Source organism: Ochotona princeps, chromosome 14 (assembly GCF_030435755.1).
Source record: "Ochotona princeps isolate mOchPri1 chromosome 14, mOchPri1.hap1, whole genome shotgun sequence".
NCBI classification, from domain to species: Eukaryota; Metazoa; Chordata; class Mammalia; order Lagomorpha; family Ochotonidae; genus Ochotona; species Ochotona princeps.
Genome location: NC_080845.1, coordinates 33,335,246 through 33,388,411, shown reverse-complemented (window position 1 = coordinate 33,388,411; position 53,166 = coordinate 33,335,246). Strand labels below are relative to the sequence as shown.

The following is a 53,166-nucleotide window of genomic DNA, read 5'->3' as shown; positions in this document are numbered from 1 at the left end:
CTGGGGGACTCTGCCAAAGCAGGAAATGAGCTTGGGCTGGCACAGCCCACTCAGCCGACCAGATCCGGGTTTCTTTCCTGTTTGAAGTAAGAAGTTCCAGCTTGAAGGACAAACCAGTGGTCTGAGCACCTACCTGCTGGGAGACACTAGATACAGGGAGATGCAGGAAGTTTATCAGCTTCCCCTCCTTCTCTGAGCTGGCCTGGGAAATCTCTGTCCTCATGCCTCCCCAGGCACCCATGCTGGGAGCTGCCAGCCTGCCTCCAAAGGACACCTATGGCTTGTTGGATTAGCACCCAAAAGGAGCTAGGAATTGGGGGATTCAGTCAGCCACTCCCCACCCCTGCTGAGCCCACTCTTCCTGCCTCCTGGCTTTTAAGTCTTGTGTGAAGCAGGAAAGAGGATTCTTCTGGAGGAAATTGGCCCAGGAAGTGACCACTGAAGGCTGGGGTCAAGGGGGCAGCTCCAGCTCTGCCCACCGGTTAGGTAAAAAAGAAAAAGCAACCACCTACAGTTACAAAGATAGGGTCATTTATTTATGTTATATTACTGGATTTGAAAGGCAAAAATACAATTTTGTTTTGAACACCAAGGTCAGACACTCCCCCCCCCACCCCTTTTACAGTGGTAAATACACACATTTGCATCCATGGGAAACAAAAGACACAGCACAACAGGGCTCCAGGACATGAATACTGTCCTCTGGGCTGCGTGGCACCTGCCAGCCCGCCTGAGGTCAGTGGAGACCTAGGCCGGGGCCAGCACAGCCCTTCCATTGTCCTCCTGTGTCGGCTTTTGCCCCAAAGTCTGTTATCAGCAACATACAAGGGAGAAAGAGAGAAAGGCACTGCACAGGACAACTTGGTGGCCACAGCTCAAGGATGAAGGACATGCCTTCTGACCCCGTGAGGACACAGGGCCCGTGGCACCTTTACACTGGGCTGTCGTCCAGGCTGGGGGTGGGGGAGCCAGGGCAGCACTGGAAGGTTGGCAAATGGGGGAGCAGGAAAAGCAGAGGTGCCCTTGGTTCTGACCATGAACCAGTCTTGACATAATGGAAAATGCAACAGGAAACAAAAGGCAGTGTTGTAGAACTCCAGTTGGAAACAGAAATTACTGCTCAGGGCATCTGATCTCTTTAAGGCACTTTGGAAGCATTAAGGACTGTGGGACAGGAGGGGCCTTCATTCTTTGCATTTTCCCAAACTCCCTCCTGGGGTAGTCACTCATAGTTTTACGAATATGATGATTAACAAATGAGGAACTGACAGAAAGGAATATTCTTTACATAGCCCAGCCACATGTGCAAGTGGAAGAGAACCTCCAACCAAAACAAAGGCTTTTTGGAAACAGAACCAAGTTAGCATCTGAGATGCTCAAAGCAATAAAGGCACAGGTAAGACTGGGGCTGGACACAGCTCAGCCACACACTGAGGCAGTGGCTGGCGTCCAGCCCTGGAGCCAGACAGCAGCATCTGAGGACCATGGCCCAGGCACTCAGTGGTGGGAAGTGCCTCTCGGCAGAGTTATTCTTCACAGATGCACCCGTGGGTCAGCTTCACAGCCGGCAGGAAGCACCAGCTAGGACCCCAAGATCCACAGGAAGGAGCGGGGCTGTGGGTCCAATTATACTTCTTTCCAGATCTCTAATTGAAAGGCACATTCAGGCTGGAGAATGAATAGTCTGTTTGACCCTGAGTGCCACAGGCAAGAGGCAAAGGAACTTGGAGGAAGAAGAAGGAAGGAGAAAGGCAGGGCCTGGAGAGAAGGGGAGGAAGAAGGAGGATGGAGAATTTAGGACGGGCGGGGGGAAGGGCAGGAGCTCCAGGGAGGCCCCCGCCAGTGCCCACCCACCAAGGAATGGTAAACAACCTGGTAGCTGCTGTCTACCATCACAGCCAGGGCTCATCAGAGAATGGGGTTCCTGCCACCCTGCCCACCCGGGGAGGGTAGGGAGGACAGAGGCTTGTGTCCTCCAGGTCCATCTGGCATGAGAATGCTGACCTGGAAGCCTTGCCCTTGTCAAGGGTCCCGAAGGTGATTTTGCTCTGCATAAAAACCTGGCCTGCCAGTTACATCAGAGGCCCATTTGTGGCCATGATGATATATGTGATTTTTTTTAATCCCCTAAAAAATGCTCAATCCCTTCCCCACACTTAGAACACCACAATAAAAATACATAGGAAATTCAAGTTTACATAGCATGCTCAGAAAAATAAATTGTCATGACTTAACGCTAAACAGCTAGGCAGATTTGGATCAAAACATAATCACGCTGAATCACAAGGTAGAACCTGAACTGTTCTTTAAGATACTATAAACTGCTACTTTCAAAAAAAACCTTTACATTCAAAAATCAGACAGATCAGTCTGCAGACAGGCCACTAGCAACATCCATGGCTTTTGCTCTGATGACTAAAGTTGCCTTGGAATTCACACATTAGCACAATCAAAGGTCCAAGGCTCAAGTGTTAAAATCCTTTTGCTGAGAAAAGACTCCATGCACAGTGATTGTAATAGTTGCATGACACTGAGGAAAGTGGTGCAAGGGACATTGGTGACAATGGAACAAACTTTGTTTTTTCATAACAACATAACAAACACACGCATACACACACACACAATGACAATCAAAAAATATATATATATATATATAGCACGCCAATCTAATTTCAGCAGCAGTCATCCAGCTTTCATGAAGTAGGAAGAACACTACACTAATTCTGACCCATTTCCTAACCATCGAGCAGTTTCATCACAAGGAATGAACTCCACGTCCACTGCCTTTGGGACTGCGTGGCCTTGACTCTTTGCCACAATGCCAGGAATATGTCAAGCCCTACCCCATCCACACCCTCAAAGGCTGACAGCTCCTACACTGACAAACACCGGGTGGGGCTAAGAAGTCACGTGCTGTGCCTTGCTGGGGAGTACAGGCAATCTCCCACTGGTCCTGGTCTCTTGGAGAAGCTTCTGGCTGCTGAGCGTAGGGGGAACCTATCGCTCAGATGGCTAAGAAATGAGAGGGACCAGCCCAGCAGGGTGGTAGAGACCCCGCAGAGGTCTCTGGCCACCTTCAGGTCTCTTCTGGGCATGCCGAAACGCTAGCTTGGTGTTCCGACATCCACTGTGATTTTGGTATACAACGGGTATCTCTGTATGTCCAGCACCTGGTAGGTGAGTGAGTTCAACCCGTCTGAGAGCATTGTCTCCTTGGTGTGTGCGATGCGGTCAAACCTGCAAAGAGAGTCAAAGGGCCAGGGGCTAGGGTCAACACCCAAATGCTAAGAAGCAGTTGTTGACCACCTCTGTGCTGTCTGTCCCCTGCCTCCCTCCAGTTCCAGCCCTGGTCCACAGGCTGGGGCATAGAGCCTCCCCCCTCAAGCTTATAGGCAGGCCCCACCCTTAGTGGGGAAGAAGGATCGGGAAAGGATGAATAATGTACCTCTGAGGGTTGGGTTCATTTTTCTTGTCTCTGGAGTGACGGATCATGCGACATCTCCCCACCACAGCATTTGGGCGTGATATGGACATGCCTCTGAAAACTAACCTGCCAAGAAGAAAGGGACTGGTTATTAGCATAGTGAGGCCAGGGGCTATAGGAATGTGGCCTGGACCTTCCTTCACACAGTGAGGCCGGGGCGGGGGGTCAGCACAACAGTGACCTGGTTGTTGCACAGTGAGGCTGGGGGGCTGGGGGATAGTGGCCTGATCCTTCCTTACGGGGGGCTGTGGGACAGTGGCCTGGCCCTTGGTTAACACAGTGAGGGCACGGGGCTGCGGGACAGTGGCCTGATCTTTCCTTACCGGGAGCTGTGGGACAGTGGCCTGGCCCCTCCTTGCAGCACTCTACTTGCTATTCTTACTCAGCCCACACCAGTGACCATGGAAGGACAGGGGCCTTTCAGCCCTGGCCCACACCCTCTAGCAGCTGGGGCTGTGGTCTGTGGCATCGACACTGGAGACCATCTACCCCTAAAGAACTTGCATGCAGCTGTCTGTGGCCAGAGTGCAGGTGAACAGGGGAGGGGAGGCTGGCGACACAGGGGAGAAGTGATTATCTTTGCTTGAGCGGGTTTGTGAGGACCCACTGGTGTCTGCTAGAGCATCACAGCTCAACACAGGCACATCAGCACACCCACATGGGTACTGGTTCAAGTCCTGGCTACTCCACTTCCCATCCAGCTCCCTGCTAATGGCCTGGGAAAGCAGTGGAGGATGGCTCACATCTATGGAACCCTGTATCCACATGGAAGTCCTAGAAGAGGCTCTTGGCTCCCAGCTTTGGCCTGGCCTAGCTCTGGCTGTTGTAACCAGTGCATGGAAGAGCGCTCTCTCTAACCATGCCTCTCAAGCAGATAAAGAAATCTTTAACAAGCAGAAGGGATTTCAGTTGTGACCATTACCTGTTAAAAATGTCATCATCCTCGCCTCCCCAGCCCCAATAATTATTAGGAAATCCGTTGATGGCAAGAAACTGCTGTTTACTCAGAGCTGAGACGCCTCCAAAATACTGAACATAAGGCAGGCTGGGGAGAAACATACACAGAACAGCGTGGTTAGTAAGTTTTGACTTCCCAGAGGAAACCTGCTGAGAGAACACATACTTCCAAAGGGATCCTGGACTCTGGGAACTTTCTGACGGGCTTATCAGGGTTTCTCTTTCATGCCAAGACTCAGGTCATTTTGGAGAAGATGTGGTTATTAAAAAGCAGATCTTTCTCTGCCCAAGAATGCCGTGCTGTCTGTGCCTATTAAGAAAAGCAGCTGGTAGGCCCAGAGCAGTAGCCTAGCAGCTAAAGTCCTCGCCGTGCATACACCAGGATCCCATATGAGCACTGGTTCTAATCCCAGCAGTCTCACTTCCCATCCAGCTCCCTGCCTGTGGCCTGGGAAAGCAGTCGAGGATGGCCCAAAGCTTTGGGACCCTGCACCCATGTGGGAGACCTGGAAGAGTTCCTGGCTCTTGGCTTTGGATTGGCTCAGCTCCAGCCGTTGCGGCTACCTGGGAAGTGAATCATTGGTGGGAAGATCTTCCTCTCTGTCTTTCCTCCTCTCTGTATATCTGCCTTTCCAATTAAAATAAATAAATCTTTAAAAAAGAAAAAAGAAAACAAAAGCAGCTGGTGACAAGGTGGTCTTCCATAGTGGCCGGGGTTGGCTTCTCACATGTCCTGCTCCTACAAATGCAGCCCTTACCCAGGAGGTTCTAGAGCTCCAGATGGTTGGAGGGTCTCCTGGTGCCAACCCTGGCCTGGCCCAGACCCACCTGCCATCTTCCAAAGACAAGCCAGCTTAAACCAAATCCCAAGAGTTGAGACAGCTTTTCCGAAAATTTGCTAAATAATCATTTCTTTGAAATTTCTGCTTTTGTATCACTTTGCCAACTGTGTCACAGTCAATCAGCTTTTTCATTCTGTGTTTCAGGTGTTATGAAGAGTAGACCCCTGATGGGCAGAGAAGAGGCCCCAAGAAAGGTCAAGAACTGCACACAGAGTGGGCATCACGACACAGCAGTCAAGCCACAACTGGGGACAACTGCAGGCCTGTGCCTAGACTCAAATCCTGCCCTTGCTTCCAATCCAGTTTCCTGCTAATGTATCCTCGGGGCAGCAGACAACGCCTTGGGGGCTGGGCCTTGCTACCCGCTGAGGGAGACTGGGATGGAGTTGCTGGCTCTGGCCTTTGGTCTGGTCCAACTCTGGTTGTGGCAGGCATTTGGGGCAGCGAACCATGAGATGAAAGATACCTCTCTCTTACCTCTCTCTGTCACATGGACAAAAAAACAAAATAAGAACAACGAAAAGATATTTAGGACGTGTCATAAAAGCTATACAATGACCTTCCCATGGGTGCTCTCATTGTTATAGTTTTAAAAATATTTATATTTATTTATATTCTTATTTGAAAAGCAGAGTAACATACAGAGAAGGAGAGACAAAAAGAAATCTTGCATCTGCTGATTCACTCCCCAAATGGCTGAGCTGGTCCAAAGCCAGGAGTCAAGAACTTTCTCTGGATCTCCCATCCAGATGCATGGTTCCACAGACTTGAGACATTCTCTGTGGCTTTCCCAGGCCATTAGCAAGAGCTGTATCAGAAATGGAGCAGCTGGGATACAAACCAGTGCCCATATGGGATGGTGGCGAAGTAGGCAGATGAGCATGCCAGCAACCAACAGCTACAGTTTTGTGTTAAGCATGAGTGTAGTGCCAAATCACACTTGGACTCTTGCTGGACTTCATGGAAAGTAAAACTCATCACAGAAATTAACTTCAGGGGGCAGTCCTTTCAACCATACAGACCGTATGGAAGTGAACATGTTATTTTCCCATGTACTCAAGTATTGACTGCAAGTATCCATGAGCGAAAATCCCTTAGGGCCTGCTTCAATGAATCTAAGGTAATCTAAAGTAATCCATTTGCAATTAGGCATCACCACTCAAGTGCCAAGTCATCCACCTATTGGCAGGTCTCACACTGCTGTACACTCTTTTATCACAAGGTTTTGAACCAGAGGGAGCCAGGCCAGTAAAGCTTTCAATAATCAGTGTTTTCTTTTTAATGTCTTATTTTCTTTTAAACAATGCTTACATATTTGAGAGGGATTCATGCCCATATGGGTCTCTGAGATAATCAGTGTTTTTATAGAGATGGATTCTTACTTCATAGGACAATCCTACCCCATCCTCAAAACTGGAGTCTCTCCCTTTAAGATAAGAAGTCTGAATACATTTAATCAGGAGGAAGTTCATCACACAGTCCCCCATGCATTCATCAAGGAGAGGAAGAAATGATGGGAATAGGAACAAACGTGGAATAGTGGGGAAAGCCATCACCTGTAATGCTGGCATCCCATATGGGCACTGGCTGTGCACTGTCCATCAGTTCCCTAATAATGGCTTGGGCAAAGCACTGGAAGATATTCCAAGTTCTTGGGTCCCTGCTACCCACATGAGTGACTCAGAAGAAGCTCCTGGCTTCAGACCAGCCCAGTTCTGGTCATTGTGGCTATCTGAGTGAACCAGCAGATGGATGATCTCCCTGTCTCTCCCTCTAATGTGTTCAAATAAATAAATCTTTAAAAAAATGTGCCAAAGAACACCTGTTGAAGAATCCGAGCTCAACAATTCGAAACTGTATGGGGTAGGGATGGGAAGAAGTGAAATCACGTGGTATCTGTAGCCTATACGTGCGCACCCCTCCAAGTGTGCAGACTGCTCTTGTCTGGTCCTCCAGCCATGACAGCCATCTCCAGAGTCTTCTTTCCTGCTCAGGTAATGACCAGCTCAGCCTTCCAAAGCCCACATGTCTCAGAGAAACCCTATCTTCTCTGGAGCCTAACTAGGCCTTCTGGGCCCTGGAGGAAGCATGACTTGCTCACACAGGAGAGAGACCCTGGCTGCACAATCTCTTACCTAAATCCGAACTTATCCATGGCGACGGAAATGTGCCGCGGCTGGGAGAAGCACCTGTAGGTGTTCCGGTCATCCATGGGAATGAGGTCCACATCGCTGAACACGAAGCAGTTGTAGTCATAGTCCTTCAGGGACTCTTGGAAGCCAATGTTGAGGAGCTTGGCACGATTGAACATGGAGTCTCCTGCCTGCCACAGAGACAACAGGAAAAAACTGGCATGAGGACTGTCTGAAGGCCGAACACTCTCAGGGACCACTGGCTTGCTTCCTGCACAGGGGCAGCAGTTAACACTGGGGCCTGCTTTCCCTGTCCTAAGTTGCAAATCAATACCAGCCTGGCAGTCCCACAGCTGCTAAGAGCTGATCCTGCACGAGGGCTGCACTTGTGCAAGAGACTACAAAGGACAAGGTTGCTCATGGCAGAGCATTGGCCAAAGGCTACAGGGATGGACACAGGCACTGCTGGGGAGCTGGTCAAGTCAGTCATGGCACATCTGTACAACGGAATACAGCTGTTAAAATGCACACAAGGAAGCTCTAAAATGAAAGGTGTTACAGCATTTAAACACACATGTCATTTAGTTACAGATACTCATATACTATAAATAGACTAGCTTGTGACAGCTGGGTGCCTGGGGGACATTCACTTGGGCCTTCTTTATGAGGCTGACTGTGTTGACGATATTGTGCGCCTTTCAGGGGTTTGACAGGCACTAGATGAGGTGCCAGGGAAATATGGTGAACCCCACTTCATCTCTGCTCTCCCAGCAATCACTGTGCAGCAGGAGAAGTGCTGTGATGCACAATTTGACAGAAATATGGTATAGGAAGAGGGAAAAGGGTACATGCTTTAGGGTGCCAGCCAGTGGGATTCAAAGCATGTGTATGTAGGTGGTATCATACGTCCTCCGTCTTGTAACTACCTTGCCAATTCCCAGCCTCTCCCATCAGAAGGTAAGTTCCATGAAGGTTGGATTTCTATTGTTATTCACTCAGGTCTCAACATCTGCCTGTTGTGTAGTCAAGAGCTCAGTAAACAGTTGCTGAATGGCTGGATGAACAAATGGAGGAAGGAAGGAGTGAAGCAATGAGTGGACTCATGGATGGGTTTCAACATACAACAGCACCTGGTCACCCTTCCAATAAGCTTCCACTGAAGGGTCCTCTTGGGGGGTCTGACGGGAGCCTGCTCTTCCCAACTCCAGGCTCCAATCAGTGAAAGCAGCCTAGCTCAGAAGCCCCACCATCCACCCAATCCTCTTGTTGACACGCATCCTCTGAGGAGCCAACGCTGCACAGCCGCTGCCTGGGGTGCTCTCCGACAGCCCCCCAGGATCAGCAAGATCAGAGTCCTTGGGCCTGGGGAGAAAGCGTTTCACAGGTCCCTGAATGGGGCTCCACAGAGCCTCTGTCCACAGGTCTGGACATGGACACTGTGCCAGACACTTGGGTAAACCCCATGAGTGCACTTTGTACCACACTGCCTTCTTGCAGCATGCAATGCAGAGAGCAAGCCAGGAGATGGGAACACAATCAGGCTCATCCACAGGATGACAGTGCCTCTTGGCAGCCCTTTGACAGAGCTTGTTAACCACGTATGATGGGCAGAGAAGGCCCTGCCCAGAGGCTCTGAGTGTGTCGGGGTTGCCCCACGATGGGGAAATCCATGGAGGATTCTGTTCAGTGCCACGTTCTGTAGGCCAAGGAACAACAAAGTCAAAGTTGAAAGATCAGAAACGGCCTGTGCAACCTACAGAGTTTGTTGGAATGACTGTTCTTAATGAGGCAATCTACTCTTTGCATCCACTGGGGGACCGTCACCTGCCAGGCACAGGAAACCTGTTTCAATATTATCACTTGATCATCTTGACAGTCATGTGGCTGTCCTCACACCAACACAGACTACAGCCTCACAGACAATGCTGTACTGAACACGTTCTTCACAAGGGAAAGGGAAGCATCCCCAGTAAAGCCTGACACTCGCGTCACAGGCCCAAGTGTGTGGCTTCCCAACTCCTGACAACACTCGTTTCCCTTAGACACTCCCTTGTAATGGGCAGGGTGCTCCTGCTGGACACCACAGTTCGATCAGGGCAGATGAGTGACGGAGATGGAGTCAGGCAACGTTTCCTTCCAGGAAGCACAGACAGCACTCCTGAGGCCAAGGCCCGTGAATGACGGTGGCTGAGTCAAGGCCAGGAGCAGATCTGCTTTTATCCTTTTCCAAGAAGCAGACTCCTTTCTCCTGGGTGGTGCACCAGCTCCTGCCATTCAGTGTCTGGCCTCAGAACTGCAGCAACGACACACTTGCCCCTAGCTCCTCCTGTCCTAGTCCTCGTGCCTGTGTGTGACCCCGGGAGAGGGAGACACAGGGTGCATTCTGGTGATAGCACCTAGTAGGCACCCAGGAACCACAGATAGGTGATATGGCAGACAGGACAAGTGTGCCTTCCTCCTCTGGGATTACAGAGGAACCATGCCTCTTCTAGGTTTCTGGTGATGAAACGCAGTCAGCACTGGGTGCCTCTTTCTTGGCAACAAAGACAAGCCTTGGCAGGCCCACTGATCCTCTCTACCAACACAGGGTGGGAGGCCTTCCAGTGCCACCCTGTTCTCCTCACCATTCATCCAATGCACCTGCTACTTCAGCCACAAAGCACCTGTTTATCAAGCACTGGCAGCCAGGCCAGGGCAAATGCACAACTGTGCCAGACGCATGTGCTCTTACTCCGGACTGCCAGCCTCTTCACTTCCTGTCACACACACAGGCCTCACACTCCTCTTTGGTGCCATGGGGATGGTGACAGGTGCCTTGTATGATATGAGATGATGCACAAAAACACCTCAGTGAGCTGCTGGGTGGTGACCAGGGTCGGTGAGTGACGCAATTCCAGGAGTAAGCTCCACAGCCCTCCTCAGACAATTAGAGCTTCCCCGTGCCTCTTAGGAGACTTGGCCTTCTCCGGGTGTACACATGACCTTTCTGATCAGCTACAAAATCCCTCCCCCAAATCCTGCCTGACAGAGGAGGGCATTTCTTAGAAGGATTAAGGCTCAAGCAAGTGAGCCTGTGGCTCACACAACTGGAGTGTCTGGAGCAGCAGGACGTCAGAGACACCCGTAGCCACATTCCATGGAGAGGGGCCAGCACACCGGGAGCACGGTCACCTTGAAAGACTCTGCTTTCAGGGCCCAGCGTGATAGCCTAGTGGCTAAAGTCCTTGCCTTGCACGTGCTAGGATCCCATATGGGCGCCAATTCTAATCCTGGCGGCCCTGCTTCCCTTTCACTTCCTACTTGTGGCCTGGGAAAGCAGTCGAGGACAGCCCAAGGCCTTGGGATCCTGCACCTGTGTGGGAGTCCCAGAAGAGGCTCCTGACTGTTGGCTTTGGATTGGCTCAGCTCCAGCTGTTGTGGCCACAGGGGGAGTGAATCAATGATGGAAAATCTTCCTCTTTGTCTCTCCTCCTCTCTGTATATCTGACTTTCCAATAAAAATAAAAAAGAAATAAATCTTAAAAAAAAAAAAAAAAGAAAGACCCTGCTTTCTAGGTGTGAGCTTCAGCTTACGTTGGTGGACAAGAATGAGCATCACTCCCTTCCTTCTAGGGCAACTGGCTGCTCTTAAGAGACAGAATGGGAAAAAAAAGGAGGTAAGGTCAGAAAACACCTAAAATCCCCCAATGCCTGCGCTGACACAATTGCAGGATGGGGCACCAGAGAGAGCAGGGACAAAGAGATCAGACATTGACTGATGGAGGAGGGACAGTGCTATAGCAAAAAACACTGCATGGTCAGAGTGTGTACAAAGGAGCCAGAGGAGCTTTGGCCAAGCAATAAAGCCATCACATGAGATGCTGGCATCTCACATGGGCGCTAGTTCAAGTTCCAGCTGTTCTACTTAGGATCCAGCTTCCTGTTGTTGTGTCATAAAGGCAGGGAGGATGGCCCAAGTGCTTGAGCCCCTGCCACCCACGTGGGAGATGAGGGAGTTCCTGGCTTCTGGCTTCAGACCAGCCCAGCCCCAATCATTGTGGCCACCTGGGGAGTGAACCAGCAGATGCATGATCTGTCTCTTCCCTAACTCTGCTTTTGGGCGGGATAAGAAAAGACAGTAAGCAAAATGAATATTCAAGAAAGGGCAAGAAACTGAGTGAAGCATAGGGCAATGGGACTCAGCCCTGCAAAAGTTCACAAAAATAAACTGGCCAAAAGTCCATACAGGAAGCAGGCAGAAAGATAGCTGAAGAGCACTGATGAAACATGGTGGTTCTTGGGGTTCAAGGGTTTAGAGTAGTTAGCACTCCTGGGCACAGCCTATGGGAAGCCAGTCCTTACACAGCCTGACTGAGGCTGAATGAGAAGTGCGTCATGTCACACAACAAGCGCTCACTAAGATAACCTAGACTTTATCTTTTATTTAGGCTGCAGGGAGCCTTAAACTCTGCATGTAAAGGATGGATTTGTATCCCAGGCCAAGTGAAGGCAGGGAGGCCAGTTAGGAAGCTGCTGGGCAAGCTGTGTGAGATGGTAGCTGCAGGTTAGTAAAGGTGACCTTTTCCTGGGGCCCCCCTCCAACTTTTCGTTTTATAATCTTTACATAGTTGATTATGGCACACCTTTTTATGTTATTATTTTGAAAGAGAAAGAGACAGACACTCCTTCCTTCTGCTGCTTCATTCCCCAAAAGGCCACAATGGTTAAAGTCTGAAGCTAGGAGTTTCTTTTGGGTGTGTCACGTGGGTGCAGGATCCCAAGGCTTTGAGCCATCCTCCATTGCTTTCCAGGTCATCTGCAAGGAGCTGAATGGGAAGCGGAGCATCTGGGACACAAACTGGTACCCACATGGGATGCCAGTGATATCGGTGTGGCTTTCCCACTGTGCCACGGTGGTGGCCCTTCTACTTCCCCTTTCAGGCCACACCTGCTCTCTAGGTACATGCACTGCACTCACAAGCCATCACTGGCTGGGCGGGGCTCAGGCCAAGTATGAGTCCCATCCTGTGCTGAGGAAAACCTGGACTGGAATTAAGGAAAGCAAGGGCGGCCCTCCCCTGACTGCACCAGGGGACAGTGGCTGCCCCCAGGGAGCCATGACCCTCCTGCTCCTACCACCCTGCCTTCCCTGGAGGTCCGGCAACAGATCTCTTTCCAGGATGCAATGGCTTGGGAATTGAGCCCACCTGGTCTCTCCATACCCCACAGACAGAGCAGGAATGAAGCTGGCAGCAGCCGCCAAGGCTCTTGGTGACTCAGAGTTTCTGTGTCGTATGCTGGGAGAGTTGACGCAAGGCCACACCCCATCTCTGAGCCTTCCGTTACCCCTAGACAGCAAGTGAAACGCCACAGGTCCAGGATCAGGCCTGCAGCCGTGGCTGTGTTGGCCGCCAACGCCCACTGCATGTTTTTCTGTGGCCACTCAGACACTAAGGGGAAGGAACCAGGCTGGGTGGGTGACAGGAAGGCGATGACAGTCCGAGGACAGGGGAAGCTGTGGCTGGGCGTTGCTGCAGACCTCAGGGTAGATCTGGAGAGAGCAGACAGGCTGGGAGACGACACCCAGGGAATGACTGGAAGAGCCTAGCATTGCACAAATGCTGGGTGTTGTGCAGGGTTAATATCTACTTGCCCATGAGTTCACATCAGTTGGGTTCTGGTTTCTAACCATAATACTATGGTAGCTTTCGGCTTACACAGGGCTCTGAACGAGCTCTCCACCCACCAAGTTCTAGAAATGGGCCCTTTGGGGTCAGAGATCAGGCTGCGTGGGGTGGTTCTTGGTCAGCAAAAGGCATCACTCGCAGAAGGAGCATATGCTTAACCCTGCTGTACAGAAAAAACGCAGGCCAGAGGCCATGAACTTCAGAGAGCTCAGGAAACAGCCCAGTGGGGACCTCTAGGGAAGGAGGCCCAGAGAAAATGTGTAACTCCAGCTCCCACAGCACTCCAGCCACCTTCCTCCCTGGCCTGGGCACCACCAGGGCTTCCTGCAGAATCCACCAAGGAGGCGGCGTTAAACTCTTCCAGGACACTTCTGATACAAATTGGAGGGGATCAGCATTGTGGCACAGCTGATTCGAGTCCCAACTGCTCCATTTCTGATCCAGCTCTCTGCTAATCTCCTGGGAAGCAGGGCAGAAGGTGGTCTAGGTGCTTGGGCTCATACACACCGGGAGGAGACCTGGAGAAAGCTCTGGCTCTGACCCACTCCAGCACTGGCCACTGCAGCCATCTGGAGAATGATACAGTCAATAGAGGATCTCTTTATATATAACTCTTTCAAAATAAGTAAATAAAAAATTCTTCAAAAAGATACAACTCAGAGAAAAATACTTTAGAAAATCAAGTCTTCTATTTCAGAGAACAAACTAGTCATTGGTGTTCAGAATAATAAAAACATGTAGATTGCGTATGATTCCATAATCCTGCCTCTGAGAATATAGCCTAGAGAAGCACAGAAGCGGCCAATGCAGGAGAAGCTTTGGGCTCAGAGATGTTATTATTTGCCCTAGTGGAAAATTGGAGATTATCTGAACACCTTTTAATAGAGGAAGGATTAAGCTAATTATGATGTAACTCAATAACCAGTTACTACCATGAAGGCATGGAAAGTAACGAACACGGAGACTATGAAATAACATGGAAGATGCTGATGAGATGGAATTTCAGAAAAACACAGGATTCGGCAGTCTGTATGCACACGGTGGAGCTCACTGTGCTTTTGTCTAAAGGCCACAGAGCCTCTGGGCATCTGCACAGAGGGCTGGCTTCTAGCCGTATGTGGGCATTTCCAAGCAAACCCACAGAGGCCCTGACCCTGCCTGGGAGAGCTCAGGCCTGGGCAACACTCACACTAGTATTTACACAGCTTCTGCCCCCGGTTTGATTTGAGGGTGTGTGGACATTACCGGGGTGGTGGCAGCGGCAGCAGCGGAGGCGGTGGCGGCGACAGCGGTGGCAGCGGCGGCTGGGGCGGCGTTCCTTTGTCCCTCTTTCCTTATAGGAGGCGTAGAGTACAGAAGAGAAGGTAGGTGGAGAGAAGAAGCAGACCACAGAGAGGGGCTTGTCCTCCAGCTTGCTTTGCTACAAACAGGATTAACAAGGAAAGGCAAAAGGCCCCCACTAGAAGGGAAACAAACAAAAAATAAAGAAGCAAAGAAGAGTGGATGGAAGGCAGAGAGGCCAGGAGCAGAGAGCAGACATCAAAGCTACCAAGGAAAGGGGGCCACTTCGGACCCCCTCACTCCCCAGGCAAAGGCAGACTCCAAGGAAGCCGTTCTCCGGGTCACAGAGAGCCAAGGGTGAGCAGAGCAGCTGGTGTTTCTGGAGTGACATCCCGGAGGCATGGGGCTCTGGCTGGCGTGACCTTCACAGTGAGCCGAAAAAAGTCTTCGATGCTTACTCCCGGAGAATGGGCAGGCACGGGGAGACCCAGCAAAGGAGCAGCAGTCCTACGGCGGCACCCACAGATCCTTCCCAGCCCTCTCACACCCTGGCAGGCTCTAGGAGGCTCAGGTGCCCACAGAGTAAAGAGGTCATGGGCTGGCTGCACCCTGAGCCCACACACATCCACGTGGGCATTGACAGCCGAGGGATGACTAGGCTGTGGGGTGGTTAACACAGGCAAACAAGACAGAATCCAAAGCCCAGTGGCAATCCTCGCTAAGCTGCTTTACTTCAACCAACCTTGACCTCAAATGTGAAGTGGTAGCCTGGCTCAGTGACACAGAGAAGCTGCTAGAGTGAGAGGATGGTCCCTCAGAGAGCCATACCAGCAGCCCAGCTACACAGTCTTAGCACCCAAAACCAAGCAGGGCATAGACAGAAGGCAAGAGGGAAACACTGCAGACAGACAAAGCCCCAGAGCAATGAGCTGGGTGCCTCTCCCCCACCTCCCCACAGCCGTGACAACTGGCAAAGGCAGCTGGGGGTTCTGAGGCCTGACTCCAACAGGTGTAACCTGGAATGCTCTGAAAGAAGCTTGACCAGGTGAGGTGTTCTTCAGGCCTGGCCGATCTCCAAATCCCAGCACTGCTGCCTGGCTGTCATCCACTTACCTTCATGGCCTGCCCTCAACAGGAGCAAGCAGCAGACCACTGGCCTTGCTGGGGATTGTGAAGGTAAAATGGAAAGACCACCAGGAAGTTTCATGACCATTCATAGCCACGAGGTTAAAGCAGAACCTCTGTGATTTTCTGGAACGCAGGAGCCCTGGAAGGACTGTGTCACAGTCATTCTGTGCTCTGGCCAGCAATGAGCAGGATGCTTCGGGATAGGTTGTACTTATAAGAGGTACTGACAGAGTCCCAAAGGATAGGGGAATCAGAGGTTCTCGGACTGGGGGTGAATGAGTGGGCAGGGGTCACAGGGAGAAGCTCCAGGTGCCCAGCCCTGAATGATGGGCACAACTATGCAGAGCTTCATGGTGAGACAGACAAGCAGAGACAGTGGTGCCTGGGTAGGGGTGGGAGTCAGGGTAGGGGTGGGAGTGGGGAGTTCAATGTGGCTGTGGCATAAAGTTGTAGGAGGGCAATGAGGAGAGAGAGGCTGGAGGAAGGTCAAGGCTTGATGATAGACAGCTTTGGATGCCAAGTTCCAGGCTCAGCCACTCTGGACTCCTGCCCTGGGAGACTCTACAGAGCTTAAGGAGAAGGAGTAAGGTGATGAGGACCAGAAGTGCCCAAAGGCACCAGGAGAAACACAGGTGTAGCACCACAGAGACAGGTCCTTGGGCCCAGTTCCCGAGTCCAGGGCTGGCACCTGGCCAGCCAGGCCTACACGCCTCAGCTGTCGTGTCATTTTTACAATGGGTGATCCCACAAGTATCTGGACTTCTTTACCCAGAGCTAGTACTGCCAGGTGGCAACCTGCCTTCCCTCCGCTTTGAGTGGTTTTACAGGCTCTCTTCCCAACCGGATTATGGGGGAGTGCAGTGTGTCTGCATCAACCGCCTGCTGGCATTCCCTATCAGTCCCCTCTTCCAGGGGAGGCATTGAGACGCAGAGCAGCGCATGGGCTCTGAGGGTAATGTGTTCTAGGATCCTCACGTGCCTGACCCCGAGAACAAGCAGCAGCCAACTCGACCCTTCCCCATCTTGAGCAAAGTCTCCCCTGCTCGCTACTCTCATTTTGTTTTTTTTTTTAAGATTTATTTATGTTTTTATTGGAAAGCTGGATATACAGAGAGGAGGAGAAACAGAGAGGAAGACCTTCCGTCCGATGATTCACTCCCCAAATGACCGCAACAGCTGGTACTGCGCTGATCTGAAGCCAGGAGCCAGGAGCTCTTCTGGGTCTCCCACGTGGGTGCAGGGTCCCAAGGCGTTGGGCCATCCTCCACTGCTGTCCCAGGCCACAAGCAGGGAGCTGGATGGGAAGCGGGCCGCTGGGATTAGAACTGGCGACCACATGGGATCCTGACATGTTCAAAGTGAGGACCTTAGCCGCTAGGCCATGGCGCCAGGTCCTACTCTCGCCAATTTTGAGTGATGAGCTGGTGAGGTAACCAGATGGCCTGAGACTGCATAGGCAGGAGGAGGAGCCACAGAAACTTGGGAGTGACTTCACCCCTGGACGCAGCCCATGAGGCTATGGTGAAGTGGCTCACAGTTCAGCATGGTATCTGAGTCCTCTGAGGGTCTGTCCCGTGACTCATACCACTAACTATCATCCTTTGTTTGCATGAAGGGAGGGTACCACAAATCTGAGTGACAGACAAGCGGGGACACTGATAGAAGACAGGGCAAAAACATGGAGGAGTTCTCACCCTAGTGTGGGGCCAGGAAACAGCATATATTCATGGAGAGCATGGCACAAATAAGAGTGTTGCAGAGCCTTCTGAGGTACACACTAACGCCTTCTCCCCACCCCACCCTGCAAAAGAGTAAATGGACACCCAAGGTGCTTACACAGCCTGCCCAGGACCACCGAATGGGAAGGACTGAGCCCAGGTGTCCTGGGCCAGGCTCTGAACACACTGTGGGAGCGGCTGAAAGTGAAGGGTCTCTGGGATGCAGTAATGGGGCCTTCAGGCTTGGAGGACCCACCATGGCCCTGCAGTGAGGCATGTGGCTTTTGACATAATTGCTTTGGCAGCTGGAACCCTGGACCCCTCATCTGGGGCAAGCATGGGACAGAAGTCTGCACACAGTTTGGCCTCAGGGGTGTGGGTAATCCCAGCAAGGATGGATGGAAGAGCTAAGTGGGTAACAATGGGCCTAGCGGCACTCCACATGGAACATTGTCAGTGGAACCAGCATTCTAAGGGGGCAGTTGTGTCCTGAATCCCCTGCACTGAGTGTGCCAAAGGCCATATGGCTTTTAATCATCCTTTTGAGTGGACAGGAGGATGTAGATTCCAGGCCGCAGCAGTGAGGAGCCAAGAGGCCTGCCAGCTTATAACCCATATTTGCTAAACAAATAGTGCACTGTGATCAAAGCCAAGTGCTACAAAATCCTTTTCTTCCTTTCCTATAGAATTCAACCATGAAACATAGAACATAGGAAATTCCTGATTTCTCAGAGAGGTGTGCTCCAAATGGGATATCTCCTTTTCCAAGTTCAGGTCTCCTGTTAACACTTGCTGATATATCAGAGAACATTCTTTGCTGGAAAGGGAGGAGACACTTCAAGTTTCTTCTTCACTTGGCTAACTGGACTCTGACCATACTTCTCCCCCAACACCCTCCCCCCAAAATCAGGGTTTATTTGGATGAGGGTACAAAGATTAGCTGGGGGAGAAAGAGAAAAAGGTCATCCTAAGATGGAAACTTGGGACAGTGTCAGGATGCAGATTAAAGCTACCACCTGTGACACCAACATTTCATTGACACCAGTTCATGTCCCAGCTGCTCTGCTTTTAATCCAACTCTCTGTAATGGACCTGGAAAGGTGGCAGGAAATAGGTGCTTGGGCCTTTACACCCACGTGGGAGACCTAGAGAGTTTCATGGCTTAAGCTTGTTCCAGTTGCAGCCACTGCAACCATTTGGGAAATGTATCAGTGGATGGAAGGTCTAATCCCTTCTCTGTAACTTTGTCTTCCAAAGAAGTAAATCTTTAAAAAGGAATATGAAAAATTAACATTTGGAAGAGAAAAACTGAAAAAGCAAGAAATCATGATTGTGTGTGTATGCGTAGGTGTGTGTATGGGGGAGATAAGCTGATATTGACAAGACTAGAGAAAACGGATGTTTATACATTCAAGAAACTAAAACTAAAACACTTTTGATGTTAAGCTGCAAGTGGAAAAAGAAAGGCCCAGGAAGGAAGGTGGAAAGTTTCCAGTATTTGAGGGAAAGTTAGGGAGGACAAGTGAGGAAGTGTTACTTCAAGGTCTGTTTTCCCCAAAGTATGACTCCCAAGGTACTCACCACTTGAGATGGTTCTTGGAAAATGCTTCTCTGCTTAGACAAGTGCAGCAAACACTTGTGCAGGTCACAATGTGGGAATGAGAACTTGAGAACTGACCTCTCACCGCCCCCACCCCCACCCCCTGGTTTTCATCTGCCATCCCCTACACAAATGAGAATGCTTCAAAAAAAGGTGTGGGAAACGGAATCACAAAATGAGTTCAGTCTGGTGCAAGAACGCTTTGAAGTTCATGGAGGGTTTTTCGTAACGTGCATTTTCCATGAGCTGTTTGTGTATGGCTTCCCTTGGGAATGCATATGTGGGGAGGATCACTGTTCTTGGGCCATGCCCAGTGTCAGCCAGCACCAGCAGAGCATGTAGCTGCTATAAGACATTCAGATGTCTGCTTTGTAAAGCTGGGGAAGCAGTTACATCAACTGTGTTACAGGAACTAAACCTGCTAGCTACATTTTGCTGGTCTAATATTTGTTTTGATTTCATAATTGAACTAGGGAATCTCAAGAGTCACCTAAAACACAATGTAGCTATCCACTAGCAGCTTCTGCTTTCTGGACTATGGCCATCTGAATCTAAAAAGTTCAGCACTGTGGTTGGGCACTTGGCCTGGAGGTTTAAGACTCCACTTGGGATATCTTCAATTCCACACTTAATCTTAGCCAAAAGGCCGAGAAGCAATGGGATATCTTCAATTCCATATGAGAGTGTCTGCTTTCAGTTCTGGTTTCCCTACTTTCAATTCCAGCTTCTTGCTCATGCACACTCCAGGAGGCAGAAGGCTTTGGCTTAAGTACTTGGGTTCCTACACCCACATGGGAGTCCTGGATTGAGTTCCCAAGTGCTGACCTTGTCCTGGCCCAGCTATGGACATCGTAGGCATTTGATGAGTGAACCAGTGGACAGAAGATCAGTATTTGTCTCTCTTTAAAATTAAAACAAATAGGGCCCGGCGGCGTGGCCTAGCGGCTAAAGTCCTCGCCTTGAAAGCCCCGGGATCCCATATGGGCGCCGGTTCTAATCCCGGCAGCTCCACTTCCCATCCAGCTCCCTGCTTGTGGCCTGGGAAAGCAGTCGAGGACGGCCCAAAGATTTGGGACCCTGCACCCGCGTGGGAGACCCGGAAGAGGTTCCTGGTTCCCGGCATCGGATCGGCGCGCATCAGCCCGTTGCGGCTCACTTGGGGAGTGAATCATCGGACGGAAGATCTTCCTCTCTGTCTCTCCTCCTCTGTGTATATCTGCCTTTGTAATAAAAATAAATCTTAAAAAAAAATTAAAACAAATAAACAAACAAACAAAAACCCCAACACAGTAGCTGGTGTCATGACATAGTGATTAAGCTTCCACTTGTAATTCCAGCATCCTGGGTTGCTCTCCTTCTGCCCCAGCTCCTTGCTAATGTGCCTGAGAAAGCAGAAGAGGATAGGCCAAGTACTTGGTCCCCTGCCACTCATGTGGGAGACCTGGACAGAGTTCCAGGCTCCTGGCTTCAGCCTGGCCTAGCCTTTTCTGTTACAGCCATTTGGGAAGTGAGCTAACTGATGAAAGCTTGCTTGCTATCTCTTTCTCTCTCAGACTTTCAAATAAGTCAAAACATCTTTTTCATGACACCTCAGCACCATTACTACCACTCTTTTTTGTAACAGCCAGCACATGTCTTAGTTCAACCACACACCATCCAGGATGCAGCTATCCATCTCCTGTACAGGCAGACTTGTGGAAGGCTTGTGGAATGAATGGTCTTGCTAAATGTGACCCGACAATGTGTTGCCTACAATGCATTGGTCCTCTACTGGCCCAATGACAGGCAAGAGCAAAAGGAGACATGTCTGTAGCAAACTGGGCAGTAATCTTTGCTGGCTCCCAGTGAGGTGGCCACTGCCATGACTTATCCAACAATAGGGAGGGAGCTTGTGATTAGCGTAAACTTACTAACATCAGACAAATGCTTTTTGGCTCAGGACTTGCCTTAAACAAACAGTTGCTAGAATGAAGTGCCCTGACATTTATCTGATCTCCCTCATTCCTTCTTTTTGATATTCTCCCAAGGTGATCAACAAGTATGTGGCTGTTTTGCTAGCAGGATTTCAAAGGGCCCCTGATCTGTGGCTCACTTGGCCCAGGGACTCAAACACCCGCAAGCAGTTCGTTCACCGTCTGCTCTCCCAATAGGGTTTGCTCTGCTCTTCCCATTGGACAGATATAGGTTCCACCCTTGGCCCCAGGGACTATGGTGCTTTCCCAGCCAATGGTCATCTCCATCTCCTGGAACAGCACCCATCTTCTTTCTGCTTCTAAGTCCTTAGTCACTGACCTCCAGCTGAGATGCCCATCTCTCCCCACAACTTTAAAAAAATTTTAAATTTTATTAATTTCAAAGGCAGAGCTTTAGAGATAGAGACAGAGAGATCTTACATCTATTATCCAAATGGCTGAAGCCAACAGCCATCTAGGTCTCTTAGTAGGTGGCAGTGACCCAAGCACTTGGACCATCCTCTGCTTTCCCAGGCACAGTAGCAGGGATCTGAGTCAAATCCCTGACCCAGAGCTGTTGGGACTCCAACTGGTGCCCATATAGAGAAATGGCATCACGGGTGGTAGCTTAAACCACTGCATCACAACACTCCAACTTTTAGAACCTAAGTTTATATCCAGATTTTGAGCTTTGGTCTGGTCCCGCCCCAGCCATTATAGCCTTTTGGGGAGTAAACCTGCAGATGGAAGATCTGTCTATCTCTTCCTCTCTCTATCCTTCTCTGTAACTCTATTTTCCAAGTAAACAAATATTTTTTTAAACTATGTGAATATTTGGGATAAATCTGAAATGCCAAAGTTATAGTCGTTGGAAAAAGATAATAGGCAGAGAGGGAATAAGGGTATCACAATAAAAATGCCTCTCAGAGCACTCTGATCCTGCAGGTGGTGGTGACGAATGCCCTGCACGTCTTCAGCCATTAGCATCCTAAGCAGAGCTAATGCCTGTCATGCACAGATTGCATAGATGGGATCCTGCGACTTTCACCAGACCCCAAGGAGCACTCTCTCAGACATCTCACCAGAGGATGGCATGCTAGACAGAGGCCCCCAGTCATGTCTGCTGTCTCTTGTGGGCGTCTCAGAAGACATAAGTCTGACAGATGCCTAGAGGTCTGACATCTAATGAGCAGTTTTGTTTTCTAAAAGTAACGAGGAAAATGTACATTTTCCCAAACACAGACACTAATCAGGGTTTCTCTCTGGGATAATTAGGGTTGTCTCCCTCCTCCCCACCCTCAACCTTGCTGCAAGGCTCCTTCTAAAAACACAGAAGAAAAGGCACCTCTGCTGTCTCAGCTGATGGGATGGAGAGCAACATATGAGCACACTAGGGCATGCAGCTCATGGACCCTGGTTAATCAGGGATGGTGACAGCAGGGCTGGCTCTGCACTACCACACCAGGCATTCATGGATCAGCCCCCTTCACCTGCCCCTGGTACACACACGGCCTCTTGCCCCCTCCCTCTATCTCCCAGCCCTCACCTGGTTGATGACATAGATGCCGTAGTCCAGCTGCTGGCGCTGCAGGATTGGGTGCAGGTAATAAAGCCAATACTTGAGGTGCTCCTGTCGGTTGCGGAATGGGATGATGATGGCAACCTTGTGCGGGGAGGTACAATTCTTGGGGGAATGGTGACCACCCAGCTTCACCTCTGGGTTCTGCTTTGCCAGGAGCTCCAGGTCCACATGGATGTTAAAGTCAACCGTCCTGGGGCCGACTAGAGAAGTGGAGGGAAAGAGAAGTTAGCAGGTACCGGATTCACTACTCCACACTCTGCAGGGGAGGATCGGGACACAGCTGTAGGGGCAGTGTCTGCTCTTGGGGACAGCACAATGAGGGAGAGGGCATTCATGCATAGCACCAGGTGGTACTGTGTCCAACACAAGGATGACTATCCATTTCAGTGCTCAAAGTCCTGTGCCCCAGGAAGCTTTCAGTGTTGGGCCAACCCAGAGGACTAGGGACCCTATCAAGCCCTCACCTGCCGCAGACTCTGCCCCACTAGATGCCATGTAAAATAGAAATATTTCCTGCTCAGTCAGCCCAACCAACCGGCTATTGTTACAATCAAGTGACCACGAACTAGAAACCACTTTCTCAGAAATCCTGGGGTTGAGGAGAGGGTGTCGTGGTAAGGCAGGTGAAGCCACAGTTGGAGAGGCCTGCATCCTGTAAGAGAGTTCCAGCTGCCCCACTTCCCCATGTAGCTTCCCTGCTAATGCACCTGAGAATGCAGCAAATGACAGCCTAGCAACCTGGGTCCCTGCCACTTGTGCGAGAGACCAAGATGGAGTCCCTGGCTCCCAGTCTGGGCTTGGCCCAGCCCTTGATATCGCAGATGTTTGGGGGAATAAGCCAGCAGAGGAAAATCTCTCTTTCCCTGTCATTCTACCTTTCAAAACAAATAAACAGAAGTTCGCTACAAAGGAAGTCAGCACAAGAGTTCTGGGCACGGGGGAAAGGCTGATTGGCCCTGGGGTAGCAGCAGATCAGGAGCAGAAAGAAAAGGAAGATTGGATCCCGGACGCAGGGCACAGCATGGAGAACCAGGCACAGGGCCAGGATGGCCACCTAAACTTACTGCATTCCCTGTCCTACAGAATTCCTCAAAACAGGTTCCAGGAAGCATAACAGCTAGCAATCTGCTCGATGGGAAAACACCCTATGGTCCAACAAGGATGGGAACACTCCTACCAAACCCTGCTCCTGGAAAGTGCATCAGGGCCGTGAAGTTGCACAATCCAAAGAGCACCAACCTCTCACTCCACTCAACCGTAGCATCCTGGCCCAATTCGGCGACCTAACTTTTATGCCAGGGAACACACTTTAGGAACTGTCACCCTGGGGAGCCACCTTTACTTGTGAAGAAGATGAGCACCCAGACCCAAGCAAGGGACTTGTACATAGAGCACAGAGTGGGGCCCAACGTGGAGACCTCAGCAGCTCACCCTCCCTGAAATGAGGCAGCCTTCAGGGAGGAAGCTGAGAGCTGGCTCCTCCCCACATCTTCCCTCCCCATCACGTTCCTGCTTAAAGTATCTGAAGGCTCTCAGGTCACTACACAGCTTTGGACAAGGCCAAGGCCAAATCCCTTCATTTGACGAAAATGCCCTCATGTCTGTCTCCCTCCCCATTCCTATAAACCACTTGCTTTTCCCTTTGCTAGTGGGGCCCTTCCACCTCTTCTCTAGTAGGCAGACTTTTGCACTCAGTCACTGTCCCTTTGCTCTCTTCCTTACCCAGGCAGCAAACTCCCTGCTTACCTCCACCCCAGGCAAAGAGGGTGTGCCTCAGGGTTCTGAAGGCTCCATGGAGGGATGGAGGGCAGGGGCAGCTGGCACATCAGTTTCTCACTGAACTACCTGCTGTCCCAGCTCCAACTGCTCCAGGGCAAGGTCAGCAGGCACTGGGCTCCAGGACAGAGTCAGGGGCCACTCTGGACCAGTGTCCCCAATTCCACATTCAGAAACACCTGGAGCCACTGGTACAGACACAGAACTTCAGCCAGCACAGCTCTGCAAGTCTGAGGGAGCACCCAGGTGCATGAATAACAAGGAGGTGACTAGGGTGGGGCAAGAGGTCCCTCCTCATAAATTTTAGGGCAATGAGGTAAGCGGAGTCCTCAGGGATTCCCCCCAACTCACCCACCCACACCCTAGCCAAAAAAGTTTGCCAGTCCTGGGCTGATCAACCCGTTAACCGTGGAGGAAGCCGTTGGGAGGCTCAGCTGCACTGTGAACTTGTCAACAATACCACAGAAAGAAGATATGCCACTGAGCTCCTCTCACTCCAGAAGGCCCCAGAACATCTGCAGTGCCCCCATTCTACCCACCCCACCCCTGGTTTTGAAGATGCTGATAAACAACCCATTTTTGGGAACCTAAGCAGCATCTGGGGCTGTCACCCTGGCACTTGCTCATACCTTCTGAAACCAACCCAGAGAGCAGAATTCACACGTGGCCTGCCCTGCCCAGCCTTCCCGGAGCAGAAACCTACAAACTGGAAGGAGTGCTGGCGTTGCCCCTCAGGGCGATCTGCTCACAACCACCCACCCTCCTCCAAGGTTCCTGGAACAACTGACACTGCTGTGCACCCAGTATGGGAGCTGACCCCTGGGTGGTCCAGCTTCCCTGTCCCCTCCCTATACACACACACACTCTCTTCCCTTTTTTCCTTCTCAGACACCCCACATTCACACACAGGTGGTGTGACTGGCAATGCTGATTGTCCAGGGGGACCTCCCTAGCACAACCTGTAAGGCTTCATTCTGAACGGTGTGTCTGATGCAAGCTCACCCTGTGACCACTGTTCAATTCATTTTAATCAATACCTCTGAGGCTTCTGGTAGGTGCCAAGCTGAGTGCCAGCCAAGAAAGACTGGGTAGAGATGGAGGAGCAGGAATGGACAAGGCAGTTCCTATCTTCTTGGAGCTCCTTACAGAGCATGTGCCAGAACCTCCATGGAAGTCACCCTATTCCAGGGCGGGGCAGGGACACAATCCTACAAGGGCTCCTTGCCAAGCACTAAGACGCCGAAGCCTCGTCTTACTCTCCCACCTCTGCTCTCTCCATGGCCCCAGACACTTCAGCCAGCACACTAAGCCCCACTCCAACCCACCTAGCCCAGCCTGGCAATTCCTTCCCCTGTCCATTCTTTATCTCAGAACGCTACACAAAGCCTGACTCCCACGGTCCACATCTGAGACAGGACAGCACCCCACAGCCCCTCACCTGTAATTGACGGCCTTCTCGGGTCCAGCACAGCTTGGAGGCCTCCCCAAGCACCCAGTGTCCTCCTGCTACACTGGCTGGACCATCCTCCATCACCCAGCTGGCTCCATTCCAGTGAGAAAGATCCAGAGAACTCAGACTCCAGGAGGGCAATGCCCAGCTCTGCGGTCAACTCTGGGGCTGCCGGAGGAGGCAGAGGGCTGAGAACTTCACAAGAGTCGGCAGGCTGGGCCAAGGTGCCCTTGCTGTGTGGCACATGGCGTGTGCTTCCACAGCCCTCTGCCCTGCTGGGCTGGCTTGTGTGTTTTCCTGGCTCTGGGAGCTGGGAAGTGGGGTTATGTAAGCAGATGAGCAGATGTGAGCTGTCCTCGGCTCCCCCGCTCAAGCCCCGCCACGTGGGCCTCCCGGCTGGGAGTCCAGGTCACGGCCTGGTGTGTAAGCCGCTCAATAACTTCAATGTGTGAGCCTGAGGCAGACAAATTCCATAGCTCCCTTGCCTGGCCTGGAAAACCCAAACACACACACACACACACACCCCTCCATAAAAAACCCTGCTAATCTAACCGGGCCAGGCATGGAGTCCTGCCTGGCTTTCACACTGGCCAAACCACTAGTTCAATCCTCTAGACTCAGCAAAACAGCCTGGAACTGCTTTCTTCCTGATTAGCCAGTGGTTTAAGATTCTAGTGCTTGGCTTGAGGCTGGAGCGTGACAATGTTTTACCAGGCTGGGAAAGTACAATAAAAGTAAAGACCAGGTAGGTGGTTTTGCACCATACTAAACAGCATCAATATGGTGAAATGAATGCACTGTTCCCAAGAGTAAATGCTGTTACTCTTCTGTTTTTAAGTTGTGTGTCTTTATTTTATTTGAGACAAGGCACAGACAGCATGCACTCCCATTGGTTCAGTCCCCAGATGACCAGGAGATAGGAACTCAATCCAGGTTTCTCATGTGGGTGTCTGTCACCCACATGAGACTTTAAGCCCTCATTGCTGTCTCCCAGGGTCTGCACTAGCAAGAACCTGGAGTGGGTGCTAGAGCTGGGAATCGAACCCAGGCACTACAATATGGGTTGGGGCATCTGAACTATTGGGTCAAACAACTCTTCCTTCATATTTTTTACTTGTTAGCTATCTCCCTTTTCTTAGCAAATGACTGTGATGTGTTAGGTCTTTAAATTTTTTCCCAAAATCCTTTTGACAACCATAGGTCAGGCTCCCCAAAGTTACTTTTGAAGATTTCCTGGGCAAGCAGAGTCAAACATTTTGGAAAGATCTGAGGAAATGTGGGACCACGCAGGACCCAGAATTTGGTGGTTCTGAACATTGCAATGTGGGAATGTCTTCTGGGGCCAGTGCTCAAGCCTAACAGCACACTGCACGGTGAGTCCATGTCGGGGGGCATTTCTGCCTGTGCCAAGTCCTCTGAAGGCCAGGCGTGCACTAGACACTGGATCAGGAGTTCCCATCAAATCCCTGAGCTCAGGAAAGATTTGCTCACAGGGCTCCTGTGTGTTCCCAGTGCCGTCTGTGGGCTCTGTAGGCTCTGATGCAGATGAAGAGGAGCCCCTTCTCTTCTAGCCTGTGGGGAAGAGGACAGACTCGGGGGGCTGGGAGTGGTGTGGTAGGGAAGAGTCACCAAAATCCAACAGCACCAAGCTTCAGGTCAGACTTCACCTTCCCTGACGACTCAAGGTTGGTTCTAAACCTCCTACATATTCACAGCCCCACATCCATTCAAACACACACTCACTTAGTGCTTTCTCTGTGTGAAGGGATGCCGGGTGTGCAGAGGGTGGGGCTGAATGAGATCTCTACCCTCAGCAAGCTGGGAGAGGAGCGATGCAAACACAAAGGTAGGTTTTTGAACACTCGATTCCAGCCACCAGCATTACGAATGGGCACAAAAGAAAGGACAGCAACTAACTCCAAGGCAGGGAGGAGACTCAGAGGAAAGACTCAGGAGCAGCAGCTCCTGTTACGAGGCACTCATGTCCACGTGTCGGCTAGCCTGCTGGACCACCACAATACAGGGTAGTGCACCACTACCCCCTGATTTTCTACCATGGATGCAAGCCACAATATTCCATAAACCTAGAAGAAAAGCAGATGGAGGAGTAAAGGCCGGCAGCCACCAGCAGGGACTCCCCCTTTACCCATTTCTCACTGAGTTGTAAAATTCAACTCACCAAGGCCCCCAAAGGTCCTGGAAATGATTTATTTCTGAAAGCAGACATTCCTGGTGATTTCCTTTATGCTTGTGGGCATAGCTTTAAAATTGAACAATAAATATCTTAAGATGTAACCTGGCACGGGGGATGGGGGAAGTTGGCCCCTGTGCCTTAGCCTCATCCCCAATACTGGTCTCCCAAAATAAAGGTTCCAAAACATCCAGCCAAACAACAGGAATAGTCTGTCTCAAACATGAACAGGACCTCTATCTGGCATGCCACACACAGAACCCTGCATCCTCAGTTTCTGCTGCCAATGCATCGCCCTGGCTGCTAGCAGACCCCGGGGTGGGGGGGGCAGAAATGTTTTTTCAACAGGAAACGGAACACATCTGTGCTCTCGGAAGCCTTGAAAACCCTGCATTTGGGGGACAGAGAAAAACAAGGTCTTCACATTTTCTCAAAAAGAAAAATAACCAACCCTGCTAGAGGAGTTAGAGAGAGCCCAGGTGGCCAAGCGGTAATCTAGACCAAGGCAGCAAGGGGAACCAATATCTTTAGCAGCAGCAGCCCTGCCCTGTGCCTGAGCTATCATATTCTACAGTTTTCCCAAGTGTGATGGATTAACAAGCCCCTGGTCTCGATGGAGCTGTCTCAGAGCTTTGTTGTCTCCCTTGTTAAGCCTAACCCAGCCTTCCAATGCTGGTTAGTGTTCAAAGTGCTGCTGCCTCTTCCATCTTTTGCAGCAGCTCTCAAACTGCAGTGTGGGAACAGACGGCTGGGGACGCATGTGAACCTGCATATTCTGGGTGCTCCTCATCAGACAGCCTGACTTGGCCAGCCTAGCTGAGGCCCAGGACTCTGCATGCTAACAAGTTCTCTTAGGGAACTGCAAAGCCAGTTCCCAGACTTTATTTTGAGAGTCTGCCCCAGAGGTTTACTCATTAACCACTGCTTCCCTTCTCACCCCCAGGAAGTTTTATGTCCTGGAACTGCCTTTTTTTTTCTTCTTCTTTTTTTTTTTTGAAAGAGCAATACAGACAAGAGAGATGGAAGAAGAAGAGATCTTTAACTTAAATCATCATTTGTTGCTTCCGAGGAGTATTAGCAGGAGTCTGGATTGGAAGCAGAATTGCAGAGACTCAAGCCAGCATGTTCATGTGTGAGTCCCTGATAATTTTTCAGCACATAATGGAACCTGCTTCACTTTTCAAACATTTTCCCAAGCTCCTCAGAGTCCATTTTGAATGTATTCAACACCCTCCACAAGCCTGCGGGTGTTAGGCACCCATCTATGAACCTGTTTTCTCCATCAGCCGTCTGAGTGTTGGGGTTCTGTGCCATCCTTCCCCATGCTTGGGACAGTATCTGGAAGAGCAGAATAGCAAACACAGCTCTTGATCAACGGTGTTTAGTAACTGAGCTGGGGCCCACTATTCACAGCACATTCAGATGCCATATGAGACACAAGCACCCCATATTGGAGGAATGTCGGTATGAGTCCCAATTGTTCTGCTTCTGATCTAGCTTCCTGTTGATTCAGGAAATTTGGGAAAGAAGCAGTAGAAGATGGACCAAGTCCTTAGCCCCCTGCCATCTACATAGGAGATTAGAATGGAGTTCCAGGCTCCTAGCTTTGGCCTGGCCCAGAACTGGCTGTCTGCAGCCATTTGGGGAGTGAAATCAGTGCATTCAAGATTCTTTCTCTATGTCACTTTAGCTTTCAAATAAATCTTTTAAATTTTACTTTTTGAAAAATGAACTGAGCAAACAAAGTAGAACACCACATTGGCCTTGATATTTTAGAACCCAACATTCTTGCTTAAGTCAACATCTATGTGGGCAAAAACACTCCCTTTTGGACTCCAAAGGTGTCTGTTGTTTCAGGGTATAGCACCCGATTCAGGAGTGACAAGGACATTCTTCCACCATTAATGTTAAAATAACTTTCCTCTAGGCTAGTCTAGGCCTATACCTTGAGACTTGGTAGCAACAGGTGGCCTAGCCTCCCAATGCAAAGGCTTTGCTTCTTTGGCTATGCCTTAAGCTGCCACAGTAACAGTCTCTTCTCCCAACTCCAAAGAGGATAACTTGCGAGCAGAATTCCAAAGTACACATCTGAGGTGGGTGGTCAGACAGAGAAGCCCCCAGACGCTGTTATCAGAGAACCTGAGCCTAAAGCTAAGGAGGCAAAGCCATGGCCAGATTTCATCATCTTGAAAGGCCAAGAGCCGTTTCAAGTGAGACCCTGAAGAATCCCAGGACAACAGGACACAGGAGCCTTGAGAATCACATTTCAGAGGCAGGTATTGGGCGCAGCAGGTAAGATGCCCCTTGGTGCTTTAGGAGCCATGGGTTATAGTGCAGACATGGCCAAGTCCAAGAACCACACCACACACACAACCAGTTGCAAAAATGGCACAGAAATGGCACCCAAAAACTCTGATCACAAACACATAAATTTCTCAGTAGGTTAAAGGAGCATGGGTTTTACAAGAAGCGCAAGAAGGCCCTGAAAAAGATGCAGGCCAACAAGGTCAAAGGCTGCTGAGGCCCAAGGTAAGTCCATGGCCCCAAAGGGTGTCAACTGCAAGCTTCATGGATTAGCCTTGTGCCAGCACTGCCAAGGTCCTTAGGGCTGTCCTGACCAAGGCTAAGGCTCAAATTACGGCCAAAGCCCAGATCCAGGCCTTGGCTGCATTTGCTGCTGCAGATCCAATTCCAGCTCAGGCTCCGGTTCCTGCTTCCCAAGGAGCCCAGGCACCCACAGAAAGCCTCTGCCTGCCAGTGCAAGAACATAATGACTGGTGTGACCCTGGCTGTTCTCAACCTGGGGCTAGTGTCCTCCTGTGCTATTTGTACAAATAAACTTGAGTCAAGGTCTCTTGGGGCATGACCATTTCATATGGCCGTGCCTAGGTTCGAGTCCCTATCTGCTTCCAAGTTCCTGCACATGAACACCCTAGGAGACAGCAGGTATGTGCTTGGGTCTCTGCCACCTGCTCAGGAGACTCAGGGAGAGTTCTGAGTTCCTGGTTTCAGCCTGGCCTAGCCCTGGTTGTTACGGGCATTTGGGAAGTAAACCAGAAGATGAAAGATCAATTTTTTTCTCTCTCTCTCTTTATCTATCTATGAGTGCATGTGTGTGTATGTGTCTTTCTCAGTGTATTTGTACACTTCCTTTTCAAATAACTAAAAATTGAAAAAATTAAGGGAAACATGTTTTTACATGAAGAAAAATGTCAGCCAGAGATGTTGTATTGGCATATATATATATATACACATATATATATACACACACACACATATAGCTCCACCCTTATCTTTCTTTGAGAAAGCCTGAAGGATTCTGATACTCAAGAATCATAACACGTGTGCCTCTACTGTCCCTAAAGGAAGCCACCAACTGAGCTAAATAGCAGAAAAATGTATCCTGTGTGACATCATTGACCCAAACCCTCCCCAAACATATCTGTACCCCATACTCAGCTTTGGCTGAATTCATAGGCACAACAGAAGCCAGGAGAAAAATCCCAGGACAGGGGGCAAGACAGTGACACACTTCAGTCCTTTGGTGACTCAAGGAGACAGCTTTCACTACGAGGAAGCTTTCACACGTGTGTGTGTGTGTAAAGTCTGCTTTCTTTGGTCCTGACCCAAATGCAGACGCCTTCTCCTCACGCCTATGGCTGTGATATGCAGAAACGGCGCTTGCTCACAGCCATCATTACCAGGAAAAGGCTATGGAGGCCAACTTGTTTGGAAACCCTATGTGCTCTTCAAATGAGAGCACTTTGGAGAACACAGTGCCACGCTGAGCTTCTGGGAAAGGCTCAGCACAGTGCAAGCACATGCCAGGGATGTGAGTGCTGTGGGCTGAGTTCCAGGCCATGGCAATAAAGCCAGGATCCCAACCAAGGGAGCCACGTAACTTTTTTTCCTTTGGCTTCACAGCGCATATAAAAGGATAGTCTATTATTAATACAGCCACATTATGTATAAAAACAAGTAAATCTCTTAATACTTTATTACTGAAAAAATGCTAACAACCATCTAAGCTGTCGGGAAAATGGTGCCAACAGAGCGACTCCACATAGTGCCATAAACCTTATCTGTAGAAAATACAAAACCTGCAAAGTATAATAAAGTGAAGTGCCATAAAACAAGATATGCCATGGCCAGTGCTGTAGGCTGGAATACAGCAGGTTAAGCCACAGCTGACATCCCATATGGGTTCACTTCCGATCCAGCTCCCTGATAATGTACCTGGGAAAGCAGCAAAAGATGGCCCAAGTATTTGGGCCTCTGTACCCACTTGGGAGCCCAGATGAAACTTCTGGTTTTGGGTTGGCCTCAATGCAACCATTTAAAAGGAATAAACCAGTAATTGTAAGATCTCTTTGTCTCTCCATCTAGGTAACTCTGCCTTTCAACTAAATAAATCTTAAAAAAAAAAAAAAAGACACGTCTGTAGTTTTGTTTTGAGATCTTCTCTAGCCTGGGACAGTCCCCCTTCCTCCCCTAGGCCTTGTACTCTCAAGCCTTGAGTTAACTCTGGCTGGAGTAAGACACTGATGGAGAGCCCAGGCCATCACTCTGGAGAACCTCTGACCTTCCCCCTAAGCCAGGACATTTGTTCTGCAACTGCTTAGGCCACTTGTTCTTAGAGATGCAGACATCTGATAGATGCTCTTCAGGAACCAAACATCAGTCACAGTGCAGGGTTCAAATCTCTGTTGCACCTCTCAGATACCACAAATGGCTGCTACAGCATCTCTGAATCTTGCTGTGTTCATCATGGGGCTCAATGCATAGTAGACCTACAAAATGCTTGCTGAATAGCTTCATGAATCCTACTTGCAGGTACAAGTCATTTCTAATAAAGCTAAGGGGTTATTTATTTATTTATTTATTTATTTTTATTTTTTTTTTTAAAGATTTTATTATTATTGGAAAGCCGGATATACAGAGAGGAGGAGAGACAGAGAGAAAGATCTTCCATCTGATGTTTCACTCCCCAAGTGAGCCGCAACGGCCGGTGCACGCCAATCCGATGCCGGGAACCAGGAACCTCTTCCGGGTCTCCCACGCGGGTGCAGGGTCCCAAAGCATTGGGCCGTCCTCGACTGCTTTCCCAGGCCACAAGCAGGGAGCTGGATGGGAAGTGCAGCTGCCGGGATTAGAACCGGCGCCCATATGGGATCCCGGGGCGTTCAAGGCGAGGACTTTAGCCGCTAGGCCACGCCGCCGGGCCCTAAGGGGTTATTTATTTAAAAAAGCCTGTTTGCTGAGGGGAGCAGACATGCCCTGCAATGGTGTACAGGAACCAAGGGTACTGCATAACTATAGAAAAGGGAACATGGGCCTTGCCTTGCACATACTGGGATCCTAGATGGGTGCTGGTTCATGTCCCGTTTGCTCCTCTTCCCATCCAGCTCGCTATTTGGGCCTGAAAAGGCAGTTGAGGACAGCCCAAAGCCTTGGAGCCCTGCACAACATGAAGACCCAGAAGAAGCTCCTGGCCTGGGATCAGCTCAGTTCTGGTCATCGCAGCTGCTTGAGAAATGAACCAGTGGATGGAAGATCTTTCTCTGTCTCTCCTCTCTCTAAATCTGCCTTTCCAATAAAAGTAAGTTTTTAAAAATCTAAAAAACAAAACAAAACAAGGAGTGTGCTAGCAAGAGCCTGCACAGAACACAGGAGCAAGAGTCTTCCATAGCAACAAAAGACAGGACAAAGCCAAGAGATAACTAACTGATTCAGAAAAGACACTGGCAATACTGGAGACCAGCAGGAGATATCCATCCAGATGTGTAAGGAATCCCTGCATTTCATCCAGAAGAATCTAACCACTCCAATGGGGTGAAAGGGGGACACAGAAGCAGATTTACTACAACTAAGTAATTTGCCAAGAAGAATCCCAAAGGCCGGGAAGCCTATGAAGAAATGCTCCAGCTCATCAGGAATCAGAGAAGGGAGTTAAAACAGAAAGCATTATACCAGCAGTTGTTATTCTGGAAAAGAAAAGGAAAGGGGGAAAGCAAAGAATTTGTGGCACTGTACAAACTGTCATGCTCTGCTGGGAGAAATAGAAACTGGGATGGTCTCTCTGGAGCTGCTTAGGATCTCCCAAAGGAACACTCCCTACACACATACCACATGCATGTGCACACACATACACCCTCACATGTACACATGCCATACACATATGCTAACCGCATGCCCACACAAGGCATCCACATCCACACCCACACACACGTATAGACATGGCATATGCATACATTACCCACTGCACACACACACACCCATATCCACACCCCCCACCACACACACACATGCACACCCCACGTATACACACACCATACACAGACACCACCCACATGCTCACTTACACATGCACACACAGGCATACACACCCCCATACACACACACACGCCATATGCATACACTACCTACTGCATACACACATCCAACATTCACACCACACACGTCCTGAAAGGACATTGTAAGGATGTTCCTCATGGCAGTTTTTGTGGAAAGCAGTGTTAAAAGCAGTCTAGGACTCCCTCATTCTGGAGGGAGAGAAAACTGGGATGGATAAACACCTTGGAATGTTCTCTGACAGAATCGGCACACTGGATGTTCACGCAGCAGCACAGACAGCCCTTAACAGCATAGGCAAGGAGCAGGCGTTGTGGCACAGTGGGTTAGACTGCTGCCTGGAATGCCCACATCCCTCATCTGAGTCCTAACTATTCTGCTTCTGATTCAGCTCCCTCCCCACTCCACCAGCTAGGGTACTTGACTGTCCTAACAGAGAAAGTTCAACAGATGGTGGCCCAACAGCTCAGGTTCCTGTTATTCATGTAAGAGGTTCAGACGGGCTTCTAGGCTCCAAACTTTGGCCTGACTTAGCCCCAACCTATTGTGGGTATTTGTGAAGTGAACTAGTGAGTGGAAGATATCTCTTTTTCCTTCCCTCCCTCCTCTCTTCTTCCTCGCTTCCCACCACTGCTTTGTCTTTCAAACAAATAAAAAACAAATGTGAGCACATGGCACACAAAACACTTGTTTTGTGTTTTCTTTACATGTATTTATTTGAAAGGCACAGTTATAGAGAGAGGGAGAGAGAGAGAGACTGACGGATCTCTCTGCCGGTTCACTCCCCAAATGGCCACAACAGCTAGCTCTGGGTCAGATCCGAGCCAGGAACCAGGCACTTCTTCCAAGTCTCCGACAGTGGTAGCAGAGGCCCAAGCACCTGGGCCATCTTCCACTGCTTTTGCAGGTCATTAACAGGGAGATGGACAGTTAAGTGGAGCAGCTGAGACTTGATTCGGCACCCATATGGAATGCTGGCACTGTGGATGGTGGTGTTACCTGCTATACCACAATGTTAGTTCCCCCCCCCCCCCAAATCTTGGTTTCTAACTATTACTGTCTACTGGAAAACAAACAAAACATTCCCTAAGTCATGGCTCACAGGAGAAGTGGCTGACCTCAGAGATGAGTCAGGGAAAGAACAGAAGGTCCCTGGAACATCTTGCTATATCCAAAAGTAAAAAAAAAGTCCCGAGAATGACAGGATGCAGCCAAGGACACAGACACCAGCATGATGACAATTTCACTGAGGGCCTCAGTGATCAAGGACTGCAAAGGAAGGTGACCTGCTGAATCAAGGAGAGATCCATAACGTTGCATTGATCTGTGAATAAATCAATACGGGAGAAAGAAATCAGGAGAAGGCCAACTAATAAGCACGGGAGGATGACAGAGTTAGAAAGTCACCAGCAACCAGGGATGGTGCCCGACCCAGTACTTCAGATGCCATCTAGGATGCCTACATTCTACACTTCAGAGGCCGGGTTCAAGTCCCAGCTCCACTCCTGATTCTGGCTTTGTGCTGATGCACATTCCGGGAGGCAGCAGGTGACAGCTCAAGTCTGTCGGTCCCTGCCACCTACATGGGAGACAGATTGAGTCCTGGCTCTCAGCTTTGGCTTAGCCACCACAGGCATCTGGAGTATGAACCAGCAGATGGGAAGTCATTCTCTCTCTCTCTCAAACATATAAAATAAAATCACTAATCACCCTATTGAGACAAGAATCATTAAGATGCTAAAAAAACCCTAATAGATAAAAGTTTAAGGAGTTAGATCATCTCAAAGTTTATACCATAAGACGCTTCTAATTAACAGTGGCAAAATAGGGGCAAAGGTTGTGATGCAGCAGATTAAGCTGTCACCTGTAATGCCAGCATTCTATATGAGCTCCAGTTCCTGACCCACCTGTTCTACCTCCAAATCAGCTCTATGCTGATGTGTCTGGGGAAGCAGCAAAGGGCCCAAGTACTTGGGCCCCTGTACCCACATGAGAGATCTGAAAGTAGCTTTTTGCTTCGGTCTGGCCCAGCCCTAGACATTGCAGTCATTTGAGAAGTGACCCAGCATATAGAAGACCTCTCTTTCTCTTCCCCTCTCTATAACTCTGCCTTTCAAATAAATACAACTAACCTCTTAAAAAAAAAAGGTAACTTTGTAATGGAATAACAGTATTACCACTGTAACGAAATGACCAATAGCTTACAATGGCAATAAGAGCCAAATTAACAGTGTGTGGAATTAACCCTGGAATGCATGGAGATTAACCCAACATCATGTTGGTGGCATTCTCATCAAAAGCGTACCACTTGGGCCTGGTGCAATAGCCTAGTAGCTAAAATCTTCACCTTGCATGCTCCGAAATCCTATATGGGCACCAGTTTGTGTCCCGGCTGCTCCACTTCCCATCCAGCTCCCTGCTTGTGGCCTGGGAAAGCAGTCGAGGATGGCCCAGAGCCTCGGGACCCTACACCCACGTGGGAGATTTGGAAGACATTCCTGGCTATGGGCTTCAGATCAGCTCAGTTCTGGCTGTTGTGGTCACCTGGGAGTGAACCAGAAGATGGAAGATCTTGCTGTCTCTCCTCTCTGTAAATCTGACTTTCAAATAAAAATAATAAACAAACTTTTTTTTTAAGTATACTACTTGGATCTAATCAAGAAACATGAGACCTAAACAGGGAACTGAGGAATCTTCTACAAAATAATTGTCATGAAATATAAGGACAGACTCAGGGATGTTCCATATCAGGCGACACAGGGAAACACGGCAAATAAGTAACTTAAAGTTTTCAGCCTGCTATATTACAAAGGACACTGGGACAACTGGAACAAAATCTTCCTAAAGCATGAACATGAAACTACAAATGCTTCAGTGTTATTTCCTGATTTGTAATTACACTGTAAATTGTGTGTTTTTAAAAAAAAAACACTGTCTTTTAATTTTTATCTATTTATTTGGGAGTTCTCTTCCGCTGGTTCTTTGCTAGGAACCAGTCCCTCCCCCACCAGGGTCCACATTAGAAAAAAGCTAGAATCAGGAGCCACAGCAGGGAATCAAACCCAGGCACTTCCATGTGGGACACAGGTGGCCCTACTAAAATCAAATGCCTACCCCTAAAATAGCGCTTTTAGGAAATACATATTGAATACTAAGGGATAAAAGGATATGGCACAGCATTCATTTAACTATATATAATATACATATATATATCTACAGAGAGAAGAGAAAACGTAAATACAGTAAAAAGTCAACACTTAGGGATCCCAAGGATATCTGGTAATTCTTCGTATTGCCGTACAACTTTTCTACAAGTCTGAATTTATGCCAATTTTTAAAAAATAAATAAAAAATGAAAATCAAAATGAGCAAAAAAAAATACACTACTTAAATATATTAAAAATGCATGTATACATACTATACGCTTCCACTTGGATGATATTATCAAAAAGATAAGACAAGTTTGATGGCTGGAAGGGAAAGAAAGAAACAGAAGAGCAACGCGGGATAGCGCTGGATGTGTCTTTGCAGGGCTTCGGAGGAGATCGGGGTCCTGAGGTCTGCAGCGCTGTGAGGACAGAGTCATCAGCCTTCCGAGAGCTTGACACGTGACATCAGGGTGAATGCCCTTGCCCACACTGCCTTCTGACTCGTTGGTTTCCTGGAATCTGATTACCAAGTCAGCTGTTCCTCTGATGGGTTCTGAAGCCCTGATGCAATTTCTAGACCTGTGATGCTCATTCTAAGTACCACCGCCTTCTTTCTCCAGCTGGAACCGGAGCTTGTGCCTGTAGAGCCTGCTGCCTCCTGGTAGCAGGGGGGTCCTCAGCAGTTCCTCCCTTGGGACCCCTTGAAATGCAGCCAGCTCCAGTTTCCTCCCCCAAGGAGTGGGGATAATTATGTCTTCCCTTCAAGTAGTGAGATAACACATAAACACACTTACCACCACGTTGAGCACTAATATGTGTTCAATAAATGTTAATTTCCGAAGCCAAGAACTTCTTCCAGGTCTCCCACATTGTGCATGGTCCCCAGGCGATCCTCTACTGCTTTCCCAGGCCACAAGCACGGCACTAAATGGGAAGTGGAGCAGCAGGGACATGAACCAGCACCCATATGGGATCCTGGCACATGATAATTTAGCCATTAGGTTATCGTGCCAAACCCCCACAGCAGTTTTCACAGGGAAAGACTGAATGTCTTCCCACCAGGACAGCAGACAGGATGCCCTCTCCTTACAACCTCTCTTCACCACTCTTCACTATCTGTTCTATACACTGATTCCACACTGTCCTAGAGGGTCTAACCAGGACAGTCAAGCAAGAAAATGAGCTGTGGGAGATTCTGGGGAAATCTCTCTCCACATGGAGGCTTTCTCCCAAACTAGGCAGGTAGGGAGAGCTGACTCAGCACCACCTACTGTGGGGGTGTTGGCTTGGTTGTTGGAGGGGCTTGGAACTCATGCAGTTTTCAGAGGCTCCTGATGATGGGATTTTCACATGGACCCTGGTTCTTGACTACCCATCCCTCCCCTTGATAACCAGCTGAGAGACTGGAAGTGCTGGAAGGGTTAAACATTGATGTGGGAGTTGATTTTTGCAGCAAGATCCCACCCTGGCTCTCAGGACCAACTGACAACCCCGGTGGGCTTCCAGGGGGTCCCACGTGGAAGCCAGTTAGTCACACTGAAAAGCCCACGGCTACAACAGTATCCCAGAGACAGGGAGAGACTCCAGGCAGTACCTAAGCCAGCTCTCATCTTGTTTCACAAATGGGTAAAGTGAGGCCCAGAAAGACCATGTGATTTCTGCCAGAGTACGCAGCAGGCTGGCAACATTCGGCATTCCAACCCCATGGCCCAGGTATAGTAAACCAAGTCATCTACAAGCCTGTACCTTGGTTTTTCTATGTCGCCAGACTGAGTCCACCTGTATCCAGCTTCCTACAGCTGGCCCCAATTTTTCTTAAATCATACACTCCCCACCTGCTGAGACTCCACCAAACATTCAACATTCCCTTTCAGCGCCCATCCTGACGACTCAGATGTGAGTGATATGTGACGGTTGAGTTTCCCCCAGATACTGACAACATCCTCCTGGTTAAGGAAAGACTATGGGCAACCACAAAATCCTGGCACACTTAGCACTGAGCAATACAAACTCCAAGTTCCCAGTGTTAAAGATTCAAGACAGGGGGTTGCTCCTTCTGGCCCCAGGCGAGTTCTGTCCACACAGGTCAGGCCACCATCTCCAACAGGTATAGGCTCTGGCCTACACCTTGTCCCTAAGCTGCGGTCACTGCCTCACACCTCTGCCTCCCTCCTCTCTTGACTCTGCACCAGGGTAGACTGAAAACAACCCATGTGGAAAAAACTGCACAGCCTACAATACTGTATGTATGTTTTCTGTGCCCAAGGGGATGGGCTGGCATTGATGAAAAGCTACATTATCATTAAACTTATCTCTCCGAATCATCTTATCTATCCCTGGAGGTAGGAAATTATTGTCCCCATGGCACACATCTTGTCCAGGTGCTGAATAGTCAATCTGATCAACCAGTGGACCCAGAGTGTCAATGCAGTGACAAGCAAACTGCGGTGAACTCAGCAGCTGACTTGGGAAGTGGCTATAAAAGGAAGGGAGGGGCTGTCACCAAGTGGAATGAAGCCCTGTCTGCTGATCTGTAAACTTTTCAGCGCTGCAATCACTAGCTCTAAAGTCATCCTCTTATTTAGACAATTCAGCAGGCTCCAGTTAGTCTACAAAAGAATGTGCATGGGAAGTGGTTACAGAGACACAACCAGCTCTCTATGTCCAGCTCTCCACATGTGCAGACTTCAGGCTATCAGACCAACTCATTGTCATCAATATAATTCAAAAGCTTTTCTTCTCTTGGGTCATGAACCAGAGCTGCCGGACAGGACGTCCCACACTGGAATGAAATGACTGGGCACTCAGCCTGGCTCATCAGAGCTGCACACAGCTCCTACAGGTGGCTACCACCCCTGTTGGCAGCAGCCAACCCACAAGGGCTTACATCAGATCGGTCACGTCACGGTTGGCCCCTTTCTACAGGTCTGGCTCCATTATACACAGGGAAGAAGGAAATAAAGGTCATACTTTGTGCAAATTGAACTGGCAAAAGTAGTGGGGTATTGAAAGAACCACAATAAGGCTCCAGGGGACACTCAGTGACCTTAGCAGAAACTGCCAGAGGCAATCAACTTACAGGGAAAAAGCCTCCTACGGAAAAATCCCCTCCCCACCCCAGTCCCCTACATACAATGGAAGTATACACCTGAGGCTCCAAGCAGAATGCCCTTTCCCTCAGAAGGCGTGTTCTTTTAAAAGCTCGAAATTTCCAACTCAGAGCCTGGCAAGTGACTCCCAACTTCTTGGAAAGCATTGCAGCCATGTGAACTGGTGGAATTAAGGATGACCGACCACATCCTCTCCAGAAATGCATCTCAAGGAAGCAGTCCTATGAAAACTCAGAGCTCTATATACATAATGTCAAAATGCTCCTCTCTCAGGAGTCTCTACAGCAGTGAGACCTGGGGTGGAAAACGCTAAGGGACTGTACAAGGGTCACTCAGACAGCTGCAACAAAGACAGCCAGGAACATGACAAACAACAGTTAATAAGACAATACCAGGCAAAGTAACCCAACAAGAACGGTTTGACTCTAAAATAGCAACAGAGTAAAACATGTGTGCATTTGGAAAGTAACAGCAAGTTTGGTTACAACTGTAGCAGCAGTTTGCTACAATGGTAGGTAGAGATTTCTTTTAAAAAATATGTGATGTGGTAACATTGTATTTTCAACTTGAACAGGAAGAAATCCTATCAAGCAAAAGTCAAAACTGTCTCAATTCAGAACTATGTTAGCCTCAACCCCCTCCTACTTCCTCAACAAATTAATCCCCAGAGATTTCAGTTATCAGCAGTCAATCAAGGCTTCAAAACATAAAATGGAAAATCGCAGAAACAATCCGTGAAATATATATATAGATATAGATATAGATATATAGATATATATTTCAGCATATTCCTACAACCACTCTAGGATTGGTGTTTGTTGATTTCTACTTTCCTGCTTCATAAATTCCACTGTATCACTGGGATGCACAATTAAAAAGAAATACAGCATGTTCAGGGCTCAAAACTATCCCCGGTTTCAGTGCACCATGCAGGGCATGGGTAAAGGGGCACTATTTACTGCTACCAATTACAGCACACACTCAGAGCACATTCTGCATTCAGCACTTTTTTTTTAAGAGTCCAGAAGTCTTTTACTTTTCTTTTGCACTTATTATGCCATGAATTCATAGGGTCTGGGTTCTAACATGTTCTTTTCCATTGATTTGGACAAAATGGGGTTCTCTGGATGAAGCAGGCTGGGCTTCAGCTGAACCCAGATCTTTCTCTTTGGCTTCTTTCTTGTTCTGATCATTTTCCTTCACCCATTTCAGGATGCTGTCTCAGCTCTTAGTGTTTAATATATTCAATACACATATTTATTCCCTTGGCAAGAATCATGCCCTTAACTTGTTTACAACAATGCCAACAGCATGTTGGGTAACACTGTAAACTTCTCCAGTTTTACCACATTAACATTTATGCAACACTCCTTTTTGAACAGGACCCACTCCCTTGGTGTCTACCATGTCACATTTCTTTTAAATGTGCATGTATGTGGCCAAAGAAACAACTCCATGTTTGCTTAAAGGTCTGGAGAACATGTAACAGGTGCCTCTCCTCTTTCCCTCGGTGTGGGTTATCTTGGCAAATTACTGAAAGATGGCAGCTCCAGCCAAAAAGACTATACATTCAGCACTTTTCCAAGCCCCTTTAGGAATACCACCTGAACTTTACATCTGCAAGGCAGATACTATTATTATCTCCATCTTACAGATGAGAACTCGGAGGCAGAGAAAGACAGCAACTTTATCACAAAGTTAGCTGCCCGTGTAATAGAAATATTTCTTGTGCCATTTCTCACGGACATTCACCTGCTAACATCTTCATGCCCAGGGCTGGTCTATGGTCCAGAGGGTTAAATGCTGGCTGCAACACTTCTAATCCAGCTTCCCACTAATGCACCTAGGAAAGCAGCAGAAGATGACCCCAAGAAGTACTTAGGGCCCCTGCCACCTACATGAGAGATCCAGATGGCTCCTGGTTTTGGCCTGACTGAGCCCTAGCTATTGTGGGAAGTAAAAAAGCAGGTGGCAGATTGAAGATCAATCAATCTTTGTCTCTCCCTCTCTCCTGTGACTCAATTTTTCAAATAAAGAAATAAATTTTTAAAATACATAAATCAATAAAATGATATGTGCTCACCTTGTCAGAGGCCTGGGAAGAAGGCATTCAATGCCACAGTTAAGTTCAGAGACCTCTCATGTCACAGATAAGCAGGAATCCCTGCTCCCGTGGTCAAACTGGAATCCAGCAGCTAGAGAAGCAAGGATACTAAACACCTAAAGCCCCAGCCCACTCACATTTTAGGACAGCGACTCACCCCAAAGGAGTCAGGACTTGCCTAGAATGACACAACACATTAGAGAAACAAGGAGGCCCAGAACCATGAATCCTTCCTCAGCCCTTAGAGGCTGGCCCCACTCCTCTACACACCAAGAAATCCCTCTCTCTAGCTCTCTTCCCGCCTCCCTCTACTCCATCAGGCCAGGCACCCTTGGCCTTCCACTGTCCGCCATAGTGCCTTCTCTCTCTTTCACCGTCTTTTGCTCGTTCTACTTCCATTTCTTTTTCTTTCCTTCCTCTCTAGTGCTAACTGCATGAACCAGCTGGGACTCCAAGCTAGAGGAACCTCCCAGTGTGACAGCAGCTAAAGCAAGTCTCCAGCTCCTTCGAGCACCCATTCCAACCCACTGGCAAACAGGGAGGTCAACACTCCGCAATGAGAAGCACAGCTCTTCACTTTCACTCTGGTCCTGGCCCAGTCCACTCCTGGGTGCCCTGCACCTTCTCCGCGCCCCTTACATTCTTCATAGGCTCTTACAACACAATCTCGTCAGTCTTTCCACTGCAAAGGGCCAGGTTCTGTTCCTGTCTCTCTCCTGCACTGGGTATACCAGCATCTCTATTTTAGCCCACTCCTCAGGGACTCTGCGCCACTGGCTGCCAGGAGCTGCCTAACACCTCAAGGCCAAGTTCCCGTGCTCCAGGCAACACAAACACCAGCTTCCTATATCCCTTCCTTTCACTCTCCTTCCTTTCCTATTGTTAGCAAGCTGGTGGGGTCCTGGCAGCCCCAGCGGCAGCAGCTCTGTGGTGTTAGGATGTCAAAGGCAAAAAGGACATTATGCAAAACAGGAAGACATTTCTTCTAAACAATATGTTAGAGGCATTTTTAGAATGCGCCCTGTCATACTACTGAGCCATTGTGGAAGCCCCTGCCAGGGCCCCTCCCCGTGACTGGTCCTGTGTGGTGGGGCAGGAAGGAGTCTGACTTCATAGGCTGTGGTCACCAGATCTTGCCTCTCCCTTCGGAACAGCCCAGCCCCCGCTCCCCAGGCTCTGGGCCAAACAACCCTCCACCAGCCCCACCTGCAGATTCCCTCACAGGAAAAGTCAGCTCCACACAGGTCCCATAAAACAACAGTAGCTTCAAAAGGCGCTCTCTAAGATAAGTGGGGCACACAGGCCTGCAGCCTTATGGCGTTCAGCCGCCTGAGCAAGCAATAGGTGAGAGGCCAGGCTGGCAAACTTCTCCCCAGCAGAGAGGAGTTCTGGAAACCTGGCATAGCCCCTCCCCATCAGCATGCAGGAGCACGTGGGGGTGGGGTGGGTAGCAGAGTGTTTGCTAACTATTCCCACCCCTCCCCTGGGTCACACCTCAGTGATGTCAACAGCACTGTGGTGGCTCCCTGGTGTTCACCCAGAGCTATGGCGGTCCATGTAAGCTTATCCCAGGGTACTGGCTGCCACAGGAACAAAACGAGAAGTTACTGGCAAAGCACTCCCCACGCGCGTGTGCGTGCACACACACACACACAACACACATACACTCACACACACACAACACACACACACACACACACACACACACACACCGGTTCCTGTATAGGGCAAATTTCAGCTCAGCTTGCTACAGAGAGCCTGTCTTTCGTCCCTGGGGCCTGTGCCCCTACCCTACACTTCCTGCACCTTTCTTCCTTTTTCATCAGAATTCTAGACAAACTGGTGGTATGAGATCTGTATCTGTCAGTACCAGACAGAGCGGCCATTCCAGATGGGTCCACTCCATCCCGAAAAAGACTTGAAGACATAGCCCCTCGCAAAATAGCTGTTGGTCACGCTTTTCCTTCTCAGAAAACCCTCCTTACAAAAGTTACCCCTGCAAGTGCACAAGAGCTCCAGGCACAAGCCTCGTCCATAGTACGCAGATTCTCCATCAGGGCATGTTCCATAGCAGCTGAATGACAAAGTTGCAGTATATTTAGCTGATGGGCTCCGATACTGGCCTTGTGCTTTGTGAAGGCAGCAGAACAAACCAGTGACAGCATTTTCAGAGTGTCGATGAGCAGACTGTCTACAACAATCTAGATAACTGTGCCTGCTCACCTGTAAAGCTATTATTCCCTGAACGGAACTACACCAGCTTGCTTCTCCTAGGTAGCAGGAATGTGGGTGTGTTTTTCTATCCTTTCCAACGCTGCAAATCATCTTCAATGAGCCTGCCCTGTTTTTGTGTTTTTCTTTGTTTTTACAGAAACAAGGAAGAGACTACACCCTTCCCCAACAGAAAGCCAAAGCCAGACCCTCACCCCAGCCTCCTCCCTTACTCCTGACTTCTCTGGCCCCCAAGATCCCTAGCAGGCAAATCATTCTCCCCTCTCTCTGGGCTTTCAGGGGCTCAGGAGAAGGGGCCCAAGGGGAGAGGGAAGCAGCCTCATAACACACACAGACCAGACATTAAAATCACTGCCAAAGAATTCAGCAGCAGCCAATGATAAAGCCCCTGGCCTTCACTTGTGTAACAAAGGGGCGGGCTGAGAGCCTGCTAAAAAGTGGAACCCGAAACACTGAGCAAGTGACTCAGCCCTTGGCCTTCAAAGGACGAATCTCTTTAGGCCACGTTCACCCAGAAGAAGCTCCCAACCAGACCTTGTGTCCCACCGCCGTGCCACTCCAACCCTGCCACCCAGAGACCTTTGACTTGGGAGACAATCTCCTGACATCTCTCCCTGGGCTGGCAACCACCCTGCAGCAGCCCGCCCAAGCCCAGATAAACAAAGGAACCTGCACCAGACAGCTTTATAATTCTGGGTCTATAGTCTGGCTCCCAGCAACTGGCATGAAGTTCAGAGGACAGAAGAGGTCCCGTTGAGGTCACCAAATCCCTTCACAGAGCTCTTACCTCCCCTGGGGTCTGGGTCTGGCTACCTGGCCTACGTGTGCAACATCCTCACTGCCTAGAGATCACAGCCAATCCGCCAGCCCCTCAAAGGGTTTCTGCTGATGGGGCAGACATCTGCCCTAGGACAACTACACTATTGCTCCACTGGCTCATGCAAACTGGAATTTCCAGGTGGATGAGGCTTCAAGCAAAACTCCAGGCTCTGCTTCTCGGCAAAAACAGGCAGGAACGAGGAGTGAGGAAACAAGGCCCAGGAGGTACTGGAGAACTGGGTAGTACAGGAGGTACCAGGGTGAGAGCACAGAATAACGGGGCCCCTTCTGCATACACCCACTGCCCAGCTGCTGAGCCATGCTCTCAAAGTTACCCCCCATCACTCCGGAACCACAAAGGAGCCAGGCCTCAGCCTGGAAACCCCTGCCCTGACCTCAAAGACCATACTACCAGGCATGTGGCTGCTAAGGTCTCATCACCATCATTATGAAGCAGCAAGCTAAGGTGATACAGCCGAGCTAATGTCCAGCTTTAGAAATGAAAGGAAAATGTTGCCGCAATCAAATAAAAGCCAGACCGAATAACTCCCAAAACCAAGAGAGAAAAGAAAGGCAGGGAGGGAGAGGCAGGGAGAAGTCAACCAAGACACATTTTGCATCTCCCAAAATGATACCAGCATTTTAAGTTATGTCTCCTCTGCCTAAACTGTGACTTCCTAAAGTGGGGCAGACTGGGCGGTATTATGGTGTCTTTATAACTCTAGCATCCAGCACATCCAGGCATGTTGTTGATGCTGAATGAGAAATTGGGAGGTACCTTAGCTGACAAGACCATTATGCAAGGCCTTTCTAGGGGGATCCACAGTCCAGCTTGAGGGATCTTCTGCCCAGTCCCTAGGTCCCAACGCTGTCTACGGGGTAATCACCAGGGAACAACAGTGGAAGGTGTCCTCTGGGTGCTGTGGTTCCAAGAAGCTGCAGTTTGGGTCTAAACCCACCTTTGGCTTTTGCCCTGCCCAAGTCCCAAGGAGTCTCCATCTGGCTCAGCTGGAGGCCCTGCTGCATGGGGCGCCAGCTGTAGTGCCTGCTCATAGCCTGGGTAACTCCCAATGAACAGGGATCACATCTACCTCTGTCAGCCCCACGGGAAAGATAACTGAAAGTCACCAGTGAAATGCTTTCTCAGTCCCAGACTGCTGGGCTCCAAGCGTCTGTGTGAATATTATTAAGTCATTTCTCCCCAAAGGAGAACAGGACCCAACCGGGGTGAGGCACTACTAGTCACTGAAGCTCAAAACACGTCAAGATTTCTACAGACACAGGGTGAGGCTCTTGCACTTTGCTCTAAGTCAGAATGTGTCCAGGGCAAGAGAGGGCACTTTCCTAAGCTTTGGAGTCCATGCAGACCCGGGCAGCGTGCTTGTATCACATGTGTGCTTACGTGTGTTGATGTGAGAGGGGTACAGCAAGCCCCAGCTGTGGCACACAGGAGAGCCCAGAACCCAGCAGGGGCTTCCTATATCCCAACAGAGCAACCATGGCAGGGGATCATCTGCTAGGGCCTCCAAAACAGCCAGGGAGACTGGTTCATGAACAAGTCTCTCCAGGGGCCCTGATATCTGCAGTTGCTGTTAGCTAACCCAAGCACCCACCTCTAGATCAGCATTGTCCCTTCTGGACAAATCTCAAAGCTCAACAGATCTTCTCACTTCATGGCTGGCTACGGGGTGGAAGCGGCCTGACCCCAAGGGGACCGCCCTGACCCGCAGCAAGTCTGGGCCCCAGGTCACAACCGTCTCCCCTAACCAGTTCAGCCTGTCGTGCTGCCCACCTCCTCCTCCTGCTCCTCCCCTGGGCCTGGCAGTGCCACGGTGGGTCAGATCAGGTTGAGCTGCTACCAAATCTGACTGGAGATAAACATTCCGGGAAAGAAAACACAAGGCTGCAGCTCCTCCCAGTTCACACAAACTCTCAGGTGGCCAGAACAGGGAACTTCACCACCATGGCTACTTAGAAGAGATGCTGCCTGGGGGGAGAGGAGGAGGGAGAGAGAAGGGAGGACAAGGCCTCTGAGGGGCGGAGACAGGGCTGGGGGAGGAGGTGGAGGACAGGAGGACACAGGGCCTGAGCCACCTTGCTGAACTCCCTGGGGAAAACTGGGATTCCTCAGAAGGAGCCACCTTCCTCATGCAGGGGACACTCCAGGGTGCAGGGAGAAGGGCTGTAAACTATAGCAACCTACCCCTGCAGCACACAGGGAGGCAGGGTCCTAACCCACACCTCTCTGAAGTCACCTGAAGCTCTTAGAACCCAGGGGCCACCCACCAACCAGTGATCCAGCTGCAGGTGAGTGTCGCAGCCCCCACCTTACCTCCTGCAGAGAAGCAGAGGTCATACCCAAAACCCACAACCTTAGGCCTTAGCGACTGCAGCCATCTTGGCCCACACCACTGGACACCAAAAAACAGGAGTCTAGTTGGGGAGAAAGAAACTGCAAGTAGTGAAAAGGCCACAGAATTCTAAAGCTAGCGGAGGCTTTCTCCCAGCAACCTCAAAACCTGCCCGCAATGCCTTCGCCTAACACCTGCACAGATGGGAACCATTCCCCTCGCCCACACACTCTCCAGGAAACTTTCTCAATACTCCTCCTAACAGGGAACCCCCAACACCGGGGCGCTAACCCAGCCGTTCCAACCCAAAGGCCCAATTTAAATGAACAGATTCCTGCCACCACCCTTCCTGGGGCTGCCTCAGCAGCTGCCTTAGGGCCACAGTCACCCATGAAGGCCATAGGAAGGCAGGCCAGTGGGGCCTCTCTCCCATGCCCTCTAAACATTAAGTGCTTTTGAACCGCTAATTTCAGAAGGCGGCACCATTAGTAACGGAGGACAGACTCATCACGGGTGACACACTACCAAGCAAAACAAAGCAGAACACCACCAGATTAGTCATATGTCAAACCCGAAGACTCCACATACACCTCCGACACCAAGCTGACGAACTGAGGGTAGTCTTCCTTCATTTATTCATTTTTGCTTTTCATACAACGCTCAGGCAGTAATTAAAAACAAAAGCAAAAAATTAATAAAGCCTGCCTCTCTGTGTTCTGGGGCCTCTCATCCTCCCTCCTCTCTGCCGCTGACAAGTGATCGTCAAAGAGTGGCTGAGAAAACGAAACCTGAAGGCCCCACACAAATGTTAGTGCCATTTTATCATGAGTGCCCACTGCATGCCACCTGCTTCACGTACACATCGTTCTGTCCTGGAAATATTCCCCAGTGGCAAGACTATGAGCACCTCTCCTTTTACCTACACATTAGATGGGGAAAGCCTCTAAGAAACTCTCTAAGTTGCATCCAGCAGCAAGGCAGAGAGCCGACTTCAGTTTATGGGATTGATGCTTCCCAGACCAACCAGCAAGTCCAAAGGAATTCCATTTTCTGCCTTTAAAAAAACAAAAAAAACCTCCTTATGACCACAGTTCATGCCTGACCAACTCCAAGAGGTTCCTCCCAAACTTGATATGAAAATATTGAAGTAATTATGGGAGCAATTGAGCAAGAGTGGGAGGCAGGCCTATTTGGTCAGGGCTCCATGGGTGCTTGCCTGCCTGCCCGCCAGGGCCCCTCACTCACAGCACAGCGCTGGAAAAGCTGGCCCTCGAAATGAGTCCACTACCCTGGCAGCAACCTGTAGCTGCCCTGGGTTTACAGGTCACTACGTGGTCCAGGCTGACCTCACGCTCCTGTGCCCAAACCCACCACCCAACAAAGCTCCCTGCCTGCGCTGAAACCAGAAGGACCTGGGCAAGCCCAGGCAGGGACTGGTTATATTTTAGCCCTCCAGCACCCAGGGTACACATGCCCTCTGCCCTTCAGAGAGGGCCCTGCTCCCTTAGGCCCTGGGAACTCACAGAAGGAGGAAGCCCGGGTGGAGGGGTAGGCCCAGAGGAGGAAATGAACACAACTGTAACAGCTCACTCTCATTAATTCAACCCGCACTTAACATTGTTTCATCTAGGACCCCAACCAGCCTGATCAGAAACAGGAACAAGCACGGTTTACCCATTGACCAGAAGAGAGAGCAGAGGCTGAACAAGAGTCATGAATCACACGCCCACAGGCTAAGAAGTCAGCCCACAATGTAAAGGTCCTAGCTCTAAGGAAACACAGACGCCCCTCTAGAGCAAGTGCCCTTTTCCACAGAGAACCTGCTGCTGAGGCCCCAAACGCGGCAGAGTGGCTCTTGTCTGCTGCCTGAGTTAGCAAATGCTGAAGGTTTCTTTAAGCCCTAAGGCAGACACAAACTGCAACACTTCCTGAGGTTCGCTGGGACCAGAGCAGGGAAGCCCCCGCCGGGCCCTCCCCGCTTTGGGGACAGAGAGACCCCCTCCCCCCGCCCCAGCCGCCCAAGGGTCCACCTCCCACTTTTTCTCTGCCCCAGCCAGTCCAGAGCTTGCCTGCCCATTTAGAACTCTGAACTGGAACAAGGGGCTTGGCTGTCCCGCGGACTAGAGCACACGGGTATGTTGGGCGGACCCCGTCGGGGGAAAGCCCAGAGAGCCCCAGTCCTGGGATTCACACCGACTCCAGTCTTACCCAGCAGCGGGGACTCCTCAGGGCACACAGGCAGTAACAGGGCTGAGGTCGGAGCTACCGGCGCCGAAGTCAAGTTGCTTGAAGGGCCGACGCTGGCGCTGCTGCCACCCCGGCGAGGCTCGGAAAAGGTACCCAGAGGCGGTGGCGGCCGGACCCCTTTGGTCCGGAGTTCCCCGGAGGGCTGTCCACGGGTGGCGGCGGCGGTGTTGGCGTTGGAGCCACTCTGCAGTGTCGTGGAGACCCCGACCAGCTGGGGCAGACGGCTCAGGTCGCGGCCGGCCAGGTAATACACGAGCGTAACGCCAAGGTGCAGAGCGCAGACGGCCACGAGCAGGCGGCAGGCCCGCTGCAGGGACGCGCCCGGCATCGCGGTGCTGCCGCCCAGGAGCGGCTCCCGAAACCTCATCTTCCCGCCGCTACTTTAAGAGGGGGGTGTGCTGCTGTGGGGAGGGCGGCCCGCCCGCTGGCCCCCGGCCAGGCGCTGCCCTACCACGGCGGCTGGGGGAGGGGCCCAGCAGCGGGCAGAGGGCGCGCGGCGCGGCGGACGCGCGGCTGGCGCGGACTCGGAGGCTGGACCTGCAGGAGACCAGAAGGGCGCCCAAGGCGCGGGCGGGGCCGGCGGCGGGCGGGGCCTCTGGGCGCCGGGCCCGGGGCGTGGCCACCGCTGGCCAGGGGCGCGGCTGGTCGTGGCCGGGGCGGTCCCGGCTCAGGCGCCTCCGCCCTCCTCCCTTTTTCCTCCTCCGCCTCCTCCTCCTCCTCCGAACAGCCCTGCAGAGGGGCCTCCGTCCACTGGGTGCCGTGGGACTCCGGTAGGGTATGCGCCCGGGCCTGCAGCGCGGCGGTGAGCTGGGGGCGGAGAGGGGAGAACGAACGAGGCACTGTCCCGGAGGGGTCGAGGGCTGTAGCCACCCTGGCCAGTAGCCGTGGTGGGAAAGACCAGAGAAGGGTTGCCGGGAAACGGACCTCGACACCCCGCGAGGGGTGGGACTGAGTGGAACTGGTTCGAAACCCGCTCCTCTAGGCCACGGGGCCCAGCGGGCCGGCGTGGGGAACCCTCGAGGTCTGCGCCGCGCGGCCTCTGGCCTAGAGAGTGGACGCGCAACTGCTTGTCTCCTGTGCCATCATGTGTCCCTGAGCCAGTGGGCGCAGGGAGCAGCAGGGCGCTTGCCTCCTATTAAAAGCACACCACAACGCCAGGATACAGAAGTGGGCAGATGGCGAAGGTCCCTGGTGACCCTCAGGCCTGGTTGCTGGAATGTGCAATCCATGCTGGGCTGGGCACAGTCCCACGAATTAGGGACTGTCTCCACGTTACAGATGATGACTTCAAGGGCCAGGGAGGTTAAGAAACTTATGCCAAGATCCCCCAGCTGATCGCAGGCAAAGCTCTTGACCCCAAAAACCGCTTATGGAATTTCGCAATAAAACTGGAAGCTTTTACAACATGGAAGCCCCTAGGCCTAGGTTGGAACCCAGGGGCCTCACCAGAGCAAGGGTACCTCTCCAGGATCCTTGGAGATGCTGTGAATACAGGAACCAAGACCTCCAGCAGCCAACTCTGAAGGGGAACTCTAGCAATAGCTGCACCACACTGATGGCGCCTGTATGCCCCCATTTCACAGATAGAAAGAACCGAGGCACAGGAGTTAACATTTTGCTATCGTTGAACAAACATACTTTCTTGACTGACCACTAGTCCCTCCCGCTAGTCCTCCTGTCTCTGACCATTCTTGGGTTGTTGGGGAAGACCCCAGGCAGTGGGCTGTGATGTGTTTTCTGCCTCTCTCTGGGCGTGATTTCTAATGCCTGTATCCCAAGTACTCCAGCTTTTTATCTCCAGCCCAAATCTCCTCCCTTACCCCTAGACTCCTGTATTCAGCTGCCTGTTTTACCAGCTTCTCTAAATCAACACATCCTGCCAACCAGTTGCTTCCATACTCTATTTCCATTCCTACCTCATTCATCCAGTTCTACAAGACCAAAACCTCAAAGTGTCCCCAGCCTACCTCCTTATTCACAAATGCCATTTCCAGACCCTTAAGGAATCTCCTCAGTGCCATTGTCAAAACATGAAAATTCTTGTCTTACTAACTCTGGACCATGATTGACCAAACAGCCATCACCTTCATTTGGGCCTCCTACTGGGTCACCTGCTTCACCTTCTGCCTGGTCCTCCCCCATTCTATTCTCCATTCAGGCATCCAGTTTGTAAGCCTAAGCCAGGTCGTGCTGTTGTACTCAGATCAAAATTTAAATCCATGGATGCTGGGGCCAGCATTACAGAGCATCAGGCTAGGCCATCACTCAGGACATACAGGTGCCATTTCAGGGTACCAGCTTGTGTCCAGGCTATTCTGCTTCCCATCCAGCCTCCTGCTAATGTGTTCTGGGAGGCAGCAGAGCCAGGAGCCAGGAGTTTCTATTTTCCCATGTGGATGCAGGGTCCCAAGGCCTTGGGCCATCCTCTGCTGCTTTCCCAGGCCATAAGCAGGGAGCTGGATGGGAAGTGGAGCAACCAGGACATAAACCAACACCTACATGGAATTCCTGCTTGAAGGGGAAGGATTAGTCATCGTGCCGGCCCCTCAGACTAGTATGTAGACTTGTTTCCAGCCCAAATCTACTGACTCTGCAAGAATTGCTCCCCAGCATCATCCGTTTATTTTCTGTTGTCTCCGCTTCCTTGGTGGAAGGCCACCTCCATGAGGCAAGCACTTTCTCATTCAGCAATGTATCTTTAGCTCCCAGAACTGAGCCTGTAATGTAGTCCACATGAGTTCTTGGGAAATGAACACCTGAAAGCATCTTGATGATACAAGAAGGGGCAATAGGGGAAATTATTACTGAAGTGCTTTAGAGCTCAATGGGAAGATTTGTTCTCGCCAGACTTGATAAGAGTGAAGGTGACCCCAATAACCAAGGCCCCCAGAAAACTGGCCAGTGAGTAAGTTTGGGTCTGGTGAATCCTCCACCTGAAAAATGTACAGAGGGCAACAGGTGTGTCTTCCACAAGACTGAATGCCAGCTTTGCCAGCCCCTAATCCAGAGGTACCCAGAGTCAGTAAATTTCCATCTGTTCAAAC

General features: G+C 50.3%; 1 protein-coding gene across 2 annotated transcripts; it reads right to left on the bottom strand.

Annotated features, from left to right (window-relative positions):
- Positions 1-2,624: 2,624 nt before the first annotated feature.
- On the bottom strand, positions 2,625-50,673 carry B4GALT1 (beta-1,4-galactosyltransferase 1). 2 transcript variants are annotated; one of them, XM_004581050.4, is made up of 6 exons: positions 50,084-50,664; positions 22,307-22,542; positions 7,419-7,606; positions 4,407-4,529; positions 3,446-3,550; positions 2,625-3,237 (listed from the first exon to the last, which is right to left on the bottom strand). In XM_004581050.4, exons 1-6 carry the CDS (start codon positions 50,487-50,489, stop codon positions 3,105-3,107), a joined length of 1,191 nt encoding a protein of 396 aa, XP_004581107.2. In that variant the 5' UTR covers positions 50,490-50,664; the 3' UTR covers positions 2,625-3,104. The 2 variants fall into 2 exon arrangements, with proteins under 2 accessions (XP_004581107.2, XP_058528805.1); XM_058672822.1 differs by lacking the exons at positions 2,625-3,237; positions 3,446-3,550; positions 4,407-4,529; positions 7,419-7,606 and adding an exon at positions 13,917-14,540 and having other exon boundaries at positions 50,084-50,673.
- Between the last annotated feature and the right edge of the window lie 2,493 nt (positions 50,674-53,166).

Bases quoted from the DNA above. Each gene is read 5' to 3' on its own strand.
- B4GALT1 (XM_004581050.4), bottom strand. From the start codon at position 50,489: ATGAGGTTTCGGGAGCCGCTCCTGGGCGGCAGCACCGCGATGCCGGGC. The intron at 4,530-7,418 runs GTAAGAGATTGT...GTTTCTCCCCAG, and splicing joins ATGGATAAGTTCGGATTTAG to CCTGCCTTATGTTCAGTATT. The intron at 3,551-4,406 runs GTAATGGTCACA...TCTTCTTGGCAG, and splicing joins GATGATGACATTTTTAACAG to GTTAGTTTTCAGAGGCATGT.